This window comes from Rana temporaria, chromosome 3 (assembly GCF_905171775.1).
Source record: "Rana temporaria chromosome 3, aRanTem1.1, whole genome shotgun sequence".
NCBI lineage: Eukaryota > Metazoa > Chordata > Amphibia > Anura > Ranidae > Rana > Rana temporaria.
Window position 1 is genome coordinate 152,191,663 of NC_053491.1, and position 72,089 is coordinate 152,263,751.

At 42.8% G+C, this 72,089-nt stretch overlaps 1 protein-coding gene across 1 annotated transcript; it reads left to right on the top strand.

Annotated features, from left to right (window-relative positions):
- Positions 1-21,053: 21,053 nt before the first annotated feature.
- ZBED4 (zinc finger BED-type containing 4) lies at positions 21,054-50,608 on the top strand. The gene is made up of 3 exons (XM_040343655.1): positions 21,054-21,236; positions 27,229-27,300; positions 45,740-50,608. The coding sequence occupies exon 3, from the start codon at positions 45,973-45,975 to the stop codon at positions 49,393-49,395; it is 3,423 nt and encodes a 1,140-aa protein (XP_040199589.1). The 5' UTR covers positions 21,054-21,236; positions 27,229-27,300; positions 45,740-45,972; the 3' UTR covers positions 49,396-50,608.
- The last annotated feature ends 21,481 nt before the right edge of the window (positions 50,609-72,089 follow it).

Sequence of the window (72,089 nt, forward strand, 5' to 3'; positions counted from 1 at the left end):
TGTAAGAAATTCAGTAGTGTGTCTCCCCTCAATATGTTACAATGTAATGAAGGTACTATAAACACACATCTATGCCACAGTGTGTTCATAATCCGTCATTCAATGATAGCAATTTGGGCAATTCAGGTGTTTATCTCTAGGTAACAGTGAGATATCATATATTGCATGCACAAATCTATCCAGTTTTTTGTATCATGAGCTCTCAAATGCCATAAAATCATCTCATGGTCCTGTATCCCAATTTCTGTTATTACGAGTACAATGTGTCACGGTTGCAGTAATATCTCATGGTTCCCAAGTCTGGAAGCACACATATAATCAAGCGATAAAGAACAAACAAAGTATTGCAAAAGGTTCATACTCCTGAGCTCTGATGGGCAAATCATTATATAAGCGACCACTAGAGGGCCTATGTGGAGAATGTATGCAAACTTCTCTAAGTGGAGATATTGTAACAAGTAAATGGCAACAATCAATAAACACAAGAATAATGAATAACTCTGTTGTGATACATAATGCACTGGCTGAAACAAGTCTTAGGCCTCTTCCACACAAGGCGGACTCTGTCGATACAGAGTCCGCTGGCTCAGCAGTAGATCTCTCCGCTGAGCCGACGGATGACAAGTCCCTCTCTGCTCACTGAGTGGGGAGTGGCTTTTGTAGCGCCACTGTCTCTTATGGAGAGATTTAAAGCGGTTGTATACATAAATTTTAGACTTTGGCCCGGATTCAGAAAGAATTGCGCTCTATTTACGATTTTGCCCTGCGCCCCGCAAATATTTTGCGCTGCCCTCGATTCACGGAGCAGTAGCTCCGTAAATTGCGAGGGCGCGCCGGCAAAATTGCCCGGCGTAAGGGCGCGCAATGTAAATGATCCCGCCGGGGGTGGGAATCATTTAAATTAGGCGCGCTCCCGCCCTGAGCGTAGAGCGCATGCTCCGTCGGGAAACTTTCCCGACGTGCATTGCGGCAAATGACGTCGCAAGGACGTCATTTGCTTCAAAGTGAACGTGAATGGCGTCCAGCGCCATTCACGATTCACTTACGCAAACAACGTAAAATTCGAACGTCGCGACACGGGAACGCCAGGTATAGTTTAGCATTGGCTGCCCCTGCTATTAGAAGGGGCAGCCTTATGCTAAACACGCCGTACGCAAACGACGTAACTTGCGTACGCAGGGGGCGCGCAACATTGTGAATCGGCATAAGTATGCAATTTGCATACTATACGCTGACCACAATGGGAAAGCCCCTAGCGGTCATCACAAGAATGCAGCCTAAAATCTGCGTGGCATAAGAGCCTTATGCCACGCAGATTTTAGGCTGCAGTCGGCGTAACGAGTTCTCTGAATCAGGAGAACTCGTTACGCCGGCGCAAATCAGCAATTGCGCTGCGTAACTATGGTTACGCAGGCGCAATTGCTTACTGAATCTGGGCCTTTGTATTTCTCAAGGCATCTTAATCTCCCCAATTCATTGCTCTCTTTTTTTTTTTCTGTCCTACCTGCTTCCTTTTCTGTATATCGCCGAATGATGACGTCGTTCCGCGCATGCACCGTATGATCGCCAAATCCGGCAAGCCAAGACGCTGCCGGACAAATCTCTGTTTACGTCGGGGCTGCGTCATTTCCTGCTGTTGATGTCAGCCCCGACATCACGCGATGGTTTACGCTAACATTTCCTCCCCCCAGAGGCTCATGGATGTTTACCCTGTGACTCCTACGTAACAAGGTATGAAAGGAGTCAGACGGCGCAAAATTTAAAAGGAACCACATTACAGAGCGGAGCATGGACGACTGATGCAGCTAGGCTGCATACAGATTCAAAAGTAATTTAACATTGCAGTGTATGTATTACTGTTATATTGTTATTTCTGACTTGTAATTAGTTTAATAAAACATTTTTTTTTAAATCTTGTATGTCTTGTGTCTTTTTTTTTTTTTTAAATAGAATAAAATTCTCACTTTATCTATCTATCTATCTATCTATCTATCTATCTATCTATCTATCTATCTATCTATCTATCTATCTATCTATCTATCTATCTATCTATCTATCTATCTATCATATATATATATATTCTCTCTCTCCATATATATATATATATATATATATATATAACAATGAGTTTGCCTATTTCTGTGATTACATTGCAGTTCATGCATTCGCATCATGCTCCGGAAAGGATTGATAAGAGCTTCCTGGTGTAAGCTGTGAAGAGCTTTTCTTTGTTTCCATAGTAACCGGAAACGAAGAAGAGGCTTGAATATTAGCCGTAGTGCGCACGCGCTGGATTACAGCAAGAGTAATCAACTGTGGGCGGGAGTTATCCCTGCATCAGATGCGGAAGACCTAATCAACAATGGCGCGGGCATACTATAAGAAGGAGACTGCACAAAAGCAAAGATTTAAACGGTACGACTAAAAATTAAATTTATTACATAGCGATCGATCGATGCAGCGGTACAATGTCTTTCAGAATATGTAAATAGTTAGGGGAGGAGATGAGGGTTTACTACCGCTTTAATGAAAACGGACATCATGTTCTTTTTCATCAGATTTCATCCGATCCGATCCGCCATGGATGTGTGGGGACGTATCGCCATCCGTCTGATTTTGGTGGATCGGGTTGGATGTCAGCGGACATGTCTTCGCTGACATCCGACGCTCCATAGGACTGCATGGAGCGGCCGTTCAGGTCTGCCGTCAAAACTGACAGGCAGACCTGAACGGTCCGACCATGTGAAAGGGGCCTTAGAATGGAAAAACACAAGAGGAAAACGCTGAATCCTGGCAGTCATAACACAATTCTCCAATGGGTAGAAAATGTCTGTTCATAAATCCAAGTCATACAGATGTACAGAAACATCCATTAAAAAGCAATGCTAGCCCAAGAGGATTACCTGGAGGAGGAGACCATATGAGTGACAGGAGGACTCCAGGGAAACCTCAGGAAAACTGGCTGGGCTGGTGGGATGAAACACACTGCAGGACTTCTAGGGAGGTTGTGATCCGGCAGGATGGGTCCAACAAAATGTGATGGAGGTCCTGCAAACAGTGAGGGAGCCAACTGGGAACAACAGGATGGGTGGGTGCGGCCGGGGCACCAGAGATAGATGGTCGTTCCAGAGAGGAAACTGCTCCTGTTGCCCGGAAATTACATCACAAGCTTGCAGTAGAGAAGGATGGTATGCAGAGCTGCTGTTAGAAATCACAGGGTCCTGTATAGCATACTTGACAGGGCCCCCCCCCCTTTTCTTTTATTTATTTTTTTATTTTTTAACAGCCTTGTTGGGGGGCCTTTGGTAAAATATAGGGATGTAAACAGACAGCCTCAGCTGCACTGGACAGTGAATGAATGGAAAGTGCTCTGAGGCTCCCAGTTCATTCACAAACAAAAGCATAGTAAACACAGTTCCAATCGCTCATTGGGTAAATAAGACATATGTACTGCACAATCCCCACTCTCCACCCTGAAACATCCTCCTTTGTGCCCCAGTTGCTGGTGGGAGAGGAGAGAATCGGACAATGCTGCAGTGGAGGGGGCACACAGGGTGGCCTGGACAGCAGGGGGTGGGGAGACAGATACCAATCCCTCTGCAGCACAGCTGGGGGAAGAAAAAAGAGGAGAAGCTGGCAGAGTTGCCCACCAAGTTGTATCTCTAAGACTATATACATTTATCCAGGGTTTTTTTTTCATCAGAGAATAGGTGCAGGAGGAACTCAACCATGCAAAGGGGCAATAAATACCAGGAGTGTGTTATGTGCAGGTTTCAGGGGTGCGATATGTGCAGATTGCAGTATCAGAGTGCGGAGTTCAGTGGTGCACTATGTTGCAGTGCAATTTCAGGGGTTTCCTATGCACAGAATGCAGGGTGGGCTACGTGCAGGGTTGAGGAGTGCGATACATTCAGAGTTCAGGGTTCAGCTCTCTTTCACAGGTTGTCTACGTCTCACTTCTACCCCTTCTGACCTCTGCACCACTCTCCCCCATCTCCCACCTGTGCACAGGCACAGATGGTGATCACAGTGCAGCTTACCACGTGATGCCATACACAACACTGCACCTGCATCTCCCTTGTCCCTTCTGCAAGTGTAGGGCATGTGGGAAATGGGATCTGCGAGAGCCACTGAGGAGAAAGATGTCCTTGTAAACACAGAAGTGTCTCTTTCCTGAAGCTCCCTGCTGCTCTGTCTCTCGGGATTGGGCCTCTGTCTGTCCTAGACAACACAGTGCAGACATGCACCTTTCTCCTCACTTGCACACAAAGAGACTCTCCGAGAGGTTGGAGCCCTGAACTCTAATCCTCACTCTACTAAGAGAGGGCTTGACAAATTTGCTTGGAATCTAGGAGTCAGCTAAAAAAGTTAGGAGCCAGGAACGCACACCGTCCCGCCAAGCTCGCGTGCAGAAGCGAACGCATATGTGAGTAGCACCCACATATGAAAGCGGTGTTCAAACCACACATGTTAGGTATCGCCGCAATTGGTAGAGCGAGAGCAATAATTCTAGCCCTAGACCTTCTCTGTAACTCAAAACATGCAACCTGTAGAATTTATTAAATGTCGCCTATGGAGATTTTAAAAGGTTAAAGTGTCGCCACGAGTGGACGCAATTTTGAAGCGTGACATGTTGGGTATCAATTTACTTGGCGTAACATTATCTTTCACAATATAAAAAAAATTGGGCCAACGTTACTGTTGTCATATTTTTTAAGTAAAAAAAGTGTTTTTTTTTTTTTAAAAAGTGCGCTTGTAAGACCGCTGCGCAAATATGGTGTGACAGAAAGTATTACAATGACCGCCATTTTATTCTATAGGATGTTAGAAAATAAATATATAATGTTTGGGGGTTCTAAGTAAAAATTGTTTGCTAGAAAATTATTACTTAATTACTTAAAAAAATAAAATAAAAAATAAAAGCTATTACAAAAAAAAGGCTATATGAAGCTATTTAAACCAGCCACCCCACACTCACCATTAGGCAAAAGGATGACGGCTGCAAACACTTTGGGAAGGAGATGGGTGGGCAGTAAAACAGGCAGGAAGCCCCATTAGCATTAGCATTGCTGGTTTTCTTCTTGTCATACCAATGGCCACCACAAGATTGCGACAGATCGCAGAAGGAAGCATAGGCCTGCAGAAGGCCGCAAAGCCGCTGCCTTAATTACCGTCCGGCCCGATGCAATCGGGCGGCGGGGGGGGCACACGGAGACACAGGATACCCCAGCTGTGCTGTCCCAGGCGCCAGGTTGCTAATTCTAGTCGCAATTTGCGACCTGGTGCAGGGGGTTTGTCGAACCCTGCCCTAAGAACACAGCCCACACCTGCACCATCAGTGTGCTTGTTCTCTTCAAAACCTGCCCTAGACTGCCTTATACAGTGCTTTGAAAAGTATTCACACCCCTTGAAATTTTTCACATTTTGTCAGGTTACAACCAAAAATGTAAATGGATTTTATTGGGATATTTATTGGGATTTTATTGGGATATTTCCACTTTGCACATGTGTGCAAAGTGGAAAGAAAATAATAAATGCCTTTCATTTTTTTTTTTTTTACAAATAAATATCTGATAAGTGTGGCATGCATTTGTATTCAGCCCCCTTTACTCTGATACCCCTAACTAAAATCTAGTGGAACCAATTGTTTCCAGAAGTCACCTAATTAGTAGAGTCCACCTGTGTTTTTAATTTAATCTCAGTATAAATACAGCTGTTCTGTGAAGCCCTCAGAAGTTTGTTAGAGAACCTTAGTGAACAAACATCACCATGAAGGCCAAGGAACACACCAGACAGGTCAGGGATCACGTTGTGGAGAAGTTTAAAGCAGGGTTAGGTTATAAAAAATATCCCAAGCTTTGAACATATCACTGAGCATTGTTCAATCCATCATCCAAAAATGGAAAGAGGATGGCACAACTGCAACCCTACCAAAACATGGCTGTCCACCTAAACTGACAGGCCAGACAAGGAGAGCATTGATCAGAAAAGCAGCCAAGAGGCCCATGGTAACTATGGAAAAACTGCAGAGATCCAGATCTCAGGTGGGAGAATCTGTCCACAGGACTACTATTAGTCGTGCACTCCACAAATCTGGTCTTTATGGAAGAGTGGCAAGAAGAAAGCCAATGAAAGAAAACCATAAGAAATTCTGTTTGCAGTTTGCGAGAAGCCATGTGGGGGACACAGGAAAAATGTGGAAGACAGTGCTCTGGTCAGATGAGACCAAAATTGGACTTTTTGGTCTAAAAGCAAAATATTATGTGTGGCGGTAAATAACCCTGAACATACCATCCCCACCATGAAACATGGTGGCGGCAGCATCATGTTGTGGGGATGCTTTTCTTTAGCAGGGACAAGGAAGCTGTTCAGAGTTGATGGGAAGATGGTTGAAGCCAAATACAGGGCAATCTTGAAAGAAAACCTGTTAGAGTCTGCAAAAGACTTGAGAATGGGGCAGAGGTTCACCTTCCAGCAGGACAACTACCTTAAACATACAGGGCTGGATTCAGATAGAATGGTCTATCTGTCCGCCCGGCGCAACGTATCTCAGATACGTTACGCCGCCGTAATTTAGGGCCCAAGTTGTGTATTCAGAAACAACTTGCGCCCTTAGTTACGGCGGCGTAACATATGTGTTGCGGCGTAAGCCCGCCTAATTCAAATGGGGATGTTGGGGGCGTGTTTTATTTAAATTTGACTTGACCCCGCGTTTTTGATGTTTTTTGTGAACGGCGCATGCGCCGTTCGTGAAAAAATCCCAGTGCGCATGCTTCAAATTACGCCACAAAGCCTCATTGCTATCGACGTGAATGTAACTTACGCAAAGCCCTATTCGCGAACGACTTACGCAAACTACGTAAAATTTTCAAAATTCGACGCAGGAACGATGGCCATACTTAACATAGGATACGCCGCACATACCCCTCATATAGCAGGGGTAACTTTACGCCGGAAAAAACCTAACACAAACGACATAAAAAAAAAAGCGCCGGGCGGTCGTTCGTTTCTGAATCGGCGTAAATACTAATTTGCATATTCCTCGCGTAACTATACGGAAGTGCCACCTAGCGCCCAGTGTGATTATGCAGCCTAAGATACGACGTTGTAAGACACTTACACCAGTCGGATCTTAGGGATATCTATGCGTAACTGATTCTCTGAATCAGGCGCATGGATACGACCGCCGGCACTCAGAGATACTTGTTTGGTCGATGTAGTTTTTGCCCCTTTTCTGTTCTGTTTTTATCCCGCCAGCGCATCGAGGCACGTGTGTAAGACTGCGCTGTGTTTTATAAGCATTTTAATAAATAAATAAAAAATAAATAAATACGCTGGCGTATCTCCTATCTGAATCCGGCCCATAGCCAGCGCTACAATGAAAAGGTTTAGATCAAAGTATATTCATGTATTAAAATGCCACAGTGAAAGTCCAGATCTAAATCCAAATAAGAATCTTTGACAAGACTTGAAAATTGCTGTTCACAGACGCGCTCCATCGAATCTGACAGAGCATGAGCTATTTTTCAAAGAGGAATGGGCAAAAATGTCACTTTCTAGATGTGCAAAGCTGGTAGAGACATCCCCAAAAAGACTTGCAGCTGTAATTGCAGCGAAAGGTGGGTCTACAAAGTATTGACTGAATAAAAAGGCACGCCACACTTTTCACATATTTATTTGTAAAACCCACTTATAATTTTCCTTCTACTTCACAATTATGTGCCACTTTGTGTTGGTCTATCACATAAAATCCCAATAAAATACATTTGCATTTTTGGTTGTAACATGACAAAATGTGGAAAATTTCAAGGGGTATAAATACTTTTTCAAGGCACTGTAATACAGTGATAGTGTACCAGACTGTCACAAAATACCTAATATTAACTAAATAACAAATGATTGAGAAATTCATATAAAAACTCATGTAAATATCAACAGTAGAGTTCATATAAGCGTATTCACAAAGCTAATCCTAATAATAATAAAAATAATTATAAAAAATCATGATAAAAAACTATATTTTGTGCTGTAAGTCAATGAGCTACAATACCACAAATGAGTCAATAACAGAGAGGATCTTATACTGTATGTGCAAGTAAAGGAAGCATGGTGTTAACAGCATCTAAACTGTGCTCGGTTGTAGACACAATTTATAACATAAACAGGTACAAATGTTGCTAGTAGTCATGCCGTATGTGAAGTGAAGTGAAACTGGGGAGATACATAAAAGTGGCAGAAGTAAGGAGGTTGTGAACCAAAAAAGAGGAAACAGAAGCAAGTTCTTGGATGGCTAGGGATGACCATTGCATAGAGCATACCATAAATCCCAATATGCAAAGATACCATGGTTATAGGAATAAACTGAAGAGGTGAGCATGGTATGGAGATGTTGTAATACTGTACTGGATTGTACAGAATTCTACCTCTTCATTAAGGCCTCACGGTTTGAGGCTGTCCATTTTGCATTACCAATACAGTCTATGTCTTGTGAAAAGAGTTTCAACTTCTGGTAAAAGGGATGGTAAAGATTCAATTGTACATACTTTCAGTAGGGAAGGATCCCTATTATAGTGGAGATTGAAATACTGGAAATTGGGAAATTGCCACATTCATTCTACGCTCTTCAAATTCAGTGCACAGGTATCTGAGTGTGCCCCACATAGGAGATTTATTGCATCCTCAATGCCCGCTACCTCCCCTTCGTCTCTGAATACATTACCTACTTTGCTTTATATTTATAGACATGGCTACACTATGAGGCTGTTGGCGGATCTCTTTATCCCCTTCTTTTGACATACAAACAAGTGTGTTTGGTAAAATAAAAGACCAGTTGGATAAAAAGGCAAATACACTACTACATAGAGCAGTGGTTCTTAACCACTTGCTTACTGGGCACATATACCCCCCTCCTGCCCAGGTGAAATTTCAGCTTCCGGCACTGCATCGCTTTAACTGACAATTGCGCGGTCGTGAGATGTGGCTCCCAAACAAAATTGACGTCCTTTTTTTCCCACAAATAGAGCTTTCTTTTGGTGGTATTTGATCACCTCTGCGGTTTTTATTTTTTGCGCTATAAACAAAAAAAGAGCGACAATTTTGAAAAAAAAAAATATTTTTTACTTGTTGCTATAATAAATAGCCCAATTTAAAAAAAAAAAAATTCTCAGTCTACGCCAATACGTATTATTCTACATATTTTGGTAAAAAAATAAAATAAAATCGCAATAAGCGACTGGTTTGCAAAAAAGTTATAGCGCCTACAAAATAGGGGACAGAATTATGTTGTTTTTTTTTACTAGTAATGGCGGCGATCTGCGATTTTTATTGGAACTACGACATTATGGTGGACACATCGGACACTTTTAAAACATTTTTGGCACCATTCACATTTATACTGCGATCAGTGCTATAAATATGCACTAATTGCTGTATAAATGTGACTGGCAGGGAAGGGGTAAACACTAGGTCTCCTCTCTCCCTGACAGGACATGCATCTGTGTGTTCACACACACAGATCCACGTCCTTGTCTGTGTAAACGCCGATCGCGGGTGTGTGTGGCGGACATCGCGGCCGCCAGGCACGCGCATCGGCATCACAGTGATGCGGCAGGCACGCGCGCACCGCCCAGTGGCCCGGAGGAGCGGAGGCCGTAAAAAGACAGCGTCGCAGAGAATTAGAACCACACTGCGGCTGTATATAGTCGTACGGCCGTCAGGAAGTGGTTAACCTTGTTGGAGGTACTGAACCCCACCAGTTTCATATGCGCATTCACCAAACCCTTCTTAATTGGAAAAATAAAATATGATTTTTTCAAATTCAAAACATAGGTATATATTTAGGTATATATTTATACATTGGTGCACAAAATGAACAAATCCATTAAAGAACAAAACCATTAAGAACAAAGAACAAAACCATTAAAACATGATTTTCACACAAAAACATAATAATGAATATTTACTGCAAATCAGTGTGACTTCTGCTGTTGTCTTTCAGAGACCAGTTCAGAAATGCACGGCTTTACCTTGGCAAGTGCCACTCTCATGTCATTTTCGCAAAAAAAGTCTGTTCCTTTTCTTCGTTTTTATGTCCAGCATCCTCAAAGGATTGCTCGCAAAGATATGTTGTAACAAACGGTATGAAAATCTCCAGAGCTTTCTTAGCAATAATAGGGTATGTTACCATTTGTTGACACCAAAACGTTGAGAGCGTTGTTGTTATGAAGAGTTGCTGTTGAACCTGGCTGTGCTGAAGTTCAATGATTTCATCGAGGTATTCATCATTGACATCTGTTGTCTCAACACTAAACGTGAACGGCTGTCTCACCCACAGCAAAAACACGATTCAGCTCCTGTCCCCGGGATAACCACCGAACGTTAGAATGGTACAGAAGTACCTCGAATTCAGATCCCATTTCTTTACACAGCTCCCTGAAGATGCAGTGCCTCAGAGCACAATTTTGCACATAGTTCACGCATTCCACTACAATTATTAATACTTCTGCCAGTTTCGGAGGCAAGGTTTTTGTTGCCAACACATGCCTGTGCATAATACAATGTGTAACAATGATGTGTGGTGCATCGGCTTTCACTAGCGCACCAAAACCAGACTTTCTTCCCAGCATGGCTGGAGCTCCATCCGAACAAACTGCAGAAACCATATCCCACGAAAGATTGTTGTCTTTGAAGAAGTCATCCACAAGTTTCTTCACATCGGCTGCCTTAGTTGTTGTAAGAGGCTTACAAAATAAAAAATCTTCCTTTATCACGTCGTCTTTCACATAGCGCACAAATACTGCAAGCTGGCTTAGATTGGAAACGTCTGTGGTCTCGTTGAGTTGAAGGCTGAATTTTGCCGGGCTTGAAATCAGATCTGCAACTACTTGAGCCAAGATGTCTTTGCACATGTCCTCTATTCTGTCGCTGATGGTGTCATTTGAAAGAGGAATTTTGGATAACTTAACTTCAGCCGCTTTTCCCAGCATGATATTCGCCATCTTCAACACAGCTGGTTTTATGAGTGTTTCACCAATGGTGTGTGGTTTGCCCTGCTTTGCGATTAGGTAAGCAACTTCGTACGATGCTATGAGGATCGGTTTGTTGATGGGTACAAAGCCGAGAACAGGCAGACTAGCCTTTTCATCGAATCTGGCTCTCCTCCCCTTGAATTCAGCGAGCGTTGTGCTCTTGTATTTTCCATCTCCATGCAGCTTAAGGAAGTGTTCTCTTAGTTTTGCCGGTGCTAGACTAGAATTGCTCAACTTGGCATTGCAAATCATGCAGTTAGGACGCTGACTCCCATCACGTTCCGTTATACATGTGAATCCATATTGTACATATTCGTCTGACCACTTTCTTTTTTTGCTCGACATAGTTAGTATGAAGGGATTAAAATATTAAGAAAGAAATCACACAACGTACCATCACGACAGTTACAATTCGACTACTGGGCACGCCAAATTCCATGCAGCACAGATAGGCCAAGCGATGTTGCGTGATCACCTGCAGCCAATGATGGACAAGCGGGGCGTGTCATCGCGAATCATATGAGTCGGGTGTGTGTCTTGACCTCCGCCGAACCCGCGAGACTGACTCACCAAAATCTTGTGCGCAAAAATCTAACTGCACAGCAAAACACACTGCAGAAACAGATCAAAAGCAAACTGCATAGGTGTGTACTGATCCTTATGCTGGTCACACAAATCAATTTTCAGACGAGAATATTAATACAAAAATTCTTTGTAAATTCGATGAATGAAAGTATGTTGTTGCTTTTAACATTTAGTTTTAAAATGAATGAATTTTCTGAATGAAAACCGCATACCCGCTCTGAAAATTCCTTTGACCAAGAAGTTTTCTATTATTTCTAATAATGATATATGATTATATTTACCAGATTCACCCTCTAATAGTATATACAGTATATCTAATCTGTCAGATATTCTCAGAGCGGATTAGATATTTTGCTCCCTCACCATATAGTTGGCTATTTATATTTACCACTGCATAGAGATATTTAAGAATAAATTGCCTTTTTTTTTAAACTTCACATATTAACTAAATTATACACCCCACTTTTTTAAAGGTAATTAACTGATTAATCGTAAAAATTATCGCCCAACTAATTGATTATAAAAATAATCGTTAGTTGCAGCCCTAGTCTAAAACTTTGCACTACGTAAAAGTATTCAGATTGCCAAAATCTGCGATTCTCAATACAGTAATTGTTTGGAAATTGGCACTATTGGCAGACAAGTAAACGGGAAGTGATGTGGCTTCTGGGATTTTTAATTGGAGACCTGATCAAAGTCGAATCTGGCTTCATTCAGGTCTCAGCCTAGCCGGCGGACACGCCGAATGGTGGCTTGGGTCTCCCGGTGGGACGGTAAAAAGCAGTGGAAGATGGCGGGGGGTGGGGAGAACGTTCCCTTCCACTCCTTAGGATAACAGCCGAGTGGCTTTTAGCCACATCGGTTGTTATCACTAAAGAGCCAACTGCTAAAAACTGTACCGCCAGTGGCGGTGCGTCCATGAGGGCGCACGGGCACCACCCCCTTTCTGATCAATGGATAGATTTGTGCATAGCATAAATCTATCCATGGCCGACGCTGCCACCCCCTATTCAGGTGCCCGGACCCTTTTCGGGTGCCTGAATTATAGCGGTGGGGGGTGTTTTTGAAACATAGGCTCTAAAAGGCTTCAAAATAGGTGAACTGCCAGTGCCATGCTTGGTGCTGGCAGTTCACCCAGGTCACGTGTGTTAGAAAAGTGAATGGATACAATTCAATGGCACAGTGGCAGCATTTAATGGGCACACTGGCAGCATTTGATGGGCACAATAGCAGCATTTGATGGGCACAGTGGCTGCATTTTATGGGCACAGTGGCTGCATTTTATGGGCACACTGGCAGCATTTTATGGGCACAGTAGCAACATTTGATGGGCACAGTGGCTGCATTTGGGTACTGGGGTGATCCGGTTTAACCCCAGTAAGCCACGAACGCAAGTTTGGGGTTCAAATTAATTTTTATTGGCCTTATGTAATATTCTAATATTCCAAGATACTGAATTTTTGTTTTTCACTAGGTGTAATGCCGCGTACACACAATCCGAAATTAAGACAAGAAAAGTCCGATGTCAGCTTTTGGGCCGAAATTCCGACCGTGTGTATGCTCCATTCGGACTTTTGCTGTCGGAATTTACGCCAACAAAAGATTGAGAGCTGGTTCTCAAATTTTCCGGACGGAAAAAATTCCTATCAGAAAATACCATTATCTGTAGCAATTCCGACGCGCAAAATTCTGACGCATGTTCGGAAACAATTAGACGCATGCTCGGAAGCATTGAACTTAATTTTCTTGGCTCGTCGTAGTGTTGTACGTCACCGCGTTCTTTACAGTCGAAAACTTTTGTGTGACCGTGTGTATGCAATCCAAGCTTGAGCGGAATTTCGTCGGAAAAACCATGCAAGGTTTTTCCAACAGAAAATCCAATCGTGTGTACGGGGCATAAGCCATAATCATCATCATTAACAGAAAGAAATGCTTGAAATATATCATTCTGTGTGTAACATTGATATAATAAAGGAGTTTCACATTTTCAATTGAATCACTGAAATAAATGAACTTTTTGATGATGTTCTAATTTTATGAGATGCACCTGTATATGTATTGCTTTAGGTGTTTGTGAGTCCCACTCAGACCTTCCTCTACACATCTACAATTCGTCTATCTGCTATTCAAGTGCCTGTATCTCCTATGTACAATTGTTGGTGAGATGAGAAGTCTGTATCTCCTATGTACAATTGTTGGTGAGATGAGAAGTGTGTATCTCTATGTACAATTACTGGTGAGAGGAGAAGTGTGTATTTCCTGTGTACAATTGTTGGTGAGATGAGAAGTCTGTATCTCCTATGTACAATTGTTGGTGAGATGAGAAGTGTGTATCTCCTATGTACAATTACTGGTGAGATGAGAAGTCTGTATCTCTATCTACAATTACTGGTGAGATGAGAAGTCTGTATCTCTATCTACAATTACTGGTGAAATGAGAAGTGTGTATCTCCTATGTACAATTACTGGTGAGATGAGAAGTGTGTATATCCTATGTGTACAATTACTGGTGAGATGTGAAGTGTGTATCTCTATGTGTACAATAACTGGTGAGATGAGAAGTGTGTATCTCCTATGTGCTGGTGAGATGAGAAGTGTGTATCTCCTATATACAATTACTGGTGAATTGAGAAGTGTGTATCTCATATATACAATTATTGATGAGATGAGAAGTCTGTATCTCTGTGTACAATTACTGGTGAGAGGAGAAGTATGTATCTCTATCTCTATAAACAATAACTGGTGAGAGGAGAAGTCTGTATCTCCTATGTACAATTATTGGTGAGATGAGAAGTCTGTATCTTCTATATACAATTACTGGTGAGATGTGACGTGTGTATCTCTATGTACACTTACTGGTGAGATGAGAAGTGTGTATCTCCTATGTACAATTACTGGTGAGATGAGAAGTGTGTATCTCCAATGTACAATTACTTGTGAGAGGAGAAGTGTGTATCACCTATGTACAATTACTGGTGATAGGAAAAGTCTGTATCTCATATGTACAATTACTGGTGAGATGAGACGTGTGTATCTCCTATGTACACTTACACACTTCTCATCTCACCAGTAAGTGTACATAGGAGATACACACGTCTCATCTCACCAGTAATTGTACATATGAGATACAGACTTTTCCTCTCACCAGTAATTGTACATAGGTGATACACACTTCTCCTCTCACAAGTAATTGTACATTGGAGATACACACTTCTCATCTCACCAGTAATTGTACATAGGAGATACACACTTCTCATCTCACCAGTATCTCCTATGTACAATTACTGGTGGGATGAGACGTGTGTATCTCCTATGTACAATTACTGGTGAGATGAGAAGTCTGTATCTCTATCTACAATTACTGGTGAAATGAGAAGTGTGTATCTCCTATGTACAATTACTTGTGAGAGGAGAAGTGTGTATCTCCTATGTACAATTACTTGTGAGAGGAGAAGTGTGTATCTCCTATGTAAAATTACTTGTGAGAGGAGAAGTGTGTATCTCCAATGTACAATTACTTGTGAGAGGAGAAGTGTGTATCACCTATGTACAATTACTGGTGAGATGAGACGTGTGTATCTCCTATGTACAATTACTTGTGAGAGGAGAAGTGTGTATCTCCAATGTACAATTACTTGTGAGAGGAGAAGTGTGTATCTCCTATATACAATTACTGGTGGGATGAGACGTGTGTATCTCCTATGTACAATTACTGGTGAGATGAGACGTGTGTATCTCCTATGTACTGGTGAGATGAGAAGTGTGTATCTCCTATGTACAATTACTGGTGAGATGAGACGTGTGTATCTCCTATGTACTGGTGAAATGAGAAGTGTGTATCTCCTACGTACTGGTGAGAAGAGAAGTCTGTATCTCTGTGTACAATTGCTGGTCAGATGAGAAGTGTGTATCTCCTATGTACAGTTACTGGTGAGATGAGAAGTGTGTATCTCCTGTGTGTACAATTACTGGTGAGATGAGAAGTGTGTATCTCCTATGTACAGTTACTGGTGAGATGAGAAGTGTGTATCTCCTATGTACAATTACTAGTGAGATGAGAAGTGTGTATCTCCTATATACAATTACTGGTGAGAGAAGTCTGTAGTATCTCCTATGTACAATTACTGGAGAGATGAGAAGTATTTAGTATCTCCTATGTACAATTACTGGTGAGCATACCTCCCAACTTTCTGAGATGGGAATGAGGGACACCTATCACCAAAAGTATGCAGGCATAGGACACACCCCTTGTCACGTCCCCTTAACCACTTTACATCCGACAATTGACAAAAGACGGCCACAAGGTGGCTCTCAATTGCCGGGAGGACATCTATGGACGTCCTCCGCTCCTCCAGCCACTGGGGGGCACGCGCGCCCCTGCCGCATCACTGAAGTGCTGATGCGCGTGCCTGGCGGCCGCGATGTCTGCCATGTGCCCGCGATCGGCGGATACACAGACAAGGACGTGGATCTGTGTGTGTAAACACACAGATCCACGTCCTGTCAGGGAGAGGAGACCGATGATGTGTCCCTTGTACATAGGGACACAGATCGGTCACCTCCCCCAGTCAGTCCCCTTCCCCCACAGTTAGAAACACTATGCAGGGCACACATTTAACCCCTTCCTCGCCCCTTAGTGTTAACCCCTTCCCTTCCAGTCACATTTATACAGTAACCAGTGCATATTTATAGCACTGGTCGCTGTATAAATGTAAATGGTCCCAAAAATGTGTCAAAAGTGTCCGATGTGTCCGCCGTAATGTCGCAGTCCCAATAAAAATCGCAGATCACCGCCATTACTAGTAAAAAAAAAAAAAAAATCATAATTCTGTCCCCTATTTTGTAGGCGCTATAACTTTTGCGCAAACCAGTCGCTTATTGCAATTTTTTTTTTTTTAACAAAAATACGTAGAAGAATATGTATCGGCCTAAACTGAGAAAAAAAATAGTTTTTTTTAAAAAAAAGTTGGGATATTTATTATAGCAAAAAGTAAAAAATATTGTGTTTTTTTTCAAAATTTACGTTCTTTTTTAGTTTATAGCGCAAAAAATTAAAACCGCAGAGGTGATCAAATACCACCAAAAGAAAGCTCTATTTGTGGGGAAAAAGGGACGTCAATTATGTTTGGGAGCCACGTCGCACGACCGCGCAAATGTCAGTTAAAGCGACACAGTGCCGGAAGCTGAAATTTTGCTTGGGCAGGAAGGGGGTATATGTGCCCAGTAAGCAAGTGGTCAAAGGAGAATTGTACAAAAAATAAGATTAGATAGATGTTTTTACCAATACTATTGCTTTATATTGGCTTTTGGAATTTACAAATGCAGCAATTTAGAAATCAGATGAAAGGTTTAGCACTGGGAAACACTTTTTGATAGATAAAAAGTGCATTTTGTATACATCTATATAGATCAGACCAAAATGAGGGACAAATGAGGAGGAATGAGAGACAGAGGGACATTGCTCCAAATCAGGGACAGTCCCTCAAAATCATGGACAGTTGGGAGGTACGGGTGAGGGAAGCCTGTAGTATCTCCTATGTACAATTACTGGTGAGATGAGAAGTATTTAGTATCTCCTATGTACAATAACAGATGAGGGAAGTGTGTAGTATCTCCTATGTGCAATTACTGATGAGGGAAGTCTGTAGTATCTCCTATGTACAATTACTGGTGAGGGAAGTATTTAGTATCTCCTATGTACAATTACTGGTGAGGGAAGTCTGTAGTATCTCCTATGTACAATTACTGGTGAGATGAGAAGTATTTAGTATCTCCTTTGTACACTTACTGATGAGGGAAGTGTGTAGTATCTCCTATTTACAATTTCTGGTGAGATGAGAAGTATTTAGTATCTCCTATGTACAATTACTGGTGAGGGAAGTCTGTAGTATCTCCTATGTACAATTACTGGTGAGATGAGAAGTATTTAGTATCTCCTATGTACAATTACTGGTGAGCATACCTCCCAACTTTCTGAGATGGGAATGAGGGACACCTATCACCAAAAGTATGCAGGCATAGGACACACCCCTTGTCACGTCCCCTTAACCACTTTACATCCGACAATTGACAAAAGACGGCCACAAGGTGGCTCTCAATTGCCGGGAGGACATCTATGGACGTCCTCCGCTCCTCCAGCCACTGGGGGGCACGCGCGCCCCTGCCGCATCACTGAAGTGCTGATGCGCGTGCCTGGCGGCCGCGATGTCTGCCATGTGCCCGCGATCGGCGGATACACAGACAAGGACGTGGATCTGTGTGTGTAAACACACAGATCCACGTCCTGTCAGGGAGAGGAGACCGATGATGTGTCCCTTGTACATAGGGACACAGATCGGTCACCTCCCCCAGTCAGTCCCCTTCCCCCACAGTTAGAAACACTATGCAGGGCACACATTTAACCCCTTCCTCGCCCCTTAGTGTTAACCCCTTCCCTTCCAGTCACATTTATACAGTAACCAGTGCATATTTATAGCACTGGTCGCTGTATAAATGTAAATGGTCCCAAAAATGTGTCAAAAGTGTCCGATGTGTCCGCCGTAATGTCGCAGTCCCAATAAAAATCGCAGATCACCGCCATTACTAGTAAAAAAAAAAAAAAAATCATAATTCTGTCCCCTATTTTGTAGGCGCTATAACTTTTGCGCAAACCAGTCGCTTATTGCAATTTTTTTTTTTTTAACAAAAATACGTAGAAGAATATGTATCGGCCTAAACTGAGAAAAAAAATAGTTTTTTTTAAAAAAAAGTTGGGATATTTATTATAGCAAAAAGTAAAAAATATTGTGTTTTTTTTCAAAATTTACGTTCTTTTTTAGTTTATAGCGCAAAAAATTAAAACCGCAGAGGTGATCAAATACCACCAAAAGAAAGCTCTATTTGTGGGGAAAAAGGGACGTCAATTATGTTTGGGAGCCACGTCGCACGACCGCGCAAATGTCAGTTAAAGCGACACAGTGCCGGAAGCTGAAATTTTGCTTGGGCAGGAAGGGGGTATATGTGCCCAGTAAGCAAGTGGTCAAAGGAGAATTGTACAAAAAATAAGATTAGATAGATGTTTTTACCAATACTATTGCTTTATATTGGCTTTTGGAATTTACAAATGCAGCAATTTAGAAATCAGATGAAAGGTTTAGCACTGGGAAACACTTTTTGATAGATAAAAAGTGCATTTTGTATACATCTATATAGATCAGACCAAAATGAGGGACAAATGAGGAGGAATGAGAGACAGAGGGACATTGCTCCAAATCAGGGACAGTCCCTCAAAATCATGGACAGTTGGGAGGTACGGGTGAGGGAAGCCTGTAGTATCTCCTATGTACAATTACTGGTGAGATGAGAAGTATTTAGTATCTCCTATGTACAATAACAGATGAGGGAAGTGTGTAGTATCTCCTATGTGCAATTACTGATGAGGGAAGTCTGTAGTATCTCCTATGTACAATTACTGGTGAGGGAAGTATTTAGTATCTCCTATGTACAATTACTGGTGAGGGAAGTCTGTAGTATCTCCTATGTACAATTACTGGTGAGATGAGAAGTATTTAGTATCTCCTTTGTACACTTACTGATGAGGGAAGTGTGTAGTATCTCCTATTTACAATTTCTGGTGAGATGAGAAGTATTTAGTATCTCCTATGTACAATTACTGGTGAGGGAAGTCTGTAGTATCTCCTATGTACAATTACTGGTGAGATGAGAAGTATTTAGTATCTCCTATGTACAATTACTGGTGAGGGAAGTCTGTAGTATCTCCTATGTACAATTACTGGTGAGATGAGAAGTATTTAGTATCTCCTATGTACAATAACTGATGAGGGAAGTCTGTAGTATCTCCTATGTACAATTACTGGTGAGATGAGAAGTATTTAGTATCTCCGTTGTACACTTACTGATGAGGAAAGTGTGTAGTATCTCCTATTTACACTTACTGGTGAGATGAGAAGTATTTAGTATCTCCAATGTACAATTGCTGATGAGGGAAGTCTGTAGTATCTCCTATGTACAATTACTGGTGAGGGAAGTATTTAGTATCTGCTATGTACAATAACTGATGAGGGAAGTGTGTAGTATCTCCTATGTACAATTACTGGTGAGGGAAGTCTGTAGTATCTCCTATGTACAATTACTGGTGAGGGAAGTATTTAGTATCTCCTATGTACAATAACTGATGAGGGAAGTGTGTAGTATCTCCTATGTACAATTACTGGTGAGGGAAGTATTTAGTATCTCCTATGTACAATAACTGATGAGGGAAGTGTGTAGTATCTCCTATGTACAATTGCTGATGAGGGAAGTATTTAGTATCTCCTATGTACAATAACTGATGAGGGAAGTGTGTAGTATCTCATATGTACAATTACTGGTGAGGGAAGTCTGTAGTATCTCCTATGTACAATTACTGGTGAGGGAAGTGTGTAGTATCTCCTATGTACAATTACTGGTGAGATGAGAAGTATTTAGTATCTCCTATGTACACTTACTGACGAGGGAAGTGTGTAGTATCTCCTATGTACACTTACTGACGAGGGAAGTGTGTAGTATCTCCTATGTACAATTACTGGTCAGGGAAGTGTGTAGTATATCCTATGTACAATTACTGGTGAGGGAAGTGTGTAGTATCTCCTATGTACAATTACTGGTCAGGGAAGTGTGTAGCATCTCCTATGTACAATTGCTGATGAGGGAAGTCTGTAGTATCTCCTATGTACAATAACTGATGAGGGAAGTGTGTAGTATCTCCTATGTACAATTACTGGTGAGATGAGAAGTATTTAGTATCTCCGTTGTACACTTACTGATGAGGGAAGTGTGTAGTATCTCCTATTTACACTTACTGGTGAGATGAGAAGTATTTAGTATCTCCTATGTACACTTACTGGTGAGGGAAGTGTGTAGTATCTCCTATTTACACTTACTGGTGAGGGAAGTGTGTAGTATCTCCTATGTACAATTACTGGTGAGGGAAGTGTGTAGTATCTCCTATGTACAATTACTGGTGAGATTAGAAGTATTTAGTATCTCCTATGTACAATTACTGGTGAGGGAAGTCTGTAGTATCTCCTATGTACAATTACTGGTGAAATGAGAAGTATTTAGTATCTCCTATGTACAATAACTGATGAGGGAAGTGTGTAGTATCTCCTATGTACAATTACTGGAGAGATGAGAAGGGCTCCTCCCTGGACACTCACCCCACCCCACCCCCAGGGCACAGGCCAGCAGTCACCGGAAACCACGGCTCGCTACCAAAACAAACGCGACGCGATGAGTACAGAGTAGTAAGAAGACCCCGCCCCTCCCAATATCGTCATTTGTATTATGTGTCAGATTGACGCTGGGAGGGGCGGGGCCCGTTGCTCTGACTGTTGTGCCCTAAGCAGTCCCTGTCGCGCGCACTCGCCCTGGAGGAAGCGGCCATTTTGAGAACCTTTGACTTGTTGACGTAGCCGCACGCAGGCTGCGCCCCGCCTCTCGTCTTCATCTCGCCGTCGGACGGAGCGTCGCGGGAACGGGAGGGAGACAAAGCATTAAAGTAATGAATGGGGGACGGAGAGGCGAGTTTCCGAGCTGTGAACATTGAGCGCTCAGCGGGTGGCTGCGGCGGCCCATATCTGCCAGGTGAGTGTGAGAGGACGGTGCTGTGTGTGGGACAAGTGCGGCCACCTCTGAGTTCCTGTATGAGGAAGGCCTGGTCACACACACTGACCTCCAATACACCCATTTCCCTTGTGTGTCTTCCTGTGTGCTCTTCTCCCCGGCTCCACATGGCTCAGGGAATTCCTATGGCTGTACATAGGGGGGAGGGGGGTGTCGTCACCTCTTCACCCCGGAGAGGAGGAAGGACACACAGCTGTGTTATGTTCCATCAATGATTCACAATGGTGTGTGTGAGGAGATGAGATCCCAGCCATGGGAGCCTTCACTATACTCCTCTCCCAACATCTCCTGCACTTTCCTCTTATCTAATGTACATAGTCCTGTCTATTTGTTTTCTGACTTTGGAACCTGCTATCTAAAGAGACCCTGTCAGCAACTAGCAAAGATCCCAAGTAAGGCTTCTTCACGTAAGACAGCTGCGCTGATCACGTGCCAGGTGCAGCGCTTAGGCTTACTTTTTTGTTTCAAACTTTATTAAAATGACAAAGTATTGAAATTTCCAAAGACACAAAGGTGTGAGCGAACATCAAGGCAATGGTGTCAAAGGTAACAGGTGGCAATAAAAGGCAAGGAGAAATAGAGATCTAAAATTACGGCGGAATGGACGGTGCAATAACAACCACCTGTGTAACCTGCGCATCTAGGACATGAGTGTACAAAATCGTGCTTAAAGGCAGAAGGGTTTTTTTTTTTTTTTTCTTAATGCATCAAGAAAAAACTTGTGTGTGTGTGGCAGCATCCCCAATACTTACCTGAGCCCCATCATTTTCTCCCGCGATTTCCACGATTGTCTAAGCTGTTCCTGGGCACTTCTTGTCCTGGGGGGGGGCTCCCCCGATTCACTGAGACACAGCAATAGTGCTATTGACTCCTGTGGCTGTCAAAGTCAGCTAGCTAATCAGGGGAGAGCTTTCAGTAGGAGTGGGACTTCCTGTCCTACTTCCTCCTTCTGCCCGGGACCGCTTGAGTGATACGTCATATTGCCTACAGTGGCCCCTCCCTGTAGGCGATCGCCTGGGACACGTGACAGGTCCTAGGCGGTCGTCTGACCACTCGCAGAGCGCAGTGAGTGCCCGGCCACGAAGCCGAAAGCTGTCACGGCCGGGTGCCCACACTAGGAATAAAGACGCCGGCCTGAGAGGGGGTGAGCAGAGCTCCGGCCGGCGCGTCGCTGGACAGTGGAACAGGTAAGTGTCTGTTTATTACACTTTTTGTAGCTGCTGACTTTTAATAAACACAAAAAAAAGCCTGGAACTCCCCTTTAAAGCTGTATACACACTATACAATTTTCTGTCTTTTTTTTTTTTTTTTTTTTTTACTTCAGATTTACAAAACCAAATATTATGCATTCAAATATTAAGAGTTTCATTTTGTATGCAATCAGGCAGGTCCTTGCACTACATGGTTTTGGTAAATCTAAAGGAGTTCAGGCAAGAAAAGTTGTATTTGTGTGTGTGTGTGTGTGGGGGGGGGGGGGGGGCGCGGCGCTTGGGCTTTCTGTGTAAAGGCTAGCAAAGGAGGAATGCTTATGAAAGTCAAAAACCCAAAAATGACTCCTGAAGAGGAAAGGGGGAGGGGGAATTAACTGCAGGTTCAGGTGAATCTTACTGCGCAGCTCCAACAATACTCATACATATTTTTTTTGAGCTTAGAGATCTGAACAGCCACAATAGAGGAGATGGGGTTGTTGCTGTTAAGAATTGTCGCATGTAAGGTAATGCACCAAAATGTGTAACCAAACACTCGGGTGTGAATGGATGGCTGAAGGGGAATACTATAGAATGTCACTTGAGTGGCAGCTCTGGGACTGCTAACATTGCATCAAAGGTGGCAGTGCCCAGCAGAAGCTATAGACGTTTTGAATGTCTATACACAGGTTTTTTTTTAACAGCTAAACCTGCATAAAACGCATTACATTCTGGGGCTAAGGTGGTTAACGTGTTTGTAAAGTCTTGAGTAAAAAAAAAAAAACCTTATACTTGCCACCTCTATGCAGTTGGTTTTGCACAGAGTAGCCCGGATCCCCCTCTTCTTGGGTCCTCTTTTGCTGCTTCTGGCTCCTCCTTCCTATCGAGTGCCCCCCACAGCTAGCAACTTTCTATGGGGGCACTGGAGCTGAGTTACAGCTCTGTGTGTCCACTCAGACATGAAGCCCCGACCCCGCCCCCCCAATGCCACTGTTGTGTCTCAGCCAATCAGGGTAAGTGTCATGGACGGCTTAGACATTCTTGGACATCGGCGAGATGGGGCTCAGGTAAGAATTTAGGGGGGCATTGGGATGGCTGCTACACACAAGGTTCATTATCTTCATGCATTCTACACCTTCTCCATATACAACTCCTTTGACCACTTCCGGACCGCCCGCCGTCATTATGTTGGTACTTTGATGTAAATACTGGTGTTATGGCAGCAGATTTGGTCTTCAAGTGGCCAAACTGCCCTTTTTTTATTTATTTTTTGACAGCTGTGCTCTGCAGTTTACATAGCATCGTCGGGGAGGGGGGGTTAATTCGAGATTGATCTTTAAAACTTGTATATGTATATATTTTTTATTAAAATAAGAAACATGTCATACTTGCCTGCTCTGTGCCATGGTTTTGCACAGAGCAACCCTAATCCTCCTCTTCTGGGGTCCCCCGCTGGCACTTTTGACTCCCCCCTACTTCAATGAGTGCCCCCATAGAAAGCCATTTGCTATGTGGGCATGCATAAGGGCTTGCTCCAGAGCCCCGCTGCCTGCATCTATAGACACACGGTGGGACTAGGCCCCAACCCTGGTTCCCTCATCATAGGATTTGATTGACAGCAGTGGGAGCCAATGGCTCCCGCTTCTGTCAATATGCCCAGGATGGAGGCATGTGTAGGCAAGATTTTAAAAATGGCCCAGCGGTAATAAGGTTTAAGAAAAGAAAAAAACACACAATGGTGTGCTTTATAAATGTGGATTATGTGCCTCTGTCTTAAAGTCGGCAGAGAGCAATACAATGTTTTGGGGGAATAAAAAGGAAGTATAGCTGTTCACCCTTATTCAGATCTGGCTTCTATCGTGTCACTTGAGATGGTTGGAGACTTGACAGATATCTAAATATTTGGCTTGGTCATTGTCCTTTGCAGAATTAGTAACTCGGAATGGGGGTAGTGAGTGTGTTTACGGAGTTTAAAGTCCTCTCCCCCTGCACACTATATGGAATCTTTACACTTCCAATTTCTATTTGTTACAAAGCGGATGAGTAATTAACCACTTCACCCCCCCCTGAATATTTTACCTACTTCCTGGCCAGGTAATTTTTTGCCATATGGCACTGCGGCACTTTAACTGACAATTGCGCGGTCGTGCGACGCTGTATTCAAATAAAATGTTTTTTTTTTTTTTAGAAAAAAAATCAATGTGTTTTTACTTTCTGCTATAAAACATATCCAAAAATGTAAAAAAAAAAATCTTCATCAATTTAGGTAAATATGTATTCTTCTACATGTTTTTGGTAAAAAAAAGACAGAATAAGTGTTTTGTTTGTCCTAAAGTAGGAATACACAGAAATTTAGGCGGTTGAAAAATATAAACTACCAAATATTGTGTTTTTGGCACATTGCCTAAAGGAAAATATTGCTGAAAAAAAGGGCGGGCCCCGTCCCCTGGTGCCACCCATTGCGGGGGTGTCATCTTAGCTCGTCCCAGTCCTCCCTCCCACAGAGCGGCGATCTCCATGTGTCGAAGAGCTGAATTGCATGGGCCGCAGTAACAGTGTCCCACCTCCTGTGACAGACGGTACACTGATCCAATGGTGGGACATTGAATCAGTGTGACATGATCACAGGAGGTGGGACATTGTTACTGTGACTCGGGCAATTCAATTCACAACTGTCACACACGACGATCGCCACTCTGATCCAAGCACTGGTGAGTCTGCATCTTGCGGGCACAGGTGAAGCTGCATTGATCTCTTGTATCATGTCTGCAGCCTCTGACCGTCTCCTGTATCAGATGGTTATACACTTGGGACATTATACAAGAGATGGTTAGAGACTGCAGACTAGAGGTCGACCGATATATCGGCCGATATTTGGCGTTTTTTAATTATTCGGCATCGGCCGATTTGTGCTGTAAAAAAGCCAATTTAAACTTCAGCACCGCGACTTGCAAAAAGCTTCTGTAATAGAAGTCAATGCAAGTTGCCTGAAGCTTCTCTCTCCTGGGCAGACTGACAAGTTTTGAGAAAAGATATACAATGTTGCTACTTATCAATGAACTGAACTCTGTGTAGGAGAGTTCTCAGTTTAACCATTTAAAGGCTAAATCTTTTTTGCACTTGTTGCTTACAAGTAAAAATCCTGTATTTTCTGCTAGAAAATCACTTGGAACCCCCAAACATTCTATATATATATTTTTTTTAGCAGAGACCCTAGGAAATAAAATGGCGATTGCTGCAATATTTAATGTTACACGGTATTTGCGCAGCGGTCTTTCAAACACATTTTTTTTTTTGGGGGGAAAAATATGCTATAACAAATAAAATAAAAAATAATAAACGGTAAAGTTAGCCCATATTTTTTTTTCAAAGTTTTCATTACCTGTTTTTGTGTATTAGAATATATATAGAGATAGATACACACATACATACATACATACATACATGCATACAAGTGCACTGATTAGAGGCTTGTTGTGTTTAAATGTAAGACATTTTCTGTATTACTTAGCAGAGCAATAATGGAACTTCCGCTTTTCTGAATCTCCCCCCCCCTCTGTTGTCACATTTGGTACCTTTCAGGGGGAGGGGGGAGCAGATACCTGTGTAATCCCAGGTATTTGCCCCCTCTTCTGGGCATAGATCACTGCAGTGACTGTGGTGACCTACACCACATCTGGCGCTTAATCCGCCCCCAGCTTTCTTCTGGGAGATGCACAGGTCCCAGAAGACAGCAAGGACCAGTGGGATCACGCAGCGCGACTCGCGCATGCACAGTAGGGAACCAGGAAGTGAAGCTGCAAGGCTTCACTTCCTGATTCCCTTACCGAAGATGGTGGCGGCAGGACCCGAGGGAGAGATCGGCTTTGGGTGCCAGCATTGCGGGCACCCAGGACAGGTAAGTGTCCATATATTAAAAGTCAACAGCTGCAGTATTTGTAGCTGCTGACTTTTAATTTTTTTTTCCGCAGAACTTCGCTGCCTAAACACTGGACCATCATTCTAGCAGCGCTATTTGGCTGCTAGCGGGGCACTTATCTCCCAGCTAGCGGCCGATTAAGGGTTAAATGCTCCCATGTAGCGCCACTGCAGAAGTGCTTTGCAGGCGTTCATCTCAATGGGCAGGAGTGGTGGAGGAGTGGTATACACCGCTCCAAAGATGCAGCTTGCAGGACTTTTTTTTTAAACGTCCTGCCAGCGCACCGCCTCAATGTGAAAGCACTCTGGCTTTCAGACTGAGACTGCAGGGGAGCAGTTTTGCAGGCACTTTACAGGTGCTATCTTTAGCCCAAAAGAGCCTGAAAAACGCCCCAATGTGAAAGGGGTCTAACTGTTAGATTTTATGAGATGAAGGGGGGGGGATCGGCCCAAAAAAATCGGCATCATAAATCGGCTATTGGCCGCCGCGATTTCTAAATATCGGCATCGGCCAGCGAAAAACCCATATCGGTCGACCTCTACTGCAGACTGCATTTTCCAGGAAGCATATGTGACAGGTTCACAGCTCAGGAGAGTGTTTGAGAGACAAAGCGTTGTCACCCCACAACAGGAAGCAGAATTATCAGATGTCTTTTTAATGAAAGCTGCTGATTTTAAGAGATTAAAAATTACAGTTGAAATACAATAGAAGACCTGATTTGCATATACCGGTACTTTAAAACAAGTATACATTGTGGAATTGCAATGCTTTGTTTACCAGTATGTTATTATTTGTTAGGTACAAATATGTTTGACCTTTCCCCCTTTATTTTTTATTTTTTCCTTAGGTGATGCATTTGGACATCGTACAAAAGTGTTTAAAGTGCTAGAAGATATGCCTTTGCAAAAGTTTGCCGCAGGTATCTGCTGATCATCTTATTGTGCTTGCACATAGACTAAAGTTTATAGTTAATTAATTTCTATAATTGGAGAATGTAACTGATGAGCAATGACAAACTTGCAAGCATTATTGTGTGATGTTTAGGTTTTTTGAAAGAAGAACTCTATAGCTGAACTGTTCCTGATATGCCCTTTGCCTTATTCAATTTGTTTTTTTTGGCTACCCCTACTCGGAGCATTTACAAGATTTCTCTTAAAGCTGAAATCTAGATATGATCTTTATTGCATACTTGAAAGCCTGCTGGAGTTGTGACTCTGACAGTGATTGCTAATATCTTCCAAGTCCTTTGCCAAGCAGCTTTCTCTACCACATCCTGACTACAGTAGGTCACTTCCTTGGCACTGCTGCCATTTACATATAATACTAGGGGCGTTGAGAAAAATCGTATAATCGATGAATCACGATTCAGCATCAATGTGGAGAACGACTTAATCGCAATTGTATCGATGGCGTCATCACGTCGCGCCTCTGTCGGAGTCTTCCCATTCTTCCCTTCTCTCTCTGCCTGTCACGGAGCTTGCATCTGAAATACCTAGAGTGGCCACTCAACATTGCCTGGATCGCACACAGCAGGCATCTTTCGCTGTATCAAGGAACTTTGATATGAATATCTCGTGTGCCTGTCCTCTCCCTCCTCCTCCAGTGGCCGTTGTAACAAAGTCCCGCCTCCTTGACTGAGCTTGAGACTGCACACTGATTCAATTTCCCAGCATTGGATCAGTATGCCGCATATCAGTCTAGGAAAGGGGGGGCCCAACCTTTTGAAGAGCAGGGGCCACTTAAGCGACTTGGTAACCGGTTGCGGGCCACAATGAGTGGAGCAGGTGGATGGCAGCACACTCTACTCTATAGAGCCCACTCAAGTCTTTTTTTTTTTTTTTTTTTTTTTGCGGATTGGATTGGAGGTAGGCATTTGTAAACGGACACGGGTCCATTTACATCTGCCACTCTTTACAGGTGGAAAGGAGGGTCCGATTGGGTCAGACTGACCATGTGAAAGGGGCATTGGGCTGCGGGTTCACCTGTGGCTTTCCTGCAGGTTAGCTGCACTTTGCCATAGACTTCTGTTATATCCTATAGGTGGGGTGCACTTTCAGAAAGCTCACCAAACTTGCAGGTAATGGAAGTCTCTGGCTCAGTGCAGGTAACCCGCAGCCCAGTAACCACTGCAGAACAGATATGCCCATGTATACACTGTGATTTTTAGTAATAAACTTACCTTTTAATAACAGTATTCTATTCCATCCCAGAGCAGGAGGTCGTGGGCCAAATCAGAGGGCTCTGCGGGCCACTGGTTGGGCACCCCTGGTCTAGGAGGTGGGACTTTGTTACAACCGAGGCGGGCTGGGCTATTTCTATCAAAGCTCTGTGACATAGTAGTGGGAGATGCCCGCTCTGTGAGCCAGGCAATGGTGAGGCTACTGACTTTTAATAAGGACACTTGCCTGTCCAGGGAGCCCACGATGTCTGCCCCCGAGGCTGATCCATCCATCAGATCGGTTGCTAGCGCCGCAATTGCAGTGGAGCCTTGTGGCTTCACTGCCAGTTTCCTACTGCACATGCACGAGTCGCGTGGTGTTTTGTGAATGGCCAGCTTGTCTTCTGGGATGCACACATGTCCCAGATGACAACGTGGAGCTCACTGCAGAAGACAATGTGACATTGTGGGCCACGGCCCGGCAGGATTGGAAGTACACTTGGTACTTCCGAAAAGGTAAGGGGGGGGGGGGATAGAGTACCCAAAAACGAGGTGTTCTTTCGTTTTAAGACCACCTCTCAAAAATGGGTGGAACTCTGCTTTTAAGGTTAAACCTTTTTTATTTTAATTTTAATGAGTGGCCACATGTTTTGTTAAACTCCCTTCTGCAAAAAAAAAAAAAAATGTTTTTCTTATCCTTATTGTGGGGTCACCAGTACGGTATGTGTAAATTAAAATCCTATCCCCTCTCAAGTGTCTCTTCTCCGGAGAGAATAAGTTCAGTGCTCGCAACCTTTCCTCATAACTAATATCCTCCAGGCCCTTTATTAGCTTTGTTGCCCTTCTTTGTACTCCCTCAATTTACATCCTTCTTGAGTACTGGTGCCCAGAACTGGACAGCATACTCTAGGTGCGGCTGGACCAGAGTCTTGTAGAGCGGGAGAATTATCCTTTTTATCTCTGGAGTTAATCCCCCTTTTAATGCATTCCAAAATTCTGTTTGCTTAGCAGCAGCTTGGCATTGCATGCCATTGCTGAGCCTATCATCTACTAGGACCCCCATGTCCCTTTTCATCCTAGATTCCCCCCCCCCCAGTGTATAGATGGAATTCATATTTTTGCCACCCAAGTGCATTATTTTAAAATTTTCTGCATTGAACCTCATTTGCCATGTAGTTGTCCGCCCAATACATTTTTTCAAGTCTTTTTGCAAGGTTTCCACATCCTTCGGAGAAGTTATTGCCCTGCTTAGTATTGTCCGAAAATACAGAGATTGAACGGTTTACCCCATCCTCCAGGTCGTTTATGAACATATTAAATAGGTTTGGTCCCAGCACAGAACCCTGGGGGGACCCTACTACAGACCCCTGACCATTCCGAGTACTCCCCATTTCTCACCACCCTCCTGAACTCTCCCTTGTGGCCAGTTTTCAATCCATGTACTCGCCCTATGGTACATGCCAATGGCCCTCATTTTATAAACGTTTGGGGAACTGTGTCAAGCTTTTGCAAAATCCAGATACACCATGTCTACGGGCCTTCCTTTATGTAGATGGTAACTCACCTCCTCATAGAAGGTTAATAGATTGGTTTTGCGAGAATGATTTTTCATGAATCCATGCTGATTACTGCTAATGATACCGTTCTCATTATTAAAATCTTGTATATAGTCCCTTATCATCCCCCTCCAAGAGCTTGCATACTATTGATGTTAGGCGAACTGGTCTGCAATTCCCAGGGATGTATTTTGGGCCCTTTTTAAATATTGGTGCTACATTGGCTTTTCTCCAATCAGCTGGTACCATTCCAGTCAGGAGACTGCCAGTAAAAATTAGAAACAATGGTCTGGCAATTTTTTTTTTTTTTAGTTTCCATACTTAAAGAATTTTAAATGTCTCTCTAATCCAGTGTTTCTCAATTCCAGTCCTCAGGCCCCCCCAACAGGTCAGGTTTTCAGGATTTCCATTATTTTGCACAGGTGATTTGATCAGTTTCAGTGCCTTAGTAATCACCACAGCCTTTTCATCTGAGGGAAATCCTGAAAACCTGACCTGTTGGGGGGGCCTGAGGACTGGAATTGAGAAACACTGCTCTAATCTAATATCAACATACCCCCCCCCCTCATCTTTGGGGGTTTTAATTATTAGACTGGTTATGTGGAAATAGAGTATATCTTTTGATACATATCTAGTGATATGGTTTACATTATATGGACCAAAGTGGACCACTGTAACTGTGCAATAAAGATCATTTGGCTTTAATCACCAATATGATTATACAGTAAAACCTTGGTCTGCGAGCATAATTCGTTCCAGAAACATGCTTGTAATCCAAAGTACTTGTATATCAAAGGATTTTCCCTGTTCGTCTTTCAGGACAGGTACTGTAGAGAGAGACACAGGCTCCTCCCCTCACAGGAAACACCGCCTTCCAATTAAGAATTTAAGCCTCATCCTCCCTCAGCTCCTCAGTTTATGGTGTTTCCTCCGGAGGGGAGACACCGCTGGGGGCCAAGGGCCAGACAGCTGGGGAAGCTGAGGCCAGTTTTCCTGAGAGGGGGGACCTGTTCTCCCTGGGCTCAGGGCTATTTTTTAAACGCATGGCGTCCTGGTTGACTGGGGAAGTCACTTACCCAGGACATCGCCGTGTAGCGTCCCGCGGACATTCCTGGGGTGGATTCAGCCGCGGAGGCCTATTCACTCAACGCACAGGGGTGGCGCTGCAGGCGGGGTGCACGCTCCCTGTGAGTTTTCACAGTCGGCCAGGAGCTGGGCCGGACCGGATGACGAGTGACGTCAGTTCCGGGGGGGGCGGGCACTTCCGCCGGATACGCGTCACTGGTCCCGGACGCTGCAGTGTGAAAAGGCCTGACGCTGGGCTGGTGCGGCCTCTCTCTTCTCAGCCGTAGGGTCGGCGTTTTGGCAGGCAGTCGCGACCACATTCCTCAGCGAGATGTCGGAAGCAGAGGCTTCCCGTGCACCTCCGGATGACGACAGCACCAGCCACTCTAAGGTAAGGAGAACCCTGGGGTGGTGTTCCCTTATCATGTTGTACAGCTTCACTGGTGATTTTTTTGTTTTCTTCTCCTGGTGGTCGGGGAGTTTGTTAGTGTAGTGTGTCTGGAACCCTGGTGGTGGTTGGTCCTAGAACACTCCTGGTGGTTACCTGTGTTATGCGCTGGTCTCTCTTTTAATCTAGCCTCCACTTTCTTCTGTGTTTTTCAGAAATCCACAGAAAAATCAGCCCACAGCAGGAAGAAATGCCCTTCCTGCAGATCTTCACTTAGTGAGAGTTGGAACAAAGCACTTTGCAGGAGATGTATTGAAGGGCTGGTTAAAGAAAGGGAGGCAGAGCAGGCATCTGAATTAGCAGCTTCTATGAAAGAGCTTTCTGGCACCTTTCAATCGTTTAAAGATATTTTTGCTAATTTTCAATTGCCCCAAAGCAGCCCTTCTGTAGCGCAACAGGTAAATCCACCGAATCCTGAGGTTCTTCCCTCTGGGAGTAGAGAGAAACCTGCGGATATCAGAGAGGATGCTGAGGAGGAGCAAGACAGTGCCGCTTCTAGCTCCCAAGAGGAGTCAGATAGTGAGAAGACAGAGGCAGGGTCCTCAAAGGTCTCTCGCTACAAGCTTTCCCTTGAAGAGGTGGAAGAGTTATTGGAAACTATCCACGCTACTTTAGGGATAGTTGAGGAGAAAAAGACACTGTCACTCCATGACCAGATGTACAGTGGTCTGGGAGAACAAAAGAAAAGGGTTTTTCCAGTCCATGAAGTACTGGTCAATGCCATCAAAAAAGAATGGCAGGACCCAGAGAGGAAACCTTTCTTCTCAAACTCTTTGAAGAGGAGGTTTCCTTTTTCTGAAGAGGAGGCTTCAGTATGGAACAAATCCCCCAAACTAGATGCCGCCTTTTCGCAGGTATCCCGACATACGGACTTGGCGTTTGAGGACATGGGGGTCCTTTCAGACCCCATGGACAGGCGGATGGATTCGCTATTAAAAAAGTCCTGGGATGCTTCCCAGGGGAACCTTAAGCCAGCTATGGCAGCAACAGTGGTGGCCCGTAATTTAGAGCATTGGCTCTTACAAATTAAGGCACATATTGAGGCCGGAACGCCAAAAGAGACTATACTTTCCTCTTTTCCAACTTTACTGAGTGGCGTACGGTATGTAGCGGACGCCTCAGCAGAGTCAATCCGCATGTCTGCCAGATCTGCAGCTCTATCTAATTCTGCAAGAAGAGCTCTCTGGCTCAAGACATGGCAGGGGGATAGCGCCTCAAAGGTTAAATTGTGCGGGATCCCCCTTACAGGAGACTTATTATTTGGGCCAGGCTTGGAGGCTGTCTTAGATCGTACAGCCGACAAGAAGAAGGCTTTCCCCTTAAAGAAAAAATTTGGGGGACAGACAAAGAAAAAATTCTGGACCCAAAAGAAGGTGGAAGTCCCCAAACCTGAGGGAAAGAAAAAGTTTTGGGGACCAAAAGGGAAAGGCCGTGCCGGGGCACTTTTTCGTGCTCCTGAACAGCCCCAAAAACCTCAATGACGGAGTCAAGGTGGGAGGAAGGTTGGGGGCCTTTCTCCCACAATGGGAGACGATCACCAGCAACCAATTTGTGCTGGGGATCATAAGGAGAGGGTACAGACTAGAGTTCTCAAGTCCCCCCCCATCCAGACTCTTAGTCACCAATTTGCCCCAATGCAAAGAGAAATCTGTGGCTCTGATCTCCTCTCTTCAGGAGTTGGAGGATCAGGAGGTGGTAGTTCGGGTTCCATCGGAGGAGATAGGAAAGGGCTTCTACTCCCACATATTTGTGGTCCGCAAGCCTTCAGGGAAATTCAGGCTTATACTGAATTTAAAACCTCTAAACACCTCGGTCACGTACAAACGGTTTCGGATGGATTCCATCTATTCCGTGAGGACACTCCTCCTTCCGAACTGCTTCATGGCATCCATAGATTTAAAGGATGCCTACCTACACATCCCAATAGCGGAATGCCATCAGAGATTTCTCAGACTGGCCGTGAGGTCCAGAGAGGGGATGTTTCACCTGCAATTCAAAGCACTCCCCTTCGGGCTCTCCTCTTCCCCCCGCATATTCACCAAAGTGATGGTGGAGGTACTAGCCTTTCTACGTCTCAAGGGCATCCTGGTGATAGCTTACCTGGACGATCTGCTATTCTTTGCAGACTCTCCGACACGGTTGTCCCAGGACCTCCAGGTTGCAAAGGGGATTCTGGAGAACCTAGGTTGGTTACTCAATCTGGAAAAATCCAGCCTGACACCCTCCCAAAGAGTCACTTTTCTGGGATATGTACTGGACTCAACCAGACAGATGACTTTTCTCCCAATAGAAAAAGTTCAGAAGGTGGACAACGTAATATCACTTCTTCAGAGCAGTTGCCAGCTTCCGATAAGGAAAGTCATGTCAGCTCTGGGGTTATTAACATCTTGTCTTCCTGCAGTGCAGTGGGCGGGTCTGCATTTCCGACCTCTACAACTGTTCATACTGAACATTTGGGACCACAAACCGGAATCCTTGGATTCCCTGATATCCATACCGGTTCACATCAAGAGGTCCCTTTGGTGGTGGAGGAAGGGGGCGAACCTTTTACAGGGCCTGGATTGGATCTCCCCGATTTCCAGAACAGTGACAACAGATGCCAGTGGCTCCGGTTGGGGAGCACACCTGGACTCCCTTCTGACACAGGGTCGCTGGGCAAAAGAGGACTCGCAAAAATCTTCGAATTGGAGAGAACTAAAAGCGATAGAGTTAGCCCTCAAAGCCTTTCAGAAGGAGCTGCAGGGACAGCATGTTCGAATCAGGACAGACAACTCCTCGGCAGTAGCTTATGTCAACAAGCAGGGGGGCACCAGGAGCAAGTCCTTATGGGATCTGACAAAATCTATTCTCATATGGGCGGAGGCCAATGTCTTGTCCCTCTCAGCCATACATCTGAAGGGAGAATTAAATCAGGTCGCAGACTTCCTCAGCAGGAAGAAACTGAGGGAGGGCGATTGGGTTCTGAATCAGGAAGTTTTCAGAGCGATCACTCAAAGATGGGGTCTTCCGGAGGTGGATTTATTCGCCTCAAGAGAAAATGCCAAAACTCGGCTCTTTTTTTCCCTAAACAGATGGGATGGAGCTCTGGCGGTGGACGCTCTGGCCCAAACCTGGAAGTTCTCCAGGTGTTATGCTTTCCCCCCTCCGGTTCTAATACCAGCAGTCCTGAGGAAACTGCAGGGGGAGAACACAACACTCATTCTCATCGCACCTCATTGGCCCAGGAGACCATGGTTCTCTATCCTAAAAAATCTATCGATAGAATCTCCTTGGATTCTACCAATTCGGGAGGATCTCCTTTTGCAGGGTCCAATCTGCTGCCCGCAGGTAGAGAGATGGAACCTGGCAGCCTGGCTTCTGAGGAAGAGCTGCTGAGGGGCAAAGGGTTTTCAGAACGCTTGGTTGAAACACTCCTAAGCTGTAGAAAGAAGGAGACGCAAGCCATTTACCAAAAAGTGTGGAAACGGTTTAACATCTGGTGTGCAGAAAGCTCATTCAGTGTCAACAGCTCTGTGGCTGTTTTAGAATTTCTTCAAGCTGGAGCTGATAAAGGGTTGGCAACTAGCACGCTGAAGGGTCAGGTGTCAGCGCTAAGTGTATTTTTTGAAAAACAACTAGCATTTGATCCTTGGGTCTCTAGATTTTTTAAGGCTTTGAGTAGACGGAGACCTGTTAAAACCTCCAACTTCCCAGTTTGGGATCTCTCATTGGTTCTTCAAGCCTTTACAGTAGAACCATTTGAGCCTTTAGACAAATGTAGTTTAAAAGTGATCACTCTCAAAACAGTGTTTTTAGTAGCGATCACTACTGCCAGGAGAGTGAGCGAACTCGAGGCCCTATCTATTAGGGTCCCCTTTTTTCAAGTTTTTCCGGATCGCATCATTTTTAAGACAGATCCGGCTTTTCTACCAAAGGTAGCTTCTAAGTTTCACAGAAGTCAAGAAATAACATTGCCTTCTTTTTGTTCAAATCCTGTGAGGGAACAGGAACACAAGTTTCACAACCTAGATGTTAGGAGGTGTGTCCTACAATACTTGGATTACACAAGTCAGTTCAGGAAAGCTGATTCACTATTTGTTTTGTTTTCTGGGTCCAAGAAAGGGTCTAGGGCTTCTAGACGCACGATAGCCAGGTGGTTAAGGGCAGCCATCGTTCTAGCCTATTCTTCTAGGGGGGTAGAGCCTCCACAGGGTATCAAGGCTCATTCCACCAGGGCAGTAGCAACTTCCCAAGCAGAGTGTGCTGGTGCTTCCCCGGAGCAGATCTGCAAGGCTGCAACATGGTCTAGTTTCTCAACGTTTGTAAAACATTACAGACTGGACCTACTTTCAACCAAAGACCAGGCTTTTGGACGCAAAGTACTGCAAGCAGTTGTCCCACCCTAGGGTAAGGTGCTCGCTTATCCTCTCTACAGTACCTGTCCTGAAAGACGAACAGGGAAAAACGGGGTTACTTACCGGTAACATCCCTTTTCCTGGAGTCTTTCAGGACAGCACTGGTACCCACCCTCTTTTGTTGTAGGGGATATTATGGAAACTCATCAGACGAGGCCGTCAGGTAAGATGTAATTTTATACTTTTATGACGTGTTCTTGTGTCTCCCCAGCTGGCCGGAGGTACTCTGGAAAAAACTGAGGAGCTGAGGGAGGATGAGGCTTAAATTCTTAATTGGAAGGCGGTGTTTCCTGTGAGGGGAGGAGCCTGTGTCTCTCTCTACAGTACCTGTCCTGAAAGACTCCAGGAAAAGGGATGTTACCGGTAAGTAACCCCGTTTTTTTTTACAGGGTATAAAAGAGGAGAGAGGCACCTCCTAAGTGTAGCAATAAGTTGCTAAATGTTGTACCTTCTTTAAATGTAACCATATTGCTACACTTGGAGGCTCTTCTTCTTTTTATTTTTTTATTTTTATATTATACTCCGTGGAGTCCCACGATCGGTCCCCGGAGCTGAAGAACGAGGAGAGCTGTGTGTAAACGCAGCTTCCCCGTTCTTCACTGTGGCGCTGTCATTAATGGTGTGTTCCCTGATATAGGGAAGCACAATCAATGTCACACATCCAGCCCCACCCCCCTACAGTTAGAAACACATATGAGGTCACACTTGACCCCTTCAGCGCCCCCTAGTGGTTAACTCCCAAACTGCAATTGTCATTTTCACAGTAAACAATGCATTTTATAGCATTTTTTGCTGTGAAAATTACAATTGTCCCAAAAATGTATCAAAATTGTCCGATATGTCCGCCATAATGTTGCGGTCATGAAAAAATCGCTGATCACCGCCATTAGTAGTAAAAGAAAAAAAATAAATATTAATAAAATGCAATAAAACTATCACCTATTTTGTAAACCCTATAAATTTTGCGTAAACCAATCGATAAACGCTTGTTGCGTTTATTTATTTTTTATCAAAAATAGGTAGAATACATATCGGCCTAAACTGAGGGGGGAAAAAAAACGTGTTTTTTTTAATATATATTTTTGGGGGATATTTATAGCAAAATGGAAAAAAATATTGCATTTTTTTTTTTCAAAATTGTCACTCTATTTATAGCGCAAAAAATAAAGACCACAGAGGTGATCAAATACCACCAAAAGAAAGCTCTATATGTGGAAAAAAAAGGACGCCAACTTTGTTTGGGAGCCACGTCGCACGACCGCGCAATTGTCAGTTAAAGCGACGCAGTGCCGAATGGCAAAAACTGGCCAGGTCCTTTACCTGCATTTTGGTCCGGGTCTTAAGTGGTTAATATGGTAACCTTTTGGTGCCAGGTTTCAGTCTCTTGTACTGCACAAATGGAGAGCTTTTTTGTACATTTAGAATTGTATTAAGTCTCTCTGTACATTGTTGGCCTCACTTAATGGTGCATCAAAAAACAAAAAAAACAGGGCTTTGCAGTATGTTGATGCTGCGATCTTGTTCTCTTCTGCTCTCCAAGATGGTGACTTTGTACAGAGGCGCTAGGTGCATACCTATATACTTGGCTAAGGTTGAATTGTTGGACAGGTGTGTCGCTGCAAAATTTCCTGCAAAGGAACCATTGTGGGCCTTTATAAATGTAAATCGCTACCCATAAATATTAACCACTTAATTCCCGGACCATTTTGTTGCTAAAGGACCAGACCCCTTTTTTGCGATTCGGCACTGTGTCGCTTTAACTGACAATTGTGTGACGTGGCTCCCAAACAAAATTGACTTAAATCCCCCCCCCCCCCCACAAATAGAGCTTTCTTTTGGTGGTATTTGATCACCTCTGCGGTTTTTATTTTTTGAGCTATAAACAAAAATATATTCTTTGTATCCAAAGACTCTTATTGTCTGACGGTTTCTTGTACCTAGCAGTGATGTTCTTTGGGATATAAAGAGCCACGTTCCACAGTGAATTACACGGTTGTTCTTCACCACTATACTGTGGCTGACAGTAATTTTGTTTAATTGCATTGGTTGCTGTGTTTACTTTCACTTTGCTCATGTAGCCAGGGCCGGATTAACAATGGGGCTGATGGAGCTGCAGCTCCAGGCCCCTTTCTCAAGATAGGCCCATTTGCCCCATTTTTTTTTTAAGAATTTTTTTTTTAAGATCGAATTTGGGGGGTTGTAGCTCGATGACCAGAGGTCACAGAAACCCCACATTTGGGGGTAGGCATGGGAAGAGCTACCCCACAACTGGTTAAAATATGGGACGGCTATCATTTATGGTTTCCGGAGATACGGGCCTGCTTGCACAGCCTGTCAGAAGCTACATTCAGAGCGGCCAATATAAATACAAGCTGACACACTACAGCAGACTGATAGGATCACAGTGCTTATAATAATTATTTGTATATTACTCATGGTAATTAACCCCTTGCCACCCAGGCCAATTCTGACACTTCTCTACTACATGTAAAAATCATCATTTGTTTTTTGCTAGAAAATTACTCTATGGTGGTCTTTGCACTTTTTATGTTGCACGGTATAGAGCTGCACGATTCTGGCTAAAATGAGAATTGCAATTTTTTTGCTTAGAAGATAGATCACGATTCTCTCACGATTGTTGCGGCGTAACATCATCTTTCACATTAAAACAAAAAAAACAAAAAAATGGGCTAACTTCAGTTTTGTTTTTATGGTTTTTATTATTCATTGAAGTGGGCAAATGCAGTGTGACATAAAATATTGCAGCAATAGCCATTGTATTCCCTAGAGTCTCTGCTAATATATATATATAATGTTTGGCAGTTCCAAGTAATTTTCTAGCAAATAATATTGCTTTCTAACTTAAGAAACAAGTGTTGGACTTTAAGTGGTTAAATTTAGTTACAATGTTAGTTAGTTACAATGTTTCATTTTGTTTACAAACTTTGCAGACTGCCCAGATTTTTTCTTTACACACAGAAGTGTATCCCTTTGATTTAAGAAGGAAGTGTCAGTTACAATGTTTCCTGTTATAAACTTGGCAGACTTGGCAGATATTTTCTTTTGATAGCTAAAAGTCTCTCCACTTGTTATATGAAAGAATCAGCAAACTCTGCATTGAAGATCGTCAGGGGGGTTGAATCGAGATCACGATTTTTTTAACGATTAATTGTGCAGCTCTAGCACAGTATTTGCGCAGCAATTTTTCAAACATGTTTTTTTGGAAAAAAATGTTTCATTCATTAAAAAAACAATTAGTTAGTTAAGTTAGCACAATTTTTTTTGGTATCCTAAGCGATGCTTTACATTTTTTTAGGTTACATGTTTAGAGTTACAGAGGAGGTCTAGTACTAGAATTATTGTTCTCGCTCTAACGATCGTGGCGTATGTAACCTGTGTGTATCTGGCTCTGATACTACCAGTGCCTACCCAGCCACTGACTAGTATCTCTCCCCAGCCTGTCCCCACACACCCTCTCACCTGCTGACCTGTGGATGGGGGAATCACTCCTGCAGTGTTATTGTGTTCTGCCAGTGCGTACAATGATCAGTGTTGCTAACTATAGCTGGCAGCACTGATTGTTTTAAGAAAAAAAAAACAGGCTGGTTGTACTCAAGTTGATTAATAGATTGACTTGTGTAAAACCAGCTAGCCCATACATAGATTGACTATGACTGATCTCTGCATAATTGGCGTAATTTCAATCCATGTATGACCCGCTTAACCACTACTCAGTCCCTAAATATCCTTCCACTCCTGTACATAGTGCTCACTGTCATACTCTCCACACTCCTCTCCTGTACATAGTGCCCACTGTCATACTCTCCACACTTCTCTCCTATACATAGTACCCACTGTCATACCCTACACACTCCTCTCCTGTACATAGTGCCCACTGTCATACCCTCCACACTCCTCTCCTATACATAGCGCCCACTGTCATACCCTTCACACTCCTCTCCTGTACATAGTGCCTGCTGTCATACACTTCTCTCCTGTACTTAGTGCCCACTGTCGCACCCTCCACACTCCTCTCCTGTACATACTGCTCACTGTCATACCCTCCACACTCCTCTCCTATACATAGTGCCCACTGTCATACCCTCCACACTCCTCTCCTATACATAGAGCCCACTATCATACCGTCCACATTCCTCTCCTGTACATACTGCCCACTGTCATACCCTCCACACTCCTCTCCTGTACATACTGCCCCATCATACCCTCCACACTTCTCTCTGGTACGTACTACCCTCTGTCATACCCCCTCACTCTTCCTGTACATACTGCCCATTGTCATACCCTTCACACTCCTCTCCTGTACATAGTGCCTTTTTCCGTACCCTTTGTACTCCTCTCCTGCACATAGTGCCCACTGTTAGACCCTCCACATTCCTCTCCCTCACCTGCACATACTTCCCACTTATATACCGTCCATACTCCTCCCCTATGTCGCTTACCCACAAAAACAGTTCTTTAAAATTATACTGAATATCCTCAATGTTACCAGCTCTAGAATGGAAACACTTTTGTTCAACTAAAGGAAATATCAGTTCTCATATTTGTTCTGCCCCATTATTAGTACTCATTTAATTTTGTGATTACTACTATGATGTATAGAGGAACATCGGGGATCTCAGCTACTCTAAATATAGCACTTATATAAAAAAGTGGCCCTGAAAATATTTTTTAAATGTTGGCAACTGTGCACTTAGGCACTGCCCAAGGGCCACCGTCCACCGGGTCAGTAGGGGGCCCCATGAGAGGCTCCTGGGATCCTGTGATAATAAAGCGGTAGTAAACTTTCCTGACATTACTACTTTTTAGAGGCCCTGAGGTAGGTTATGCCACAACGTACAAGTATGCACAGCATATTAGCACATTAGTGTACACTTACATTTTCAGACTGAGCCCTCCAGTGCTGCGATGAATCAGGCGGGGCCTGGGCGCTTCCATCTTCACCCGGTCTTCCTTCTGGGTTCTGTGCCTTTGGTCACTTGCCTTGGCTGGGCTGCATTCATGTCATTCCCACGCATTTATTTATTATTTATTACACCCCATTCACACCTCCGCGACAAAACGCCCGACGCCGGCCGCTCGTGCCGCTGGAGGGGAGAATTCCCATTGCTGTCTATGAGATGGTTCACATCTCATAGACGCCGTACACCTGCGGCATGAAAAAAAGTCCCGGACCCTTTTTTCCAGGCGGCATTGGCGTTCGGCCATACAAAGCAATAGGAAGGATTTGTAAAAAAAAAGTTACACTATTCGCGGCAAAATACGCCGCGTACGCGGCGTTACTTGTCGCGGAGGTGTGAATGCAGCCTAAAAGGCCCCACCAAAATCCTCAGCACCAGGCCCATGATGTTCTTAATCTGGCCCTGCATGTAGCAACTTGTTTCAACTACACTTGGGTTACTTTAACCACTTCAGCCCTGGAAGGATTTACCCACTTCCTGACAAAGCATTTTTTGTGATGCGGTACTGCGCCATAGTGGAAACAAAGCCTTTAAACATGTGCATGGCAAAAAAAATTGTCATTAGCTATTGAAATCTTGTTTTGAGTAAATCTGTAACTTTGGAAAAACTAGAATTCATTATGTTCCATTAGTTTAAATGCAGTATTTGGAATTTTGAAAATCCAGAATGACAAATTTTAGGATTTTTTTTTTTCGGGTTTGGCTGTTTATGAATGTTGCCAATTTATCTGAAGTTACAAATTTGAAATGGCGAATGCCGCATCTAAATGAACAAATGTTTATTTGTTGCATTCTATTTAGATGCGGCATTCGTTCAGATAAATTTGTATTGGTTACATTCACTACTGGCTAAATTTGAAAGGAAATTCCAATACCTATAGTTTTAATTGGTACAGATTTTCATTTTTGAATTAACGAAACGTTTCATTGGAACAAATTGCACATGTCTAGGTTTAATTATCTGATTCCAAGTTACCTTTGTAGACTGCCACAGATTGGTAATTCTGGACAAATCTATATATTTGCCATCACAAAAGGTTTAAATCGAATCTGTCCAAATGACTGACCTTTCATTAGAAAAAATATATATATATATATATATATATATATATATATATATATATATATATATATATATATATATATATATATATATATATATATATATATATATATATATATATATATATATATATATATATATATATATATATTCTTTGTAAAAAAAATTGCAATAAGCATTTATTGGTTGGTTTGTGCAAAAGTTAGTGTCTACAAAATGGGGGATAGTTTTATGGCATTTTTATTAATATTTTTTTTTTTTACTAGTAATGGCGGCAATAAAAACAAGACAAAATTACCGTGACTGTGACATTATGGCGGACACATCGGACACTTTTGGGACCATTGTAATTTTTACAGCGATCAGTGCTATAAAAATGCACTGATTACTGGGGAAAATGACACTGGCAGTGAAGGGGTTAACCTGTAGGGGGCCCTGAAGGGGTTAAGTGTGACCTAAGGGAGTGATTCTTACTGTGTGGGGGCGTGGCTTGGCGTGTGACATCATTGATCGTCGTTCCCTATGACCGGGAACAGGCTATCAGTGACACTCTCACTAGGAAGAACGGGGAAAGGTTTGTTTACACTTGCCTCTCCCTGTTCTTCAGCTCTGTGACCCGATCGCAGGACACTGTCAGGTCGGGAGCTGGGCTCTTAAAGGCAACGGACTTGTACGTGCTTATGCCCAGCCGTGCCGCTCTGCCGACGTATGTCGGCGTTAGGCGGTCCTTAAGTGGTTAAAGTTGCTCTAAATTTGCCTAAGGGGCAGAGAGCGTTACTAATCAAAGTGTACTCTGTCCTACCCTATGTTCTCCTTTCTCATTTGACACCTGCATTTAGTAAAACGCATTCCTGATAAAGGAGCAGGCAGGACAGAGGAAGGCTGAAAACAAAACAACCCTAGAGAACTACAGAGAATAATTACATCACTACTCTTGGATGGGCAATTCCCTATTTTGTATTACTAGGAATACAGCATGAAACCAGTGGAGCCATGAGCACTGCTGAGAAAAAATATCCGAACAGCAATATTTTATAGGAAAGAAGCAAGTGCATGTGTGCTGGCCAGTTTTTTTTTTTTTTTTGTTTGCCATTTGTGTCCCATTGGGGAGATTTATCATCCCTTCCTGTGCCATAGTCAAAACAAAGCGAGAGGAAATTTCTTTGGTCACTAGAACTAGTGTCACCATTGGAAGATTTTCCCCTCTTACTTTCTACGGGACTGCCCAAAATGTGGAATTTTTATTTTATTTTCCGTGATAATGGTAGCCAAACAAAGTGTGTGTGTGTGTGTGTGTGTGTGTGTGTGTGTGTTTTGTTTGTTTTTTGTTTTGTTTTTTCACGGGACTGCGATATTGCGGTGGACAGATCACTTAACACTTTTGGGACCATTGACATTTATACAGCGATCAGAGCTAAAAATGGCCTCTTAATGTATAGATGTCACTGGCAGGGAAGGGATCAACACTAGGGGGCAATCAAGGAGTTAAGTGTGTTCTAACTGGGGGGACTGCCTGGAGGAGACTGATCACTGCTCATAATCTTTAGGAGCAGCAGACCTGTGTTTCCTCCCCGGACTGAAAGGAGATCGGTATGTTTACATTGACAGATCTCGGTTCTGTCAGTAGCGATTGCAGGTGGCCGTCGGGCATCACTTCCGCCGGCCGTGTGCATCGGCTCAAGCGTCACGCGCCCCTTACAGCTCTTAAACCAGCCCACGTACAGGAACGACTATTTGCCCAGGAGAGCCAACCTGCCACAGTATAACTGTGTGGCGGCTGGTTCTTAAGTTAAGGCAGCCCAATTATATTGAATAAGTGTCCAATGCACCAGAACAAAGAAGAAATGTACATGCAGGTGATTGTTTGTTTGTTTGTTTTTTTTTTTTTTGTTTTTTTTTTATTTTATGCACCACATCAAACTGTGCTTTGTGATGTGCTGCCATGCATGTGCTTTAGAGCTGCATTGACTTGGCGTGAAGTGCCCTTCAGCAAGAATAGCCCTGCAACTTGCTACTGTATGTAATGTGTGTTAAGGTGCAGTGACTCGTGCTCGTCAACACCTAGATGTAAATAGGCCCAAAGAGCGCTGTTTGTGTCCCACACAGACAGGTAGTACAAAACGTATTTCCCATAGTATAAGATTTATTTTTTACCTCTTGACAAGGTCGCATGTAAACATTTTTAGAAAAGACTGACAATTCTGACCTTTCTAAGGCCCCTTTCACACATACGGATCCCGTGAAGATCCATACCTTTCTCATCCGCTTGCTCAGCGGGGATCGCTCCGTTCATCCCCGCTGAGTTGGCAGATGACAGGGCGGTCCCTGCACGCTGTGCAGGGACCTCCCTGTTGGATCTCCGCTCTCCTCTATGGGGATTTTCCTCCTCCGGCAGAATCGGACCCTAGCAGGGACCGATGAGATCGGGTGTCGGCGGATGTTCATCCGCTATCCCATAGGGGATACATGTATGTCCGGATTTCGTCCGAAAACGGATGGCTGCAATCCAGACGGATGAAATACGGACATGCTGTCCGCACGTATGAAAGGGGCCTAATAGTATGCAGATCATGAGCTCTGACTTTATTAGCTGGATGGATGCTCTGAGTGAATGACTCTGTGTTTAAGTCAGATAGTCAACGCAGCATTTTAATCTATCTCTTCTCTCTCTAAATCTATCTCTGTATAATTTATGGAAGGCGATGTATCATGTACAGCCCAGCTCGACATGTTGCGTGTATTGAAAGAACGCTTCAGAAGCTTATGGCGTGGTGTGTTAACAGGCAGAGAATATAATCCTGATCAAGGGCACAAACAAATTCACAAGATTGAAAATGCCCAGGGTTCTCCGCCATCTCCTATTTACCGAGACATCACAAGCTGAGAACCGTGGGCATTTTCAATCTGTATGATACCTCTCCTGGAAATGTTATTTTCTGGACAAATTAAATCCTATAACTAGTTGAGTGTCCCTAACTACTCTATGAATTTTATCAGAATTGTCCAGCACTAGGCTGTTTTTTCGTTTTCTTTTGCAAGGTCGCTATCCTAATTAAGGACTATGAGAGCTTGCACGTATCGATTGTTCTTTGCGAAGCAACCAGAGGACAAATTCTTGTGAATTTTTGTGCCCATGATCATGATTATATTCTCTGCCTGTTCTCCCATCTTCCTCTTTTAAAATAACACACCATAAGCTCCTGAAGAAGCATCCTTTCAATACACGCAACATGTCGAGCTGAGCTGTACATGATACATTGCCTTCCATAAATGATACGGATATGTAGAGAGAGAGACTCTTTTTTTGTGTTCTTATGCCCTTCTAGGAAAGGCCACTTTGTTATCTATGTTTTCAATTATTTTGTAGTTTTCTTTTCTAATAAATTTACATTTTTTTTTTTTTTAATCTGTATTATGCCTGTAAAGTCCATCTGCCAACCTACTCTTATATAACCTAATCTATTGGGACGGAGCATTGTTTGATTTTGTTTTCATATCCACAGTTCCACTCTGATATATGGTTTGTTTAATTTCAGCATTTTGGGTAGGTTGCTGGCAATTGCAGTTTAGATATTCGGTTTCTTTTTCCCATTAAATCACAGGTCTTTACTCATGAGTTTTGGGTGGGCTTATACAATGCATTTTATGATAAAAAACAAAGGCTAACCTTTTTCTTTCTTTTTTTTTTTTTTCAGCTGATAAATTCTCTAGATGACAGCAATACTATTCATGCCAAGGAACTCCAGCTTGTAAATCACTCATTGGCTTAAGAGATGTCCATCTTGACCAACTTGACTCCCTTTTGGTGACATTGAAAGACGAAACAAAAGATCCCATTGTATGTGAAGTGAGAGGTCTGATTTTTTTTTTTTTTTTTTTTTCATGAGCAGTCTTCAGATTTAAGTTTATCAAGAGTTTCTTTAACAAGATGGAAACAAGCACCATAAAAGTTGAACAAGATGATGAAATGCATGGTGAGGTCAGCCATGTACAAATTAAAACTGAAGCAAGTGAAATAAAACAAGGCAAAATAAAATCAGGTGAAAGTGGTGATGAACAAGAAGAAAAAGAACAACATTGCCCTGATACCTCACAAACTTTATCTACTGAAAACGAGGAAGAGTATGGAATTCTGTTTTCACAATATACTACAACACTCTATGATGCGGCAATGGAAGCTGTTACACAAAGCATACTTACAAATAAAAATATCAGCAATCGAAAAAAGTCCCCAGCTTGGAACCATTTTTTCATTTCTCCACGAGACAGTACCAAAGCTATATGCATGTACTGTATGAAAGAATTTAGTCGGGGCAAAAATGAAAAAGACCTCAGTACAAGTTGTCTCATGAGACATGTAAGAAGGGCACACCCTAGAGTACTTTCCTCTGAAAATGGAAATTCATCAGGTATCTCATATTCTCCTCCCACATTAGTTCTACCTCTGCAGCCTCCAGATGTTGTGGACACTAATATCACACCCACAAAAATTAGGAAACTTGCAACAAAGGTGTCTCCAGAAAAGGTCGTGGACGAGCCTTCGTCAGTTATTTCTTCAGATGAAATTTCTTCAGATGTCTCAATATCTGAAAAAAATGGTAAGGAAGATGTTTCAGCCTCCCCTTCAGCTGTACCAAACAGCCAGTCTGATGAAAGTGCAGACACTATAACGGAGAAACCGATTTCAAATCCCAAAAATTCCTCTGGCTCTAGAAGAAGATCTGCTGTTTGGAAACATTTTTATTTGTCTCCACTGGATAACTCAAAAGCTGTTTGCATCCACTGCATGAATGAATTTAGCAGGGGTAAGAATGGAAAAGATTTGGGCACAAGTTGCTTAATAAGGCATATGTGGCGGGCTCATCGTTCAATAGTTTTGCAAGAAAATAGTGGAGGCACGAGTTTGCCACCTCCTTATTCTGTTCCTCCTACTCTCTTGCCATCTATTTTACCTGCAGATGGGGAGGTTATTTCTGCTGCAGAATCTCCAGGGAAAATTGGAAAAGACCCTGTTTCTGTACCTCCATCTCCTGATAGGGTATCAGAAGATTTGCAGTACTCTTCTTCTAATGGTGACTTAATTATTGATGACGGAACACCAGTCATGCATTCTTCAGAAAATGTGGGTGAAGCTTTATGTTCTCCTGGAAAAACAAAGCAGTGTCATGGCTCATCGGTATTGGATGCACCTGTCCAACAAAACAAAAAAGTTATAAAAAGGTTAAAATCTGAAGTTTGGCTTCACTTTACCTTATCCCCAAATGATAATTTAAAAGCTGTGTGTAGGTATTGTAACTGCATGATTAGCAGAGGTAAGAATGGGGATTTTGGAACTAGCTGTTTAATGAGACATCTTTATAGGCGGCATCCAGAAATTGTTTTAAACCAAAAAAGTTTTGACGTCAGTCTAGCCAATTCTCCATATGCTACATTAGCATCTGCGGAATGCTCGTCTTCAAAAATGATAGATTTGTCAACTGTTGCAGTTCATGATAATCAGGTTATTTTTCCTTCAAATAGTAAGAAGACCTCAAAACTGTGGAATCATTTTTCAATTTGTTCTGCAGATTCAACTAAAGTAATATGTATGCACTGTGGACGCACAATAAGCAGAGGGAAGAAACCAACCAATTTGGGCACCAGTTGTCTTCTGAGGCACTTGCAGAGATTTCACAGCAATGTGTTACAAACCAATGGTGTTTCAGAAACCTCACCAACTGCTGATGTTCATCTGCCAGGAAATTCTAGTTTATCAGTGTCTTTTGATGAAACCAATGATAAATTTAGTGACTCTTATCCTGTTGCCAAAAAAATCACAAGTCTTGTAGCTGAAATGATTGCACTTGATCTTCAACCATACTCATTTGTGGATAATGTTGGGTTCAACCGACTTCTTGAATACCTTCAACCTCAATATTCATTACCATCCCCATCTTACTTTTCTAGGACTGCTATTCCAGATATGTATGAAAATGTGAAACACATTATTGTGTCCCACTTAAAAGAAGCAGAGAGTGGCGTAATACATTTTACAGCAGGGATCTGGATGAGCAGTCAGACGCGGGAATACCTTACACTTACTGCTCACTGGGTTACCTTTGATTCCTCTTTTAAGCCACACAATGAAGACTACCACTGTTCTGCACTTCTGCATGTTTCTCAGATTGACTGTGACTATAATGGTGTCAGTGTTCAAAAACACCTAGAATACTTGTGGGAGGCCTGGATTACCTCATTTGGGCTTCAGATAGGAATCACTGTTACTGATAATCACAGCATAGGGAAAACATTAAATGAAAATGATCGGTCAAGTGTTGAATGTTTTGGGCACACTGTTGATCTTATTGTAAATGAAGCCATTAAGAGTCAAAGAATGGTTCAAAATCTGCTTAGCATTGCAAGAAAAATTTGTGAACGTGTTCACAGATCAACAAGAGCAAAGGAGAAGCTAGCAGAACGCCAAAAAGAGTATGGATTACCTCAGCATCCACTGATTCAAGATGTACCCTCAAAATGGAATACTTCGTTTCATATGTTGGAACGGTTAATTGAACAAAAAAGGGCAATTGATGAGATGTCAATCGAATGCAACTTCCGGGAATTGATTAGCTGTGACCAATGGGAGGTTATGCAGTCTATCTGTCATGCACTAAAACCCTTTGAAGCTGCCAGTAAAGAAATGAGCATGCACACAGCTACTTTAAGTCAGGTAATTCCAATGATTCACATACTTAACCGAAAGATTGAAATGCTGTTCGAGGAGACAATGGGGATAGACACCATGCTGAAATCACTTAAGGAAGCTATGGTTTGTCGCTTGTCCTCCACACTTCATGATCCAAGATATGTATTTGCAACACTTTTGGACCCTCGGTACAAAGCGTCCTTATTTTCTGAGGAGGAAGCCGAGGAGTACAAACTAGGATTAATCAGGGAACTGGAAATACTTAATTCTACCTCAGATGATGCTCCTGTTCTTAACGGGTGTAACAAACATTCTCCTAACCACAAAGAGGACAATATTTGGTCACTCATGGCCAACATTAAAAAGTCCAAGAATTTTAAAGAAAAATTGCCTGAAGATATTGTGTTGGCGTACTTGGAAGAAGAAGTCCTTGAGCATAACTGTGATCCACTTACTTACTGGAATTTAAAGAAATCCTCATGGCCAGTTCTGTCTAAGCTAGCAGTCCGATTTCTTGGTTGTCCACCTAGCATTGTTCCATCAGAGAAGCTTTTTAACACCTCAAATGACAGTGGAAGTTTTAACCAAACTAGACTAATGATGGAACATTTTGAGCAACTCATTTTTTTAAAGGTTAATCTCCCTTTAATATACTTTCAGTATTGAAATGATAGAATTTGTCAGGTGAAAAAAGCCTTGTTCCTCTACCGACTTTAACTGTATTTTGTACATTTTGTTTAACCTGCTCCTATTGGGGCCATGTATGACACTGAATAAGTGACTAGTTTTTTGCGTTACAATGTTTCGCTTTAAATATTGTCTACATGTGCCTTACTTGGTTTTTCAGGCAACCAGATCTTGTACATTTTTTTTTTAACACCTTAGAAATTAAGACTTGGTCATAAAATTTTGTTTTAGTTGTCTTATTTTGTAAATATGTATGTAAAATTCTTTTGTTATAGGATGGGGGGGAAAGATGTAAACAGTTTTATTCTGTAGTTTTACTTAAATTTTTATGTACAAAATGGAAAGGTACTGTATTTTAGTCATATTGCTTTTGATAGTGGTTTTTGTACTTCTGTGTTTTTAAATATCAGGTTATAAATTCATCATAGGTGCTCGTTTTAATGTAGTCTTTAGTAACCAATTGCGTTTTTGTTGCCTCAAAGTTTTTATGAAATTCACTGTCCGAGTTTCAGTTGCTTGGACTACATTACATCAGCCCAATTGGTTTGTGTTTTTAAAATGGAAAAATGTTAACTGCTTTCTGTCAGTATAGTCTGCAGTGCATTCATTTTTATCTGAAAACTATCATAACAGCCAGAATGTGGAACAAAAAATGTGTACAACTGCCTGCATTCAAAAAAGACTTCCAGTACTGTTCTACTGTAGACCTTATGTTGGTAATGTCTTATTTAATATTAAAGTGTTTTTAATTTGTAAAATACTTCAGAAGCTGTGCCACTGAATAAAATGCAAAATCAGTCTTGCAAATGCATATATAAAACCAAGAGACACTCCTTGTAAGTATTTTACTATACATTTGATCACTGCATTGTGCAAATGTAACTTGAAAAAAAACATGTACATCGTTTTTTTTTGTTTTGTTTTTTTGTGTTTCCCTGGTTTAATTTTTTTTTTTTTTTTTTTTTACACGACTTTTAAACCCTGGAATCTGAGCAAATATTTCATGTGCTGCTTTCACAAACATCAGGAATCTCCCTAAATGACCTAACATTTCCTTTGTTACTGTATTATATTTTCTTACTTTTAATTGTATTTTTAAGAAAGCTGTACTGGTCTGATTTTTTTTTTTTTTTTTTAAACTGTATTTATAAATGGTCAACCAATGTTTCAGAATTAAATCATATACAGAATTCTTTTGTGACTTGGCAGGACAGTTTGTAGTTCTTGAACAATTTAAAGACTTGGCTTGACATTCTTGGTGTCTATTTAAATGGCTTGTGTAGATGTTAGCGGATGGTTTACCCACACCTTACAGAGTATGTTCAATAAATTGTTTAAGTTTCTTAGTGAATGAGATGTAGCTATGCTGCGTTCAATCATCCAATCATGTGCATGCAAAAATTGTGTGTGTGTTTTATTTTTTTTCCCTGTTTTTTTTTTTTCTTGCACATGATTGGGTTTTTTTTTATTTTTTTAACTTTGCAAAGCAGATGGAAAAGGGAATTATCGTTTTTTTTGTCTCCTCAAAGTGCCACATCCAAAGAAAATATCAGAAGAAAGTTGGTTCCCCTGACTGGACTTTTAAGGCACAAGATTGTAATTGCACAAAGTGAACAATATTTATAGTAAAGAGGGTATCTTGTATAACATTTATTTAGAAATATAGAAACAGATTTAATAAAAACATAAACATGATCAGGAGTGGACACCAATTGTACAGTTAAATTCGGAAATTGCAAAGTTGCGCTATACAGTATGATTCTTCAGATTATCCCGACGTTTTGAGAGATGTCTTTCTTCAGGGGTATAGTGAAGGATCAACCGTTAATAGCTGAAAAAGCTGTACCGTGGATAGGTCATTCCGATCATGTGGTTAAAAATAAAGTTACACGAGCTGCACTCTGGTCTAAGTTTGCTGATATATTTAATTCAGAAGGGGATTGGGTAAATAGATCCCCCTGATATGTGGCCTGGATTTTCCAACTATAGTGCTGCTGGAGCCAAACTCAACTGGGCCCTCTTACCAATTTATTACCAGTTGGCAAGATAGATTTGTTTGGACTTCAATTAGCTTGAGGGAAATGGAAAGCAGCAGTCATGTTGTCCAAACCTCAGCTGGACGACCTGATCATGTTTATGTTTTTATTAAATCCTGTTTCTATATTTCTAAATAAATGTTATACAAGATTACCCTCTTTACTATAAATATTGTTCACTTCGTGCAATTACAATCTTGTGCCTTAAAAGTCCAGTCAGGGGAAACAACTTTCTTTTTGCAAAGCAGATGGGTAACAATTTGTGTGCTTCCATTTTGTTGTCCAGTTGCATTTTGAGATAAGATGTAAAAAATGAAGTGGCTATCTTTTAGTCAATATCTAGTTAAAATCATTCTCAATCGACGCCCTGAAAAATGCACCATATTCTCGTGGATGTTTCATGAAAGATGGCTGTGCATTTCCTGTGCCGTCGGCCCCAAGGCGTCCTTTCTGCAGTATAAAATAATCAAAAGCACTGCTATTCTGAGATTGTGTGATGCCACTACTGGCATGTCTTACCTTTTTTTTACCAAGTCAGTCCTCTAAAAAATCTATTTGCCGTAAGAAGACCATCCTTGTCCTTGGTATTTGCTTGCATTTTTGGACACAGCTTCCACAGTCCATGCCCTTTTTAATCTGCGGGATAGTGTAGTAGGGGTGCCTAGATCAAGGTGACGTATGTGTGTTTTAAAAAGGAGATTCTAAAAATACATGAGCCTGTGCAGTTATAAATTGGCTTCCTGGGCAGGGGAAATATACCCAGCTGTCCATGGACCAGATTTGTATAACTCTTGGAGTGCGCTGGTTTGTCATACAAGTATTTATGCATGTACTAGAGTACAGCCATTCACCTCTTATGTTGAGGGGCAGTTGAATGCATCACCTGGGCTTAGGGGTAATAAGATGGAATTTAAATTGCATGGGCTCATGATACCTGTGCTATGGTGACCCTCAATGTTTCTCCCCTTGTTGGAGATAAAGTGTGTGTGGTGTGTGTTTTTTTTTTTTTTTTTTTTTAAATCTATACACACTCTTATACTGGAGATCCTTAATTCAGTGATCACATCTTTACAGCAGATTGCAACTTTTCTGGGCCATGCAGGACCCCTTCAAGCAGGCATGTGATCACCTTCAGGAATAGGACACTAGGCTGAGGAAGTAGTCTCTGAGCAGTTTTAACTGGTAGACCTTGTAGCCAAAACATGCTTCTGAAGATATCCAAACAAACTCTGAAACTTTGTAAAAGGTGTGCACAGATGCCCATGTAGCGTTCTTGTAAACTTGAGACACAGACTCTTGATGTCAAAAGGCCCAATAGGCACCTGAAAAGCAAGTTCCCAGTCTTTAATGAATAAGTCAAAATAAGCAGGGTAAGGAAAATCCTTGGAGAATGCGCCATCTTGTCACATGCCTGATGAAGGGGGTCCTGCATGCCTCCTAAAGTTTGCAATCTGCTGATTTAAAGCTCTGGGCCCACTGGAGATCCTTGGTAAGGTAGTTGCGTTTGTTTTCCTTGACTTGACACATGTTCCAGCTGTTGGTTGCTACAGCACCCGTGTGTATGTATGTATGTATGTATGTATGTGTGTGTGTGTGTGTGTTATATATATATATATATATATATATATATATGTGTGTGTGTGTGTGTGTGTGTGTGTGTGTGTGTGTGTGTGTGTGTGTGTGTGTGTGTGTGTGTGTGTGTGTGTGTGTGTGGAGGGTAAACTGTGCCTGCGTGTTTTATACACAGGGGGCCGTGGAAAGATTTTTTTTTCCTGAAACTTCCCTCTTAAAGTTAGGGTGCGTGTTATATGCCGGTATGTGTGTGTGTAATATATATATATATATATGTGTGTGTGTGTGTGTGTGTGTGTGTGTGTGTATATATATGTATATATGTGTGTGTGTGTGTGTGTGTGTGTATATATATATATATATATATATATGTGTGTGTGTGTGTGTGTGTGTATATATATATATGTATGTGTGTGTGTGTGTGTGTGTGTGTGTGTGTGTGTGTGTATGTATGTATGTATGTATGTATGTATGTATGTATGTATGTATGTATGTATGTATGTATGTATGTATGTATGTATGTATGTATGTATGTATGTATGTATGTATGTATGTATGTATGTATGTATGTATGTATGTATGTATGTATGTATGTATGTATGTATGTATGTATGTATGTATGTATATATATATATATATATATATATATATATATATATATATATATATATATATATAGCAATTTCTACAGTAATGTGTGCGTTGGGACTAGTGCATTGTAGAAGTGGGTGTGTCATTTTTATATATAAAAAAAAATTACACGCACCTCCCTCATGCCTCTTTTTTCACATTTTCTCTTGTTACAACCAAAAAAATTTCCTATGTTCAGTACTTCTTCCCCCCCCCCCCCCGCTTTTTGTTCTTGCTTGTTTTTTGGGCGAGTGTGGCTGCAACCTGTTTGTGCACATGCTCTGGGTACTGTCGTTCCAAGACGCAGTCTTGGCTGGAGGTGTAGGAATGCCTTCTATCGCTGGTCGTGCCTGCCATGTGCTGGGCAGGCGACCAGTGTAAATGTTGGCGTAACCACGATGGCCATTTTGCTTGGGCTCTTCAGTGAGTGAGTGAGAAACTTTTATATAGCGCAACACATGCAAACTGAATTGCCTCTGGGCGCTTGGTATCCATTCCCTGGGCCCTCAGAAGAGATGGGTCTTGATATTTCTCCTGAAGGCCAGTGTGTTCTGGCAGCCATCTTGGCGGAGCATTCCCTGGTGTAGTCCTTTTTTATAGCCCAAAAATGCTTTTCAGGTGCCTCCTTGTGCCTTCTGACAGCAGACTACACCTCAAGTTTGCAAGACCGCCAATCAAAAAAAAAAAAAATGTGTTTCTGACGATGTTGGCTGACTGTCATGCTAATGCCAGGGTTGATTTTGGTAAAGGCAAATGGTGCTCACTTTGCAAGGGAATTTTCCTAGAGCTTCGTAAATTCTAAAATTTAAAAAAATGCAATTTCTTTAGATTACACAATAGGATGATGGAAGTTGGCAGACCTTCACCTCATTCACTAAGCTCTCATGTTTAGTAACTTAAATTCACCAATTAAGGGTCTCACTTAAACTCCCAACTTTCTACATCAATCAATAATTAACTTTGTTCAATACTACTGCTTTAATGCGCTCAGGCTCCAAGTTTTCTGTTTAACCCTATTGTAAAAATTGTGTTGGAACAGAACTGCTTCCAGCGGGCCAGCTCAGTAAATCTTAGGTTCTCTGCAAAATGTCACCTTGCCCGCTCTGTACAATGGTTTTGCGCAGCCCTGATACTTCTTGAGTTCTTCACCAGTGATTCTGGCTCCCCTGTGTCTAGTGTTCACCATATTAAGCTGCTTGCTATGGGAGGCACTGGTGTGGGCTCGCTCTGGAGTCGGCTGTGTCCATACTCAGAGTCCCCCCCCCCCTGCTGGCTGTGTTTAACAGCAACAGGAGCCAGCGGCTCCTGCTGTGTTGTGTTTGAACTTATGAGAAGAGAGAGAGAGCTGCTGCTCTCGTGCACATTGCTAGATCGGGCTCTGGTAAGTATATGAGAAGGATGCATTTAATCCAGAGAATTAATTAAAGTGAAACTTAAGCCTCTACAACCACTTTAAAAGTAGTAAACCACAAACTTTGATACTTAAATCTGAGAATTTTGATCTATGGGCAGGCTGGTTATACAGACATAGATCAACTTCTGTATAACCAGCCTGTTGAAGGGTGGTAGTCCTGATTTTCTCTCAATCAGCAATGCTGGGCTATACCCAGTGGTACTGATGAGTGTATTCTGAAGACTGATGCCTCGTACACACGAGTGGGTTTTCCGTCGGATAATAAACCGGCAGTATTCCCGACAGAATTCCTCTCGGCCTGCCTTGCATACACACGCTCAGACAAAAGTCCGCCCGTCCAAAGCGTGGTGACGTACAACGAAAAAGGGAAAGTTACATTCCAACGGCATCGCCCTTTTGGGCTGCTTTTGCTGATCCTCATGTTAGTAAAAGTTTGAGAGACGATTTGCGATTTTCAGTCTTCGTGCTTTTGCAGTCCGTTACAGCGTGACGAATGTGCTATCTCCATTACGAACGCTAGTTTTACAAAGAGCGTTCCCGTCTCATACTTGATTCTGAGCATGTATGGTTTTCTGCCTGTCGGTAAACCATACAGACTAACGGTTTTCCCACTCAGATTTTTGGCCTGATTCCCGATGGAGCATACACACGGCCGGGATTCCCATTTGAAAAGCTCTCATAGCAATTTTCCCGTCGGAAAAAACTCTTGTGTGTACGAGGCATGAGATGCCTTTTTGCGGTCAGAATACAATAGCGCTGCGGGAGGGATTCCCCCTATCTACCTTAGAATGTGTGGATGGGGAATCAAATAACTTTCCCTACATGCTTAATTTTCTTTCATTCAATCAGCAGCATGAACAATGGACTTTCTTTTTTTCACTCTTTCAGCAATGTACATTTTAATTTGCATTACCCAAGATCAAAACTTTAGATTTTCAGGAGAGAAAAAGAACGAGTACACTCCCAGTCCACCATACATTTTGTAGTTGGTTCAATAGTATGTTTAGATATATTTCCACCCCCATATGTAGTTGGGGTGTTGTAAGAAATGTAAATTGTAGAGATATACGGACAATGTAGTAATTGTAACTACATATATAATTCCTATCCATGAAACTGGGAGGGAGGACTAGCCAGAGTATTGAGGTGAGGTAGTGGGGGGGCTTGGTTAAATTTGAAAGATATCATCCAATGCCTACATAAGGTAGAAGATTGAGAGCCCATGTGAATGGAAGGGTCTCATGCAGTCAAGTTGGCTCAGATAGACAGGGACAGTGAAATATTGAGTACTTTTGATTTTAGGGGATTGGCATAGTCTAGAGATTGCGGAGCAGTCTTCCACTACATGGAGAAGATTTTGCACTGAGGCAAGTGCAGATATAAAAAAGGAGACAGTTTGTTTGGTATCTCCTGACCTCCACACCAAGGTTTGGGTTGGAGTGTATTGGCTATGTTAGTGCTTGAATAGCAAGGGTGAATAGAAGGGAAGAGAGCAGCCTTGCCTAGTTTTCTAAAAAAGAAAAAAACAGTGCAGCGCTAGTGAGTGATATTGTGCTCATATAAATTAATAATAAACAAAAAAAGTCATTCTGGAATAAACTGAAAATTTAGCCAGAATAGGAAAAAACATAAAAATGCAGATGGATATATGAAGAAAAAGTCTTAAAAAGCCACGAAACAAAGTTCATATGACTCTATCCAGTAATTTTCCTTGTGAAAGAGAAGTGGATTGTGCAGACAATGTGAAAGACTCTTGATTGATGTGAGGTAAGCTGTCACCAATACACCCGTGAGGAAGGATAAGATTGCCTGCTTACCAGATGAAAAGACTGTTTTGCATCAGTCTAATAGGGCCTGTGGGAAGTCTGGTCTCCCAATACCTTAGCCGTCAAGATAACCACGGTATAGCTCAGCATACAATCCGAAGAGTCATAAACCAAAAAAAAGAGAAGAAGGACCTCTCATAGCGTATAACGTTTAAAAATAGAAGAGGGTTTAATAAAAATTGCACTTACAATTAGGCAATATAAATACAGCATGGATAGCAAAACGTCTCCGATCTCTTGTTCCGATGCTTCTCGCTACTCGGTCAGGAAAACACAGCCGGCGTTCAGGACGGAACGCGATGACGTCACGGCACCCTACGATCGTTTCGTCGCTAATGGACTTCAACGGGGGAGTAAGCCGGATGTTGACGTCAGCGCGCTAGGTGTTTAAATACCCACGGGTTCCATGTTTGATACTGGAAAACTCGGGGAGAGTCCTCATAGTGACTGAGGGCAAAATAATTGAGTAGCGAGAAATGGAAAAGTGTTCTAATCATGTTGTACATAACGTATTATATTAGTACAGAACGCGGGGGTGTTTAATAACTGGTAGCGGAGCATCGAATAATGAAAATAAGATCGGAGGTTAACAATATATGCAAAAAGATTGTATCATAAATTTGCATAATCATAAAAATCAATCTATATTTAATTAGAAAAGATCTATATCATAAAAATCATCTATATTTAATTAGATGATTTTTATGATATAGATCTTTTCTAATTAAATATAGATTGATTTTTATGATTATGCAAATTTATGATACAATCTTTTTGCATATATTGTTAACCTCCGATCTTATTTTCATTATTCGATGCTCCGCTACCAGTTATTAAACACCCCCGCGTTCTGTACTAATATAATACGTTATGTACAACATGATTAGAACACTTTTCCATTTCTCGCTACTCAATTATTTTGCCCTCAGTCACTATGAGGACTCTCCCCGAGTTTTCCAGTATCAAACATGGAACCCGTGGGTATTTAAACACCTAGCGCGCTGACGTCAACATCCGGCTTACTCCCCCGTTGAAGTCCATTAGCGACGAAACGATCGTAGGGTGCCGTGACGTCATCGCGTTCCGTCCTGAACGCCGGCTGTGTTTTCCTGACCGAGTAGCGAGAAGCATCGGAACAAGAGATCGGAGACGTTTTGCTATCCATGCTGTATTTATATTGCCTAATTGTAAGTGCAATTTTTATTAAACCCTCTTCTATTTTTAAACGTTATACGCTATGAGAGGTCCTTCTTCTCTTTTTTTTGGTTTATGACTCTTCGGATTGTATGCTGAGCTATACCGTGGTTATCTTGACGGCTAAGGTATTGGGAGACCAGACTTCCCACAGGCCCTATTAGACTGATGCAAAACAGTCTTTTCATCTGGTAAGCAGGCAATCTTATCCTTCCTCACGGGTGTATTGGTGACAGCTTACCTCACATCAATCAAGAGTCTTTCACATTGTCTGCACAATCCACTTCTCTTTCACAAGGAAAATTACTGGATAGAGTCATATGAACTTTGTTTCGTGGCTTTTTAAGACTTTTTCTTCATATATCCATCTGCATTTTTATGTTTTTTCCTATTCTGGCTAAATTTTCAGTTTATTCCAGAATGACTTTTTTTGTTTATTATTAATTTATATGAGCACAATATCACTCACTAGCGCTGCACTGTTTTTTTCTTTTTTATGTTACCAAGTTGTTGTACACAATTTAGTGCTAGCAGCTATTTACATTTATAATTCAATATTTAATTTAGCGCAGCGTCAACCTTTTGGTTTTTGTTTATTTCTATTGCCTAGTTTTCTGATGCATAAATAATAGATCAGATTGATAGCCAGCATATCCTACATAAGCTTTGGGTTGATCGTAGAGATGCAACTCATTGTAAAAAGTGAAGACTGAATTTTTTTTCCCTCAGTTTAGGCCGATTATATATTCATCTATATGTTTTAGATAAAAAAAGTCGCAATAAGCGTATATTGATTGGTTTGCACAAAAGTTATAGCGTCTACAATATAGGGGATAGATTTATTGTATTTTTTTTTTCTAGTAATGGCGGCAATCTGCGACTTTTTTTTATTTATTATATTGTGATGGACATATCGGACACTTTTGACACATTTTTGGGACAATTCACATTTATACAGCGATTAGTGCTATAAAACTGCACTGACCACTGTGACTGGCAGGTTATGGGTGATCACTAGGGAGTGATCAAGGGGGTTAAATATGTTTCCTAGGGAGTGAGGAGTGATTCTAACTGTAGGGGGCGGGGACTCTACTGGGAACACACATCAGTTTTCTCACCTCTGACAGGATGTGGATCTGTGTGTTTACACACACAGATCCATGTTCCTGCTGTGATCATGGACAATCGCAGGTGCCTGGCGACCGTGCACCTGGCCCCGAGTGATGCAGCAGGTGTGCGCCCCTAGATGGCCGGGAAGCCCAGGACGTCATATGATGTCATGCAGGATGGGAGCCTCATGTGGATATCATTTGACTAAGTGGGTATTGAAGTGGTTAATGGGTGGCCACGTGTCTTGTTAAACGCAACCTTTCCTCATAACGAATATCCTCCAGACCCTTTATTAGCGTTGTTGCCCTTTTTTGTACACTCTCCAGTGAATCCTTCCTAAGGACTTGTGCCCAGAACTGGACAGTTTACTGGTGCGGCCAGACCAGTCTTGTAGGGCAGGAGAATTATTGTTTTATCTCTGAAGTTAAAGGTGTTGTAAAGGTACAATTTTTTCCTAAATAGCTTCCTTTACCTCAGTGCAGTCCTCCTTCACTTACCTCATCCTTCAATTTTGATTTTAAATGTCCTTATTTCTTCTGGGAAATCCTCACTTCCTGTTCTTCTGTCTGTAACTCCACACAGTAATGTGAGGCTTTCTCCCTGGTGTGGAGTGTCATGCTCGCCCCCTGCTTTGGACTACAGGAGAGTCAGGACGCCCACTAACACACAGCTCCTTTCTCTATCTGCAACGTAGAGAGCGTCCTGACTCTCCTGTAGTCCAAGGGAGGGGGCGAGCACGCCACACCAGGGAGAAAGCCTTGCATTACTGTGTGGAGTTAGACAAAAGAACAGCAAGTGAGGATTTCTCAGAAGAAATAAATAAGGAAATTTAAAAGCAAAATTGAAGGATGAGGTAAGTGAAGGTAAAGGAAGCTATTTAGGGATTTTATTTTTTACCTTTTATAACCCCTTTAATCCCCTTTTTTTAATGCATGCCAATATTCTGCTTGCTTTGTTAGCAGCAGCTGGGCATTGCATTCTATTGCCGAGCCTATAATCTACTATAACCCCCAGGTCCTTTCCATCCTAGATTTCCCCAGAGCCCCTCCCCCCAGTGTATAGATTGCATTCATATTTTTGCCACCCAAATGCATTATTTAAATTTTTCTACATTAAACCTCATTTGCCATGTAGTTGTCCACCCCATTCATTTGTTAAAATCTTTTTGCAAGGTTTCCACATCCCGTAGAGAAGTTATTGCCCTGCTTAGCTTAGTATCGTTCGCAAATACAGAGATTTAACTGTTTAACCCCCATCCTCCAGGTCGTTTATGAACAAATTAAATAGGATTGGTCCCAACACAGAACCCTGGGGCCCCCCACTACCCACCCTAATCATTCTGAGTACTCCCCATTTATCACCACCCTCTGAACTGAACCCTGATGAGGTTTACTTCCTTTTATCTTTCCCTGCAAAGGTAGCCCATTATGTGACACTTGCCTGCAGTAGAAGCCTGCGATGTCGGTCTTCCACGCTGGCAGTGAGCATCCATCTTCACCCCTCTTCTTCCGGGGGTCGCAAACTCCGGCTCTCTGACTGTCTGGAGTTGCGTGACGTTTCTCCCGCGCTTTGCGCATGGGAGACGCTTTTCACGGCATTACCTCGACTTGAAAGGGCACAGCGCATGCGCCGTTGAAGTCGTCGCTGGGGGAAATTGCAAATATCTCAGACTGTGTAGGTCTTGGAGATATTGCAAGCACCTACAGGTAAGCCTCAATCTAGGCCTACCTGTAGGTGTAAGGCTGGATTCACACCTATGTATTTTTAGTTCATTTTTCAGATTTGCACTACAGTCCATTTAACATGGTTTCCTATGGAACACGTTCTGTAGTGCAAATCTGCATAATGCAAAAAGCACTAAAAATGCATAGGTGTGAATCCAGCCTAACTTCCGCCAGAGGGTTTACAACCACTTTAAAGTATTCACACCCCTTGAAATTTTCTACCCTATGTCATGTTACAACCAAAAATGTAAATGTTTTTTATTTTTTAATTGGGATTTATTTATGTGATAGACCAGGGGTCTCCAAACAAAGGGCCAGTTTATATTCCTTCAGACTTTAGGGGGGGCCAGATTGTGGCCAACAGGGGCAGAAAATGTCATGGGCCCATCAGTGAGAATAAATATGGCCTCAGGGTTGGTGGTCAATAGGAGTGGTGCCCCTATAGTAGGAGGGATAGTATCCCATCATTGGTATCCAAAGAAGAAAAAATTCCCCATTGTTGGTGTGAGTGGGAAGAATAGTGCCCAAAGGGCCACATCTGGCCCTCGGCCGCAGTTTGGAGACCCCTGTGATAGACCAACATGTGAAGTGGAAGGAAAATGATGAATGGTTTTCTATATATATATATATATTTTTTTTTACAAATGTCTGAAAAGTGTGGCCTGTATTTGTATTAAGCACCCCCCCCCCCATGTTAATAACCCCCCTATTTAGAACCCATTCCTCTTTGCAAAATAGATTAAGCTCTAAGATTGGATGGAGCGCGTCTGAACAGCAATTTTCAAGTCTAGCCTCAGATTCTCAATTGGATTTAGGTTTGGACTTTGGGCCATACTAGCAAATGAATATGCTTTGATCTAAACCATTCCATTGTAGCTCTGGCTGTATGTTTAGGGTTGTTTTGCTGGAAGGTGAACCTCCACCCCAGTCTCAAGTCTTTTGCAGACTCTTAACAGGTTTTCGTCTAAGATTGCCCTGTATTTGGCTCTATCCATCTTCCGATCAACTCTGAGCAGCTTCCCTGTCCCATCTAAAGAAAAGCATCCCCACAACATGATGCCACCACCACCATGTTTCATGGTAGGGATGATGTGTTTATGGTGATGTGCAGTGTTAGTTTTCTGCCACATAGCATTTTTGCTTTTAGGCCAAAAAGTTAAATTTTGGTCTCATCTGACCCGAGCACCTTCTTCCACATGTTTGCTGTGTCCCTCACATGGCTTCTCAAAAAACTACAAATGCGACTTCCTATGGCTTTTTTTTCCCCAACAATGGCTTTCTACTTGCCACTCTTCCATAAAGGCCAGATTTGTGGAGTGCATGACTAATAGTTATGCTGTGGACAGATTCTCCCACCTGAGCTGTGGATCTCTGCAGCTCCCCCAGTTACCATGGGTCTCTTTGGCTGCTTCTCTGATTTAATGCTCTCTATGCGCAGCCTGTCAGTTTAGATAGGCCATGTCTTGGTAGGCTTGCAGTAGTTCCATCCGCTTTCTATTTTTAGATGATGGATTGAACAGTGCTCTGTGAGGTGTTCAAAGCTTGGGATATTTATAACCTAACCCTGCTTTAAACTTCTGCACAACTTTATCCCTGACCTGTCTGGTGTGTTCCTTGGCCTTCATGATGCTGTTTGTTCACTAATGTCCTATAACAAACCTCAGAGTGCTTCACAGAACAGCCGTTTTTATACTGCCATTAAATTACACACAGGTGGACTTCTATTTACTAATTAGGTGACTTCTGAGGGCAATTTTAGTTAGGGGTATCGGAGTAAAAGGGGACTGAATACAAATGCATGCCACACTTTTTTTTAGATATTTATTTGTGAAAAAGTTTGAAAATAATTTTTATCATTTTCCTTCCACTTCAAAATTATCTGCTACTTTCTGTTGGTCTACCATATAAAATACATTTAGGTTTTTTTGATTGTAACATGACAAAATGGAGGATTTTTAGAAAGTTATATTCTGCAGAGCTCAGCGAGAAGAGCTGATTGGCGGGAAGGGATGGGCCCCCCTGCTGGATCTCCATTGTCACCTTTTTACCACTTCGTGTCAGGAATACTTAGCAGAATTGACTTATGAAGATGACAAGATAGCATATAGAAATAGCACTTGGTGTTCTGGGTTGAGACTTATCCACACTATAGAGGGATATGCTTTGTTCATATTTCACATCAGAGAAGGGGTTATACCGGGCTGATGCCCGCAGGCATTGCCCAGGTACTGTTTTTTAGAGCGAGTGGTTGGCTCTTTAGTCCTAACAACCAATGCTGCTTTTTGCCACACAGCTTTTATTCTAAATGAGTGGGATGGGATGTGGTTTCCCCCCCACCTTCCGGCCACTCTTCCTGTCCCACCGGGAGTCCCGAGTCACCAGCTGGCACGTCCACTGGCTCGGCTGATATCTGAACAAAGCTGGACTCTGCTCTGATCAGGTCTCCAATGTAAAATCCTTATTTGGCTGCCAATGGCGCAGATTTAAAAAAAAAAAAAGACAGTATTTAGAATTGCCCATTTTGGCAATCTAAATACTTTTAAGTGCAAAGGAGGGAATTGAGGTCTTTCAGACCACCGATCCCTCCATAAAGAGTACTTGTCACCACCTATTACTGTCATAAGGCATGTTTACATGCCTTGTGACGGCAATAAAAGGAACAATGTAAAAAATAAGAAAAGGGTTTTTTTCCCCCCTCACCTTCCAGGACAGCTACTTGAGATGATTGACGACGCCCTCTACAGGAAACACATCAGATACAATTTGAAAGGCCCTTCCCTTTCTTCTGACCTTCAGTTGTTTTGTGTTTCCAGGGGCACCGACACGTTTTTTGTTTTTCCTTAGGTCTGGTAACTGGTTGGCAGACTCCCCTTCTTTGGCAGCATCCAGTACTGGTTGTGGCTGAGTCCTGGATGCATTCAGTCCCCGTTTCTGGCCAGAAGGGTTCCCTGTTGAAGGTTCCTTTCCTCACCTGCAGGGTAAAATGGCAACTTCCTTCAGGTTCTCCCCAGCTCCTGGTGGAAACCTTGTCTTCCTCTGCTTCACCGAGGGTGTGGCAAGATGGTGCCGGGAGTCACGTGACGCATCTTCCGGCGCCGTGTTTATAAGGGCTATGGCACAGTACAATGAGGACATGCTGCCTGGGACAGCAGCCTTTTCTCTTCGGCCGTTCACCACTTACCAATGGAGCTTGAAGATAGGCCTGAGGAGGGAGCACCCGCTCGGATAGAGCCAGCGGCAGCCTCCGGTTCCCATGCTGCCTCCAAGGTAAGCCCTTGTCTGTTTATGCAGCAGGGGTCCTTTTTTTGGGTATGGGCCTGCCTCTTTCTTATGGCTTGTTTCTGTTCTTTTTCTAGGATAGACCGATGAAAAAGAAATGCAGAACCTGTAAAGCCAGGCTGCCTGATGGATATAAAAAACGTTTTGATTGTTTGTTTTCCATCTAGGGCTAGTTTAGAGACTTCCCTTTTTAAAGAACTATTGTTATCTATGAAGGAGATGGTAGCCTCCTTCCGGTCCTTCAGTGACAGGGCAGCGGGTCTGGGACCTTCTTCCTCTGGTCCCGGAACCCTAGAACTCTCAGTTAGACCCTCTCCTTGGTCCACCATGCCTCAGATCCGGAAAGAAGGGAAGAACCTAAGCTCCTCATCTGATGGGGATTCCGCATCAGTGGGGGAGGCAGGTAACCCTAAGTTTCTTTTTTTCAGCTGGGGAAATTGATGAGCTTTTGAAATCAATTTATGCCTCTGAGCAGATTGAGATGCCACAGAAAATTCAATCTGTGCAGGATAAAATGTATAGGGGGCTTCAGGGGCGGAAGTCCAGGACTTTTCCAGTCCACCAGTCTCTTAAAGGGGTGTTCCAGTCATTTTTTATGTTTATTAAAAGCCAGCAGCTACACTTTTTGTAGCTGCTGACTTTTAATAAACATAAACTCACCTGCTCCACGTTCTAGCGACACGCCGGCCGGGGCTCTGCTCCTCTCCCCCCCCTCTCCGGCCGGCATCTTCATTTCAAATGTGGACACCCCAGGCCGTGACAGCTTTCGGCTTCACGGCCAGGCACCCACTGCGCATACGCGAGCGTCACTGCGCCATCCGATTGGAAAGGTGATCGCCTGGGACCTGTCACGTGTCCCAGGCGATCGCCTACAGGGAGAGGCTGCCAAAAGGCGATCTGACTATTTGCCTTAGCAGCCCCTCCGTGGAAGGAGGAAGTGGGACAGGAAGTCCCACTCCTCCTGAAGCCCCCACTCCACCCCCCCCCCCCAAAAAAAAAGGCCAAATGTGGCATGTAAGGGGGCGTGGAGTGGATTAAGCGGAAGTTCCACTTTTGGGTGGAACTCCGCTTTAAGGATATTATTCTGTCAAAATGGAAAGATCCGGAAAGGAGTATGTTCCAATCTAAAGGGCACAAAAGAAGATTTCCTTTTCAATCTGAAATGGAGGAAACGTTCTTTAAATGTCCTAAACTAGATGCCCCTATGTCTCAGGTTTCTAAAAAGTCAGACCTGTCCTTCGAAGATTCAGGGGTCCTGAAGGAGCATATGGACAGGAAGACCAAGTCTTTGCTACGTAAGGCCTGGGATGCTTCAGCTTTATCCTTGGGTCCAGCTGTAGCATCCACCTGTGTGGCTAGGAATCTAGATGTATGGGTTCAGTGTCTGGACAAGCTCCTTTCGTCTGACACCCCCAAAGAGGAGATTAGGGAGTCCCTCCCACTCATTGCTAAAGCAGTAGCCTTCTTGCCTGATGCAGCTTCTGTGAAAGCTACAGCAAGTAGCTGTAGGTCGTTAATTCAGCCAGATGAGCAATTTGGCTTAAGGCTTGGGAGGGGGACCTGGTCTCCAAGAACAAGCTCTGTGGCATTCCCTTTTGAAGGCAAGCTCTTAATTGGTGGAGGTCCTAGCTCATTCCTCTCAGAAGAGTAAACGTTTTCCTTCTCAAAAGAATAAAACAAAGCTAATTTTGGAACCAACAGGCGAAGAAAAAAGTGGTCTTTTAACAAAGATAAGCAGAAGAAGGGGATTCTCTTTACTGCTTCAGCCCCTTCCAAAACTTCCCAGTGACGCCAGGATAGGGGTAGGGGGAAGGTTGTCCCACTTCGTCAAGGAATGGGAAAAGATTTCCGACAATTCCTTTATCCTTCAAACATTGGAAAGGGGTTACAGGTTGGAATTAAAAAATCTTCCACCCCATAGATTTTTTCTTACTCATCTGCCGAGAAACCAAGAGAGATGGCAAGCCATGTTGAATCTAGTTTCCATATGGGAAACCGAAGGTGTCATTTCCCCTGTCCCGGAAAATCAAAAATTCCAGGGATTTTATTCCCATGTGTTTCTAGTTCAGAAAGCCTCCGGATGGTCATCAATTTGAGTGTCCTGAACAAGTATATTCTCTACAGATGTTTCCGGATGGAAAATATTTACTCTGTGAGGAATCTATTATGGCCAGAGGTATTCATGGTTACCCTGGGTCTTCAGGACGCTTATCTTCATATTCCAATCTGCCAGAACCACGAAAGTTCCTCAGATTTGCGATTCTCATCATGATGAGTCATTGGCAGTTCAATGCCCTCCCTTTCGGTCTCTCGGCAGCGCCCAGAATTTTTAAAAAGATCATGGCCTTTTTTCAGATTCAAAGTGTATCGATCGTCCCATATCTGGACGATTTTCCGATCTTTGCCCGAGACAAAGAATCCCCTTATCCGAGATCTGCAGTTGGTTCTGCGGACCTTTCAGGATCTAGGGTGGAAAGTCAACCAACGGAAGTTTTGTCTGGTACCCTCCTAGAACATACTTTTTCTGGGTTATCTAATAGACTCTGTTGCTCAGAATTTTTTTTCTTCCCGAAGAGAAAGTTTTGAAACTTCTCACAGTGCAGGCCTTCAGATTGCTCCCACAGGCCTCACTTCAGCGGGTCATGCAGTTATTAGGTTTAATGACCGCAGCTATCCCAGGAGTTTCCTGGGCCCAATTACACTCCAGACCCCTTCAGGCGTTTCTCTTACACCATTGGGATCACAGGAAGGATTCTCTGGATCAACTATTCAACTTCCAAGGGAGGATTCTCTCAATCTCTCCTGGTGGGAGCAACGAGAACACCTGCAGGGAGGAAAGAACTGGGCGCAACATGATCCAGTGAAGGTTACCACAAACGCCAGTCTGTGGGGCCGGGGTGTGCATTCTCAGGGCTGGCAGGCCGAAGGAGCTTGGTCACCGGAGGAGGCAGACCGCTCCTCGAATTTCAGGGAACTACTAGCTGTAGGAAAAGCTTTCTTAGCTCTGCAGGAGAAGCTCAGTTCAAAAGACCTGTTAGTGTTTTCAGATAATGCCACGACAGTGGCATACCTGAACAAGCAGATCCTTTCCTGGGCGGAAATCAATGTCGCCCCTATCAGAGCAGTCCATGTCAGATGTTCGGAGAACACGCTGGCGGACTATCTGAGCAGGGTAAGCGTAAGTTCCTGCTGTTGGGAGTTACATCAAAGCACGTTCCTGGAGATTGTGCTAAGATGGGGTCTTCCTGCAGTGCATCTTTTTGCCTCCAGCCTCAACAGGAAACTCCTGGCTTTTTACTCACTGGAGAGAGAGAGAGACAAGAGTCCTTAGGGACGCATGCTCTCTCCTTCCCGTGGGATTTCGCTCTGGCCTACGCCTTCCATCCTTTTCCCCTCTTGCCTCTGGTAGTTTGGAAAATTATTCAGGATCGGGCAGAAGTGGTCCTGATCGCCCCCTGGTGGCCCAGGAGGAGTTGGTTCTCATCTCTGAAGACCCTCTCCGTGGATCGTCCCTGGCCCCTGCCAGAGCGGAAGGATCTACTCCATCAGGGACCAGTATTGCATCCAAACCCTCAGACCTTCCATTTGATGGCCTGGAGGCTGAGCGGCGCATCTTACAGTTGAAAGGGTGTTCAGAGACAACTATTCAAACTATCCTGGACAGCCGTAAGTTGGTAACTAGAAGAATCTATGGGAAAGTTTGGAAAACTTTTTATTTCTGGCAAAGTAAATTCGGTTTAGATTCTTTTTCTACTCCCTGTGTTCTAGATTTTTTTACACAAGGGAGTGGAGAAAGGTCTTTCTGTCAGCACCCTTAGGGTTCAGGGTTGCAACCCTGTCTGTATTTTCAGACAAGAGGCTAGCTGAAGATCCTTTTAGTTAGGAGGTTTCTTTCAGCCAGATCTAGATATGCTCCCAGGATCATCAAGCATGTACCTCTTGGGATCTGTCATTAATGCTTAACGCTCTAACAAGGGCTCCGTTTGAGCCTTTGCATGAAGCTTCCCTGAAATTTATTTCCTTCCTTTTGGCTATTGCGTCAGGGAGAAGGATTTCTGATCTGCAGTCCCTTTCCTGTAAAGATCCCTTCCTGAGGATTTTAGAGGACAGGGAAGTGATCAACCCTGATCCTTTCTATTTGCCCAAAGTTTCTTCTAACTTTCAGAGGTCCCAGGAAGTAGTCCTTCCTAGTTTTTGTTCCTCTCCCAAAAATGCAGAAGAGGAAAGATTTCGTATTTTTTTGGACGTAAAGAGATGTCGCCTGCTTTACTTGGAGAAATCCAGTGGGTTTAGGAGTTTCTCCCAATTGTTAGTATTGTTCAGTGGCCCCAAAAAGGGGTCCAAGGTGTCCCAAAAGCTATATCGCTAGATGGATTAGGGAAGCTATTTGTGAAGCTTACAAAGCGTCGGGTCGTAGTCGTGCTTCTAGAATTAGGGCTTATTCAACAAGATACATGGCTACGTCATGGGCAGAAAGAGCGGGGCCATCATGGGAAGACCTTTCTAAAGCTGCCGTCTGGTCCTCCTCTCATGCATTTGTCAAACATTATAGAGTTCAGATGCTTTCCAGCCAGGTCCTTTCTTTTGGTAGGAAAGTGTTTCAGGCTGTTGTCCCTCCCTAAGGTATAGTATATTGCTTATCCTCTCAAGAAGCTGTCCTGGAAGGTGAGGGGGGGAAATCCCCCGTTAGACGTAACGGTATTTCCAGGAACCTTCCAGCACAGCGTCTATATTCCCACCCTATTTTTCTTTCACCTGATGGTGGTGTGGTTTTTTTGTTTTTCCTCTGACGAGTGCACTTTGGTGGAGATTTACTTGATCTTCTAAACAACTGAAGGTCAGAGGAAAGGGAGGGGCCTTTTAAATTGTATCTGATTTGTGTTTCCTGTAGAGGGCGGAGCCAATCATCTCTCAAGTAGCTGTCCTGGAAGTCTAACAGGGTTTTTTTTTTAAGCGCCCCATGCTTGCACAACAAAGAAAACTCATACATACGTCGTGCTTGCAAATGTGAACGGTGTTCAAATCACACATGTGAGGTATCGCTGTGATTGTCAGAGTTAGGGCAAAAGACCTCCTCTGTAACTAACCTGGTAACCGTAAAAAAAAAAAAAAAAAAATTTAAAGTGTTGCCTATGGAGATTTGGGTATCTATTTACTCAGCATAACATGACCTTTCATATTATACAAAAAAATTGGGCAAATTTTGCTGTTTTTAGTAGATAGAGGATAAAGGTAGATGTTGAGAGTGACAACCCTCTGGCATACCTGCAATTATTCCTCACCGAGGAGCTAATTTTAAAAATTGTCACAGACCAATCGCTACCAAGAGCAGCAATCCGCTAAGCTGCATGCCAGGTTTTCCAGAACCATAAAATGGGAACCGGTGACTAAAGAGGACATCTGGCAGTTTCTCTGACTCATCATTCTTCAGGGGGTGGTGGGGAAACCGCTCCAGAAATGGTACTAGACCACAAATAGGTTACTGACCACTCCGTTTTTTGGCACTGTGATGTCCGAATACCGTTTTTCGCTCATCATGAAATATTTCCACTTCACTAACAATGAAAAGTTTGATGAGGCCACGCATCCTGCGCCCAAACTAAAAAAAATCTGGGAGGTATGCCAAATGATTGTGACCAATTTCCAGCAGGCCTACGTGCCAGAAAGGGACGTCCGTGTGGATGAAAGTCTGATGGCCTACAAGGAAGCTGGATAGTTTATTGCATCCAAAAGAGCACGGTTTGGCATCAAATTCTACATGCTCTGCGAGTCAGCCACCAGATACATCTGGAATTTGGTCATTTACACCGGTAAAGGCACGAAGTTCAACCCCAGGTACATCGGCTATGGGATGGCCACATCATCTGTCCTTGCACTGCTGGAGCCATTGCTGAACCAAGGATATTGTGTGACAATGGACAATTTTTACACGTCTCCGGAACTGTACAAGGTTTTGCTACAAAACAAAACTGATGCGTATGGTACCGTTAGGCCTAACCAACGTGACATGCCATCTATGTTTGGCAAAAAAAAACTAAAACACTGAGAAATGGTTGCCTTTCAGAAGGGTAAGATGATGGCAATGCGATGGCGAGACAAGGACGTGTGTCTCATGAGTACCGTGCACAATACCTCCACTGCCATGGTCCACACAAAACATGGGAAAGATGTGCTGAAGTCGCAAGTCATGATCGACTATAACAACACAATGGGAGGTGTCGACAGAGCAGATCAGACAATGACATTTTACCCGGCTATGCGCAAACAGCATAAAAAATATTATAAGAAGATTTTCAGGCATCTTCTGGAACAATGCCTTTGGAATTCTTATATCCTGTATAGAGCAAAGAGTGACATACCTCCTTGTTCATTCTGACTTTATCTGGAAGGTGGCTGAGCAGATTTTTGTCAACCACCAGATGCCATCAGTAGCTGTGAACAGACCCGGACGATGTGCTGTTGATGTTGTCAACCCAGAACGCCTGACTGGTTATCATTTTATGGACTACATACCGCCAACCGCAAAAAAGGCAGCACCTACCAGGATGTGCGTGGTTTGCTGTTCAAAGAGAGAGATGGCAATGGAAAGAAAGTCTGAAAAGAAACAAGGTTCCATTGTCCTGATTGCGACGTCGGACTTTGTCCAGTTCCATGCTTCAAAATGTATCACACTCAGTATGTTTATTGAATTTTTTTGTTTGACAAATTTCATTATTTTTCATTACATTATTGAATAAAATTATATTATTTATTAGATTAAAATTCATGATTTTGTGTTTCAAGTCTTGTTTGGTCAGGCTTAAGTAAGAATTGCAGGCCTATAATACATATCACCAAATTTCCATGCAAAATATTGTACCGCTTTTGGTACAAAATTCCAGACATAATCATACCGCCAGGGAGGTTAATGAAATTCCTGCAATGGACATGAATGCTGAAATCTTGGTCTTGCTAGGAAGAGACATTCTCAGAGTACATAAAGTACGCAAGCAGTGCAATGGACCTGATGATGCCCCTTACGCACAAAAACTTGATCTAGGCTGGGTAATCATGGGCGACGTATGCATCTTGTAGGTGTACTTATGAGGTTTAGAAGAGAGCCAGTTGCCAAAACTGCTGACATTGAACAAATGTTTCATTGTACGTGAAGACCATAGGAACTTCCTAAGGTTTCTGTGGCACCGTGACAACATGGACAATAATATGATCGAATACTGCATGGAGGTACATGTTTTCGGAAATAGTCCCTCACCCGTGGTTGCAACATACGGTTTACGAAGTACTGTCCTTGATGGAGAAAGGGAGTATGGTGTGGATGCTCAACACTTTGTTGAGAGAGATTTCTATGTGGACGATGGACTTAAATCTTTGCCAACAGATGAAGAAGCCATAGACCTGCTCCAAAGGACACAAGGTATGCTTTCTAAAGGCTAACCTCAGACTACACAAGATTGCCTCAAATAGTGTTGCTGTTATGAAAGCCTTTTAACCTGGCGATCATGCCACAGGGTTTAAAGACTTAAATTTGGAAACCACCTTTCAAGTCGGCTCTGCAGACAAGCCATTTACCAAACGTGGTGTTCTGTCAGTGGTAGACAGCCTATACAATTCATTGGGATTCGTAGCTCCTATCAGCATACAAGGTAAATCCTTACTTAGGCAGTTCTCAGAGACTATTAAAGATTGGGATGCTCCACTACCAATAGACCAGCTTTCAAAGTGGGAGTCCTGGAAACAATCTCTACATGCCTTTGATGAAATCCATATACCACGCTGCTACACTTCTGTCTCCCATGCTACAAGTCAAAGGAAAGAGCTTCACATGTTCTCAGATGCATCTACTGAGGCCATAGCAGCTGTCGCTTACCTCAAGGTAAGAGACTCTTCT

Excerpts from the sequence above, each read along its gene's own strand:
- ZBED4 (XM_040343655.1), top strand. The coding sequence starts at position 45,973 with ATGGAAACAAGCACCATAAAAGTTGAACAAGATGATGAAATGCATGGT.